We start from the raw sequence: 72089 nt of genomic DNA on the forward strand, positions 1-72089 counted from the left end.
AGGCTTTCGGTTGGTAAAGTATGCATCTTCTGCTTTATCGACAACACCTGCGATGTAAATCTTGGTCAATCCAAGTAATGTCACAAGTCTCAAATGAGAACCAGGTATACAACAACAGAACCAACAGGCAAACTAACGAGCATCAAACACATCCAGCTTCATATCACACAAAGGAATAGAAAATTTCTCATTGAGATCATTATGGTGACCATAAAATTCCTCATAGTTTTCGTCAACTTGAATCTTTTGAATAAAAGTTATTTGATCATGTTTAAAAATTCTCAGAAGGAGTAGAATATACCTAGCACAACTACAACATTCAGGCATTAAGACTTGATATTTCAAATCTCAAAAAAAAGTACTGAACAAACATTAAATGATAAAGCATAATTTGTTTACAATTTTTTTCAGCCCACATGGTCTCTCTGTCAACTTTTTGATACAAATTGCTACTAGTCATAAACAACTGACAGGATTTTGACCAGATTTAGTCAGAAGTATCCCTAAGGAAAGTCCAAATTTTGTATAGTCACAAGGGGTCTTCAGGGTGGGGCCAAAAAAGGGAAATTTTAGAATCCTACTTCTGTATGAATGATTGGATTTTGCCCAAAATTGGTGTGAAGCATTGATGGGTGAAGGGTAATCAATATTGTATAAATGGTGGGTCTCAACCCCCTGGTATGGAATGGGGAGGACCCAATAGGGGAAAAAGAGAGCAAATTCTTTGAAATCTTACTCTTCTTGTGGGAATGATTGAATATTTCCCAAAATTGGTCTGAATCATTGATTGGTGAAGTGGAATAAATTTTGTGTGAAAGTTAGTCTTGGCTCCCTAGGTTGGAAGGGTGGGACTCAATGAGAAAAAGGATCAAATTCTTTGAAATCCTACTTCTCCTGTAGAAATAATTGGATTTTGTCTACCATTGTATTTTTTTTATGTGAAAAGGAATCAATTTTCTATCAACCATGGGTCTCTGTCCCTCAGGTGGGAGGGGCAGGGCCCAAGAGAGGAAATGGAGCAAATTCTTTAGAATCCCACTCCTCCTGTAAGAAAGATTGGATAAAATTTGGTCTGAAGCATTCTTGTGTGAAGGGAATCAATTTTGGATATGGTAAATTGTGGGTCTTACCACAATCCATCATCTGTAAAAATGGCAGGATTCTGTATCAGTTTGGTTTGAAGCGTGGATTGTCTGGATGTCTGTGTAGGGACAGAGGGTTGGTACCCACGGGAGTCTATTTTATGTTGTGTGCTTGGATATCTAGAATTCCTTTAGTTTTGATGAAGCAATTACAGCAAAACCAAAGCCAGTTGATAGATAAAGGCCCACTGGGTCTGTTTTTATGAATTCAGGAAGTCAGTTAGCATCTTGTTATGATAAATGTAAGAAGACCTGTTCTAAACCCCTATGGAAAACATATCTTATCTTCAGTCTGTTTTCTATATTCATCAAGAAATACATTATTAATTGATTTTTTTTTATTTGCAGGGTCTCTTAAGGAATGATTTTCACTGGGATTCAAATTCATCTCCAAACAGAAATGAAATGGTACATGAAAGTGAAAAGAGTTTGGAGGAACTATTTTGTTAGTACAGACAATGACCAGGCCACGGTTCCTCGAAGAGTGGTCATGTCATAATGAGTTGTTCAATCTGTAACTAATGGTCAAATCTCGTTATTAACCTTGGGTTAGGCACTAACAATGGAGAGGCAACTTTCAGACGCAAGTGAACAACAAGGTGATAGTCGTCCATTTGATCCTACAGATGATATGTTTGGAGGTAAAAATGTTTTGCGGATGGAAATTCCAATTCAGAATATAGAAATAGACCAGGAGAAGGGAAAACCAAGATTAAATAAGAAAGATTTCAAATCTGAGATTTTTGAGAAAGTGATGGCATTAAGAAATTCTGGAGGTGGAGTTCTAATTATAAGAAATCAGAACTATGATGGAGTAGATAAAACCAATGACCCCTTGTACAAGGACCAGTTTACTACCATGGTGAGTGATGGAATGCAACAAATGGCTACATACAGAGGAGAGGTGGGTGAATTCCAGAGCTGGTACCGGTCAGTTTGGAAAGGGGATGGGAAATGGCTGCTCTATTATATTAAAGAAGGTCTACAGTTTACTTTTCCACTTGAATCAAAAGTTTACACTGTAAATGAGAACAACCACAGAAAAGTTGGAATTGAAGAAATACAAAGACGCTTGCTACAATCAACAAAAACACCACCAAACTATCACCCTAGTGTCACACATGTACATTGTGATGAAAAACATGGAAAATTGAGACTGGGAAAGAAATGTTCCTATCTGCATGAATCTACAAATATTCAGCTCAAGTCTTTTAATGATATCAATAGTATGTGTAAAAACATCAGAGAGTACACAACAGCATTTTGTCAAAACAAAAATGGAGGGAGCATGTGTTTTGGAATCGAAGAGAAACAAAACTCTGAAACGAAAAAAGGTTCAACTTGCAGTAAAACTCCTGTTGTTTGTGGAGTTCAATTCAATAAAGATGATGATGCTATTCGTCAGGAAATTAAGAAGACAATGTCAGAAAAGATGCTATGGATTAGACATAATGGAGAAAATGCAGATCCAGATGAAATATGTCAATATTATGATGTACGATTTCATAATGTAGATCCTGAAAACAGATCTAAAAAAGTTATTGAGGTTTCTGTGGCAAAATTTTATGGATGTGTGTTTTCTGATGAACCCAAACCATGTTATCTTGATGGAGGAGAGATAAAATACTACACGGTAAAGGAATGGGTACAGATATTGATGAAGGACCACCTGAAGGACTATAGTACGTACACATTGTATTCAATTTATTGTGTTGCTATACTTCTACTAGGTCATAGTGGGTATGCTACTTACTTAAGACCAGTGATGAGACTGATACTACCTCTATAAGGTTTTGTACATTTATTGGTGTCCAACGTCTCCCCATCATACATTATGTCACATTCCTTTCCAGCGTAGTTACAGGTTGGAGCAGATATCACACCCGTGGTACATGATGTCACATTCCTATGTACAATCGTTAGATCAGAATTGTAGGTCTCCTGTATAATTTATTAGAATGAACCTTAGAAATAATAATTCCTTGCAGTATAATGTGACTGGGCCTGATGTATAGAAGCAGTATTGATATGGGGGTTGATGTATCGCACTGATTTCTGGTTCAGCTTGGTACATTGTAGAATTGTCTTCAATACTGTTGATCTTAAAATCTGTGTGAAAGCATTGTTGTTTTATTTGCGGGTCTACCATCACACAAAGAAAACAAGACCAGTGAAAAAAGTCCACAAAAGCATTTAGGTTTGTTTAAGAACATGTTGTAGTATATTTATGTTGGAGTGAGTTCCATGGGGCTTATGGTTTTCTTTGGTACATGATGTCACATTCCTACGTACAATAGTTACTGGTTAGATCAGATGTGTAGGTTCTCCTTGGTACATGACGTCACATTCCTACTTACAATAGCTACTAGTTAGATCAGATGTGTAGGTTCTCCTTGGTACATGATGTCACATTCCTACTTACAATAGTTACTGGTTAGATTAGATTTGTAGGTTCTCCTTGGTACATGACGTCACATTCCTACTTACAATAGTTACTGGTTAGATCAGATGTGTAGGTTCTCCTTGGTACATGATGTCACATTTCTATGTACAATAGTTACTGGTTAGATTAGATTTGTAGGTTCTCCTTGGTACATGACGTCACATTCCTACTTACAATAGTTACTGGTTAGATCAGATGTGTAGGTTCTCCTTGGTACATGACATCACATTCCTACTTACAATAGTTACTGGTTAGATCAGATGTGTAGGTTCTCCTTGGTACATGACGTCACATTCCTACTTACAATAGCTACTAGTTATATCAGATGTGTAGGTTCTCCTTGGTACATGACGTCACATTCCTACTTACAATAGTTACTGGTTAGATTAGATTTGTAGGTTCTCCTTGGTACATGACGTCACATTCCTACTTACAATAGCTACTAGTTATATCAGATGTGTAGGTTCTCCTTGGTACATGACATCACATTCCTACTTACAATAGTTACTGGTTAGATCAGATGTGTAGGTTCTCCTTGGTACATGACGTCACATTCCTATTTACAATAGTTACTGGTTAGATCAGATGTGTAGGTTCTCCTTGGTACATGACGTCACATTCCTACTTACAATAGTTACTGGTTAGATCAGATGTGTAGGTTCTCCTTGGTACATGACGTCACATTCCTACTTACAATAGTTACTGGTTAGATTAGATTTGTAGGTTCTCCTTGGTACATGACGTCACATTCCTATTTACAATAGTTACTGGTTAGATCAGATGTGTAGGTTCTCCTTGGTACATGACGTCACATTCCTACTTACAATAGTTACTGGTTAGATCAGATGTGTAGGTTCTCCTTGGTACATGACGTCACATTCCTACTTACAATAGTTACTGGTTAGATCAGATGTGTAGGTTCTCCTTGGTACATGACGTCACATTCCTACTTACAATAGTTACTGGTTAGATCAGATGTGTAGGTTCTCCTTGGTACATGACGTCACATTCCTACTTACAATAGTTACTGGTTAGATCAGATGTGTAGGTTCTCCTTGGTACATGATGTCACATTCCTACTTACAATAGCTACTAGTTAGATCAGATGTGTAGGTTCTCCTTGGTACATGACGTCACATTCCTACTTACAATAGTTATTGGTTAGATCAGATGTGTAGGTTCTCCTTGGTACATGACGTCACATTCCTATGTACAATAGTTACTGGTTAGATCAGATGTGTAGGTCTCCCTTGGTACATGACGTCACATTCCTATGTACAATAGTTACTGGTTAGATCAGATGTGTAGGTCCCCCGTGGTACATGACGTCACATTCCTATGTACAATAGTTACTGGTTAGATCAGATGTGTAGGTCTCCCTTGGTACATGACGTCACATTCCTATGTACAATAGTTACTGGTTAGATCAGATGTGTAGGTCTCCCTTGGTACATGACGTCACATTCCTATGTACAATAGTTACTGGTTAGATCAGATGTGTAGGTTCTCTGTGGTACATGACGTCACATTCCTATGTACAATAGTTACTGGTTAGATCAGATGTGTAGGTTCTCCTTGGTACATGACGTCACATTCCTACTTACAATAGTTACTGGGTAGATCAGATGTGTAGGTTCTCCTTGGTACATGACGTCACATTTCCTACAATAGCTACAATCAGATGTGTACTGGTTATTTCTATCAATAGTTAGATGTGTAGGTTCTCCTTGGTACATGACGTCACATTCCTACTTACAATAGCTACTAGTTAGATCAGATGTGTAGGTTCTCCTCGGTACATGATGTCACATTTCTATGTACAATAGTTACTGGTTAGATTAGATTTCCTTGGTACATGACGTCACATTCCTACTTACAATAGTTACTGGTTAGATCAGATGTGTAGGTTCTCCTTGGTACATGATGTCACATTTCTATGTACAATAGTTACTGGTTAGATCAGATGTGTAGGTTCTCCTTGGTACATGACGTCACAATCAGTTTGACTCTATTACACAGTATTCTTAATAAAAAAAGAACTTTCATGCCATAATCTTCAATTGTGACAATCAAATAATGTTATTGATATTATTGAAAAGCACTGTTTGGATTTTCTTTTTTTAGAAATTGATGTAAATTTCTCTTTGTTGCTAAGTATGTATTATCCCTTTATCTAGGGTCTGATTACAGTAAGAAAATGACCAACAGTTGGCCAGCTTGAATTTTGTCAATTTCTTTGTTATCATTCCTTCTTGAAGCTCTTGATGGATTATTCTCTAGGTCCATAAATATAGGTTTCTTAAACCCCTTTCTTGTAGAGTGTCCAAATTGGGGGGTGACGGGTAGAAAAAAACATTAAAAATTGGTTAGACTTTGACTGTTTACTCAAATTACACCAACTAGTACAAAGTAGAAGACATTGCTTGTTCACATGCCAATATTGTATGCTCCCATATGTATGAAAACAGAGGTAAAAACCAACTTAGCATCTGCATTACTGATTTACATAATGATGTTGGCACATCCATCCAAATGAAATATGAATACCTTCATGTTGTATTGAAGAATTCTATATAAAATGTTACAACGAGAAATAGTGTTATCAGTTCCATTTCATTGAAAATTAAGCCTTCAAACTTAGGAACTATAAAAAATACTTTGTAAGTATGCATATATCAGTTCTGTTCTGTCTGCCAAAATGCTGGGACAGATGGACAGGTTCTAAAACTGTCCAAAGAACTGAAGACCGCCCACAAGCCTCTTGTTCTTAAACCTTTTGGAAATAATTCATCTGATTTAAATCCAACAATGCTATTGTACCTTTTGATTGTGAATTTCTTATTTTACAGAAACTACAGAAATCCATGCTGACTTACGACCCTTGATAGGTGAGTCTAACACCAATTTGACAGGTTGTGATGTGAGAAAATACAGCAGATCCCTAAGAGTCGGGGTCAGAGCAGGCCTGATGCATCATAATTAGAATAAGATTTGATAATTTCATTTTGACAGATATTTAAACCTTATGAGTCTTGTTTTGGTGAAAGTTTTTGCCTCAAAATGTTTTCAGTGTTGTGTATTATAAAAAAAGCTACTGTACAGACTTAGTCTATACACTTTAGTATAGTGAAATTTTAGTTAAGTATAAGATGATAAATTGCCAGAACTTGATCCTTATTGTCTTCAGACCTAAATCTGTAACTATTATGATGGAATTGATGGTAAGATTTGGTGATTTGTGATAGTCATAGTTGGTTATTGCATCTGGCCCGTAAGGGTCAAGTAGGATATTGAAATACTGCAGAGATCAACTTTTCACACAAAGCTGTACTAGGCATGAATGACTGAGCAGATTTTGAGTCCAAATTCAGTCAGATGCATCCTTTGGTATAAAAAGTGGGTCTGAAATCAAGCTAATCTTTGACAATCCTTCTACTCTAGGAATGATTGTCCAAATTTGGTATCCAGCATTCCTCAGTGATGGGGAGTCAGTTTTGTATAAACATTGGATCTTTTCCCCTGAGGCATTCTGAGTAGGGCCAGTTAAAGGAAATGCAATATAGATTAAAATTCCTTAAAATTCTTCTTCCTCTTTAGGAACGTCAGGATTCTGTCCCAATTAGCCTGAAACAGCTCAGGGTAAAGGAGAAACAATTTTGAAAAAGCTGTGGGAGGGATGTTGCCCAATAGGGATATAAAGCAAATTTTATAAAAAAAAACTTTACTTTTTCTGTAGGAATGTCAGAATTTTGTCCCAATTTGATATAAGGTATACTAGGGTGAAGGGAAATTAATTTTATAGAAAATGTGGGTCTGAATTCCCTGGAGTAAGAGGGCTGGGGCCAGGTAGGGGAAAACTAAAATTCCTTCTGTCAGAATGCCTGAATTCTGTCATCAGGTCTGAAACTTCCTTGGATGAGTGGGAATCAATTGGATATAAATGGTGGGTCTCTGCCTCTTTGGGCAGGAGGGGTAGCGCACAATTGGGGAAATAGAACAAATATTTAAAGTATTTCTTTTGTAGGAATGTCAGGATTCTGTCCTGCTTTTGGGTCAAGCATGCTTGAGTGAAGGAGACTTATATAAATGGTTTGGCTGACCTCTTGAGGTCAAAGTGGTTAGGCCCAATGGGGAAATAAATGTAAACATTTTCTTTTAATTCGGAGGAATCAGAATCAGTCAAACAAAGTCAGCTGAGTGATACAGGCCCTATGGACCTATTGTTGATGGTGCTTCTGGAGAAGTGATTGATGAATCATTTTCAAATTGAAGGTATCCTTGGTCCCTAGTTCTAATTGTGCCTAGTCCATTTTGCGACTGATTAGAGTAAAAATAGCCTACAGGTGACCATCTTGGCTTTTAGCATGTTGTCATCAGATGATGGCCAATTAAGAAGTCCTTCCTTTGTCTGTCATCCGTCTGTCCTTAAACCATTCTCATTATTGCTACTTATGAAGAAGTACTGGATGGATAATTTTGAAATCTCATACTTAGTTCCTCTTGGTCCCTATTTGTGCTTAGCCACATTTGGGACTGATTTTAAAGACAAAATGGCGGAATGGTGGTCATCTGATTTGGACAGTAACACATTGTTATTGCCATATCTGGAAAAACGGTTGATGAATAAAACTTTACATGTAGTTTCCCTTCTATCCAGAGGTGTTCATTGTCCCATTTTGGGACTGATTCAAAAAACAGTGACAAGCAGGATTTTGACAGTAATATGCTTTTGATAGCAAGAAACACTAAATTTGCAATCTTCCAGAAATTATAGGACATATTGGAGCTATACAGGTATAGCAGATTGGTTATGAAAAACACATCCTTAAAATTATATATATTTATAAACCACATCACAGTTACAGTTAGAGAAATAAAAATTGTGAAAACAGAAAAATTGCCCTGATTTCTGACTTGTAATTGTAATAAACATGTTTACCATCTTAAAAATGAAAATATATTGCCAGTTTCAACCCAAAACAACACCTTTACAGTATATTATATGTGACATACAAACAAATTTTATAACTTATAGAAGTCTTGTTAGTGCTTATCTTCTTATTAGCTTTACACAGTTAACATCACATTTCTTTTCTTACAGACCAAACAGTACTCAGGATCAAGGGAGAAAAAAAGGAGAAGTTCTTTGAAACCAAAGCTTTCCATGATATTCAAGAGAAACTCAGAAAGAACAGAGTCATAATGATCAAGGGTAACACAGGAGACGGCAAGACTTCAACTGCCATTCAACTCATGGATTGGCTGATCAAGGAACAGCCATGCAGACAACCTCTTCAGCTTCATAATATCAAGAAATTAGATAAATTGTCTCCAGACTTGAATCTGGTTACTTTTATTGATGATATTTTTGGAGAGGAATATGAGGTCCGAGAATGGAACAAGAGAATCAATTATGTTAAAACAATTTTTGGTGATGAACAAAGCAAGCCCAATTTTTTGCTTGTTACTATTCGTAATGAAGTATATAATGTTTTGCAAGAGCGGTCTTTGGGAGCACTTTTCACTGAAGATAACATCATTGATCTTAGTTCAGATAAGTACAATACAGCAGACGAAAGAAGAAACATTTTAGAGTTGCATAAACCAAATGGGAATTTTTCGTGGAAAGATGAAGAAAAAGAAAAAATTATAAATTCTTCACCCAAAATTGGATTCCCTCAGTGTTGTAAACTTTTCAATAATTCCAAAGAATTGCAGAAAAGACGTGTCCAATTTTTTGAGAACCCTGTTGAATTTATTGCTGAAGCATTATCAAGATTATCCGAAGGTTCTGTCATATTGTTTCTTTTTCTCAATGGAGGGGAGATAAAAGTTAAGGATCTAGACCCAAACAGTGATAAAATCAACAAAACATTGTTAGAAGAATCATTTGCTATTAGTATGAATGATGGTGAGGATGACAGAACCTCATTGACTTACAAGAAAAAAATAGGATTTGTAAAAGAAGGTTTAGACAGATTACTAGGATTTTTAGTTGTGAAGGAGAAACGTTGGTCTGGTGATGAAGTATACAGATTTAATCATGATTCTGTACATGTCACAGTAGCTCTTTTGTATTGGAACAAAACACCAGTTGGTTATATACAGAATTGTCCTGTGAAATCCCTCGATTATCTTACAATCTCAGAAAAATCCTCAAACAAGATTGTCATATCAACTGATTATTATACATGTTTGGGTGAACGTATTCTCCGAGAGTTTGAGCTTCAGACTTTTGATGTTACTATTGGATCTCTAGATGTTTGGAAGAATCAGATATTTGTTGAAAGATTTTTCAGGTTGGTAAATGAGAGAAATGTTGGTAAACTTGTGTTAAATGAAGCATGCTCTTATGGTGCAAAAGAATGTGCTTTATATCTTCTGAACCAGGGAGTCAAACCTGACAAGGACACCGACTGGTGGTCATTGATAACAGGAGGTTGGTTTGGTGGTAATGAGGGAGATGTGGATGTACTTGAGAAAGTTGTGATATATCTGGATGACAAGAGAAAACTTGACATGTTCAATGAAGCATGCTTCTATGGTGCAGTAGAATGTGCTTTATATCTTCTGAGTGAGGGAGTCATACCTGACAAGGACCCACAATGGTGGCCATTGATTTCAGGAGGAATGTTTGGTGATGGTAAGGGAGATGAGGATGCTCTTAAGAAAGTTGTTCAATACCTGAATGATGAAAGAAAACTTGACTTGTTCAATAAAGCATGCTTGTCTGGTTCAGTAGAATGTGCTTTATATCTTCTGAGTGAGGGAGTCAAACCTGACAAGGACCCAAAATGGTGGTCATTGATAACAGGAGGAATGTTTGGTGGTAAAGAGAGAGATGTGGATGTACTTGAGAAAGTTGTGATATATCTGGATGACAAGAGAAAACTTGACATGTTCAATCAAGCATGCTTGTATGGTGCAGTAGAATGTGCTTTATATCTTCTGAGTGAGGGAGTCATACCTGACAAGGACCCACAATGGTGGCCATTGATTTCAGGAGGAATGTTTGGTGATGGTAAGGGAGATGAGGATGCTCTTAAGAAAGTTGTTCAATACCTGAATGATGAAAGAAAACTTGACTTGTTCAATAAAGCATGCTTGTCTGGTTCAGTAGAATGTGCTTTATATCTTCTGAGTGAGGGAGTCAAACCTGACAAGGACCCAAAATGGTGGCCATTGATTACAGGAGGTGATGATAAGGGAGATGAGGATGTTCTTAAGAAAGTTGTTCAATACCTGAATGATGAAAGAAAACTTGACTTGTTCAATAAAGCATGCTTGTCTGGTTCAGTAAAATGTGCTTTATATCTTCTGCATGATGGAGTCAAACCTGACGAGGACACACAATGGTGGCCATTGATTACAGGAGGAGGGTTTAGTTATTGTAAGGGAGATGAGGATGTTCTTAAGAAAGTTGTTCAATACCTGAATGATGAAAGAAAACTTGACTTGTTCAATAAAGCATGCTTGTCTGGTTCAGTAGAATGTGCTTTATATCTTCTGAGTGAGGGAGTCAAACCTGACAAGGACCCACAATGGTGGCCATTGATTACAGGAGGAGGGTTTAGTGATGGTAAGGGAGATGAGGATGTTCTTAAGAAAGTTGTTCAATACCTGAATGATGAAAGAAAACTTGACTTGTTCAATAAAGCATGTTTGTCTGGTTCAGTAAAATGTGCTTTATATCTTCTGAGTGAGGGAGTCAAACCTGACGAGGACACACAATGGTGGTCATTGATTACAGGAGGAAGGATTAGTGATGGTAAGGGAGATGAGGATGTTCTTAAGAAAGTTGTTCAATACCTGAATGATGAAAGAAAACTTGACTTGTTCAATAAAGCATGTTTGTCTGGTTCAGTAAAATGTGCTTTATATCTTCTGAGTGAGGGAGTCAAACCTGACGAGGACACACAATGGTGGCCATTGATTACAGGAGGAATGTTTGGTGATGGTAAGGGAGATGAGGATGTTCTTAAGAAAGTTGTTCAATACCTGAATGATGAAAGAAAACTTGACTTGTTCAATAAAGCATGCTTGTCTGGTTCAGTAAAATGTGCTTTATGTCTTCTGCATGATGGAGTCAAACCTGACGAGGACACACAATGGTGGCCATTGATTACAGGAGGAAGGTTTGGTGATGGTAAGGGAGATGAGGATGTTCTTAAGAAAGTTGTTCAATACCTGAATGATGAAAGAAAACTTGACTTGTTCAATAAAGCATGTTTGTCTGGTTCAGTAAAATGTGCTTTATATCTTCTGAGTGAGGGAGTCAAACCTGACGAGGACACACAATGGTGGCCATTGATTACAGGAGGAATGTTTGGTGATGGTAAGGGAGATGAGGATGTTCTTAAGAAAGTTGTTAAAAACCTGAATGATGAAAGAAAACTTGACTTGTTCAATAAAGCATGCTTGTCTGGTTCAGTAGAATGTGCTTTATATCTTCTGCGTGATGGAGTCAAACCTGACGAGGACACACAATGGTGGCCATTGATTACGGGAGGAAGGTTTAGTGATGGTAAGGGTGATGTGGATGTTCTTAAGAAAGTTGTTAAATACCTGAATGATGAAAGAAAACTTGACTTGTTCAATAAAGCATGCTTGTCTGGTTCAGTAGAATGTGCTTTATATCTTCTGCGTGATGGAGTCAAACCTGACGAGGACACACAATGGTGGCCATTGATTACGGGAGGAAGGTTTAGTGATGGTAAGGGTGATGTGGATGTTCTTAAGAAAGTTGTTAAATACCTGAATGATAAGATTAAACTTGACCTGTGGATTAAGGTGTATTATTCTGGTTCAGAAGAATGTGCTTTATTTCTTCTACAGGAGAAATCACAATGTCCTACATCAGGGGTGTAAGTTATGGGGAAGAGGAGAGATTTTCATACTTGCCCACAATTAACACATTATTCTAATAATAATGACTATCCCCACTTGAGTTGCGGCAGAGACTGTGCTATGTTCCAGACAGTGGAGAAAACTGCTCTTAAGAACGTGTGTAAGTGTGAGACATTAGACTGACAAGTTGTACAGTGTTGTGTTTGCCAAGTACATGTCTTAATTTGTGGATAATAAAAGACGTACTGTATTACATAGGACTTGTGGGAGAGAAAACAGAGATATGCGAGACCTTCCTATTGCTGGCCAAATGTGTAGGTGACCATGGCCATCGTTTTCTGTATTACATAGCTGAGTGTACAGATGATGTAGCCTTTTTATATCAGAAACGTACATGACAGGGAGGGAAAACCTGAGCTACACTTGATGAAGGACAGAGAAAGATGAAGAGTTTAGGTTATGTAGGAACCCTCAGTATGATCATGTAGCCATAGTCGTTTGTAAATAAAAACATTTTAAAATATCCTCTGATTATTAGTTTAAAACCTTTACACCTGACTACTAGTTCACAACCCAGGTGATGTTGAGATGTTTTTATGCATATATATGATGATTTTTCTGTACAAGTTTGATGATCTCATTTGTGTTCTGATAAACAATAAACTTCTCGTAGGTTCGAATGACTTTGTATTAACTGGAAAATGTTACTGAACAAGGGAAATTTAAGGCACAGATTAGGTTTTAACTGTTGGAAGAATATATAGATTATGTATAGAATGACAAAACTTCTGTTGTATGATCCTTTGAACAGAAATATTGAAACATTTTTGTGTTGCATGACAAACAAGATTGAGGCATTGTGCATATTACAGCAGTGAAAGTTGTGACTATGATACCTTGTTCATGGTGTATTTTTTCTTGTTTTTCTCAAGTTTGATTGATGAAACATTCAATCATTTACATTCTATGGAGATATGTTGTATCCTTATTTAAAAATATATATATACATGTATATATATGTAGGGGGGAGGAGCTTATGGGTGATTAGTTATTACAATTTTTTGTTTTGAAAATGATTTTTAGCTTGCATTGCACATAGTGTCATTGAGTGTATCTTTTGATGAAGGTTCTGTCATCCATCTGTCCACCCGGCAACTTTTGTCTTCATCTGGAAAACTATAGGCAACTTTGGACTGGTCTAGGTACCTGGGTTGGAGTAACACTTCTTTGCCTCGTTAATATGGATGTCCTTGCCCTACTTTCAAGATCATAGGGGTCAAATCATGTTCCAGAAGGTCCATGAACTGATATTTTGCCAGTAGGTACCAAGGTTGGATTGCTGTAGTGCTTGTATAAATGACCTTGACTTACTTTCAGGGTCATATGAATTGTATATCTTTTGAAATGTTTTGAAAGGCAGGACACTGGTTAATTAAAAAAACAGGTACCTGGGATTGAATGCTACAGATTTTTCTCAGATGTTTCAGTGATAATTTGATATTGATTATCAAATCTAAATTTATATACAATGTGTTGCCATGCTACTTACCGATAACTAGATTGTGTATATATGTAGAAAATATACAGCATCCAGAATATGTCTGTGTATATATGTATGATTTAAAGGATGCTATTGATTGACAAGCCAGTATCCATTCGAGAGAATACCCTGCTATGGATTTTTGAGCCCCTACTACATAGTTTCCACAGTTATTGAAGATGATCAATGTGCTTTCCCAACCATCATCCCCTTCTGCACCCTCGGTTGTTTACATTGATTATTTGATGTGTATCTTTTTTTCACAATTTGTTGTTTTATTCTTGTTATTTGTAGTATCACAAGTATGCTTATTATGTAAATATGTATATAGATTAAATCTTTTATAATGTTAGTACACAAGGGGGATTACTGTTGGAGGAAACCATGCAGTACTGATTGAAAACCCTCAAGATAGGGCAGATGACCCTCTACATAGTGAGTGTAAGGTATCATTACACTCCTTTATATTGCTAGTATGAGATTTGATGATAGGTATTGTTACTCTTGTTGCATACGGATGTAATATTTTAGGCTGGTTGGTCTCCTGAATTTAATTGGCTACTCGCTCTGACCTTTTTGTTGGATTTTAGCTCATGCGTGTAAATTCTGGGGAATTTGGGAATCTTATAATACATTATTTCACCACAACATTATGTTCCAGCTAAAATATCATATTTCATATTGAGAGCCCAGGTTGTATTCAGCTTCTTTGATCATACTTAACACGGTCAAGCCACCTATTGAATATTCTATTTCTCATGCACCTTCTTCAAGGTCACTTGCAGAGTCTAGTAGCTTTTTTCTGAAATCCTCCAGGGTCTAGTTGCTTCTATCTTTTGTGAATTTTCGCACTTTTAGCTGCTCTGGGACACCTCAGAGTCTGATGATTAATTGAAATTAGTGGATTAGTAAGTAATTTGTTTTACTGGAGTAGAGCGAGTAGCCCCTGATAAGTAGATTTTATGTTTAATAATTGTGAAGTTATCAACAGGTGAACCTGTGCTTGTGTGTATTGATGTATATATAAAACAGGGGTGAAATTTGTTAATGAATAAAACACCTCTTCTTCAAAACCAGAGTATCAAGAACAGCCATTACTTGTTATGTATCATGAATGCCGAAATTATACTGCGGAATCAGATTCATGGGATTCCATTTTCATCATTTTCCAAAAACATACTCTTTGGAGGACACTTGATGTCATTGATAAATATTGCTTAATGAGTCTGCTTATATTTATTCCAATAGTTCAAAGACATGAGTTTCTTGGATTAAGAGCACCCATTAATTCAACGAATGTAAATCCCTAAGGAAAGTAAATTATTGTGAAGTATATCATTTGGCAAATAATAAAACATACAATTGTTTTGGAATTATTTTCTTCAATAGCTGTCAGAGTGGTTTAGGTCCTCTTAGCCTTTTTGTGTTTTAATTAGTGATATTTTCAATGTTTTATGTATTAAAAGTGAAGTTGTTATCCAATGCACATTACAGGATTTTTTTTCTTCAATTTTAAAAAGGACTTATGTACTACATGTAATAAGTTTTTGTTTGGAAAATAGAAAATGCAATGAATATTTTGATTTTTTAGCGGAAGGTCAAAGCTATTTGATATCAAGCAACGATATATCTGGTGCTTCTTGATGCGTTTAGAGTCAGAATATCCTTAAGGCCTATGGACATATTTTTTGATAACTTTTTATGAAATTTTCATGTGTCTCTTGTTTGTTTTGTTTTTAATTTGATGTGTTATTGATATGAACACATTAATGTTATGACTGAATCAAGGTCGATAACTCCTGTGTATTTTTTATATTTCCATGCCTGAAAAATGTTGGTCTTAAGTACTACAATTTTTACAGAATGGACAATTTACAATATGTGGTGTTTTTCCTATTTGTATATAGATGTTTATATATGTGTGTTAACACATTCATACTGTGGTATTTTTTGAAGAAATGTATACATGAACTCACGTTTTCTTGTTGAATGTAAATATGGATATTAAAATTATTAAGATATATTTGATATATAAATAAAAACACCATGTCATGCTCAAATTTGCCAAAAATGATCCTAAAATTGTCATGACTAGGTGTTGTTATTTTCAGGTCGGTCTGAAATTCAATATGGCTGTCATAACAGCCATCTTGAAAAAGACATGTTTAATTTCTTAAGTTCTGCTGATGACTTAAAACTGAAATGTAGTGAAAATGTTGAGAAACTGATACAAAAAAAATGTATTATCTATTTTTACTGCTTAAGTTCAAAACTGTTTTAATCGTTTAAACAACTGATGACACTACCATTACTTCTATTATATCATGTATAGGTCTTAAGAGTCAGAAGACCATTCAGGCCCATGGACCTCTTGTTTGATAACTTATTCTGAAATTTACTAGTCCATCAACAGTGTGAATAATTTAGTGACATGCAATGTTTTGGCAATATTCTGGGTCTTTTGAGAAATTTCTTTAGAGAAGAAAATAATTTTTGAAGAAATCATTTTAGCAATGTCATTCAACTGCACAAGTTTTAAAAAGTTGATTTCTTCAAGTACTGGAATATGATAAATAAATAAATCTTAGTTTTTTTTATCTTATTTTATACATAATTCATACTATGATTACACAAACATGAAAGGTAACAAGCATGTTTTAAATGTTTTGAAAAATTTCTTCTAAGGAAGAAACTATTTTTGTGAAAGAATAATTTTAACAGTATCAATCAATTGCATTAAGTCTTTCTTACATCTATTAGGGCCATCTGATCCAAAAAGTGTTTCTTCTGTCATAGTGTGCTGTCCGCCACATGTTAACTTTTGACATTTTAAACTTCTTAAGGTCCAACAATGGAGCTGAGTTGGAACTTGCTCAAAATGATCTCAAGATGGTCCTGACCAAGGGTTGTTGTTTCTTAATTACAAAAGTCAATATGGCAATCATGGCCGCCATCTTGAAAAATATATTTTTAACTTTTTGTCAAGTTCCAGTGATGCTATTGAACTGAAAATTGGAAGGAATGCTAAGGGAGGGAATCTTATAAAAGGGTTGTTATTTTTCAGCCTTGTCAAAAGTCCATTCTGGCAGCTGTGGTGGCCATATTGTAACATGATAGCACAATAATGATTCCTCTCAATAACATCTGTTTCAGACTTCTCAAGTTGTACAAGTGGGATTGGGCTGAAACTTGCTTGCAGTCATCCTTACAAGGTCGTGACCAAGTGTTGCTATTTTTTTAATCGGTCCAAAGTCCAATTTGGCCACCATTTTGAAAAACACATTTTAAAATTTCTTGATTCCCCTTGTGCCAATGAGCTTGAATTTGGTAGGAATGTTGAGAAACTGAAATGAGGCATGTTTTTTGCCTTTACTGCTTAACTATTCTAAACTCTTTTAATCATTTATTAACTGTTCCTTATATCACTTCTGTTGTATAAAGGTTTTTATAGCCAGATGACTATGAAGACTCATATGTCTCTTGTTTGTTTTGTATTTAATTTGATGTGTTATTGATATGAACACATTAATGTTATGACTGAATCAAGGTCGATAACTCCTGTGTATTTTTTATATTTCCATGCCTGAAAAATGTTGGTCTTAAGTACTACAATTTTTACAGAATGGACAATTTACAATATATGGTATTTTTCCTATTTTGTATATAGATGTTTATATATGTGTGTTAACACATTCATACTGTGGTATTTTTTGAAGAAATGTATACATGAACTCACGTTTTCTTGTTGAATGTAAATATTGATATTAAAATTATTAAGGTATATTTGATATATAAATAAAAACACCATGTCATGCTCAAATTTGCCAAAAATGATCCTAAAATTGTCATGACTAGGTGTTGTTATTTTCAGGTCGGTCTTGATTTCATTATGACTGTCATAACAGCCATTTTGAAAAAGACATGTTTAATTTCTTAAGTTCTGCTGATGACTTAAAACTGAAATGTGGTGAAAATGTTGAGAAACTGATACAAAAAAAAATGTATTTTCTATTTTTACTGCTTAAGTTCAAAACTGTTTTAATCGTTTAAACAACTGATGACACTACCATTACTTCTATTATATCATGTATAGGTCTTAAGAGTCAGAAGACCATTCAGGCCCATGGACCTCTTGTTTGATAACTTATTCTGAAATTTACTAGTCCATCAACAGTGTGAATAATTTAGTGACATGCAATGTTTTGGCAATATTCTGGGTCTTTTGAGAAATTTCTTTAGAGAAGAAAATAATTTTTGAAGAAATCATTTTAGCAATGTCATTCAACTGCACAAGTTTTAAAAAGTTGATTTCTTCAAGTACTGGAATATGATAAATAAATAAATCTTAGTTTTTTTTATCTTATTTTATACATAATTCATACTATGATTACACAAACATGAAAGGTAACAAGCATGTTTTAAATGTTTTGAAAAATTTCTTCTAAGGAAGAAATTATTTTTGTGAAAGAATAATTTTAACAGTATCAATCAATTGCATTAAGTCTTTCTTACATCTATTAGGGCCATCTGATCTAAAAAGTGTTTCTTCTGTCATAGTGTGCTGTCCGCCACATGTTAACTTTTGACATTTTAAACTTCTTAAAGTCCAACAATGGAGTTGGAACTTGCTCAAAATGATCTCGAGATGGTCCTGTTATGACTGAATCAAGGTCGATAACTCCTGTGTATTTTTCATATTTCCATGCCTGAAAAATGTTGGTCTTAAATTTACAATATATGGTATTTTTCATGATTTTTTATATATATGATAGAATGTGCGTAATATTCTTCCAGGCATGTGCACATCAACTCACATTTTCTTGTTGAATATGAATATGGATATCAAGATTAATAACATGTATTTGATATGATATCCAAAAAAAATCATTGAGAGATTTAGTGAAACAGAAAGATGTAGTATTATACCAGACATCTGCATATATTTAGATTGATGAATTTTTAAGTCACCTGAGACAAAGTCTCGAGGTGACCTATTGCGATTGCCTTTTGTCCGACATCATGCATCATAAACTTTTGACATTTTCTGCTTCTTTTGGAAAACTCCTGAACTGATCTCAATGAAATTTTACAAAATCGTAAACTATAGACTGAGGGGCAGGGCTATAAAACTGTCAAATTGATTGAAACTTCAAAAATCTTCTCAAATCCAAGGTATGGTAGATTCAAAAAGATAGATGGAAAAGCATTCAGATGCTTTACCAAAATTGTAAATTTCATGACCTCAGGGTCTCGCATTTCCATCTGGAGAGGGGATGAAGATTACTACAGTACATAATATAGGAAAATTACATTTTTTAACATAATATGTTTGTTTTCTTTTGGAAATAGTTCAGACTTGGTTAGGATTGTTAGTATAAGATGAAGGTTTGAGGAAAAGCACATATTGAACTTGGCTGACCCACAGGGAATGATGGGCAGGGCCAAAAACGGGTCAAATTGACTGAAATTTCAAAGATGTTCTCAACACCCAGATATGATTGTATCTATTTAAATCCTGTTCTTGGGTGGAAAAGTTTACATATTTAAAAATTACATTTTTGAAGCCTTAGCATAGGACAGCAGTTAATGTTATACACAGTTTACATTTGCATGTAGTTAAAATTATCTTTCTTTCTTAATAATATCATTTCTATGACTTGTTACAAGAAACATTGTAATTCAGGTGACTGTTAAGGCCCTTGGGCCTCTTGTGTGAGAACAAATTCAGTATAAAAATTATCATAAAGAATACATGACTTTTATTATCATTTCTTAGCTCTGTAAGATAATCAGCTTTACTAAGATGAAGAAGGTAAGTCTGACTGTAGTCTGTTCATCCTGAGTCAGCTTTGTATACCCCCAGCCCCTATCGAAGTCTGACTGTAGTCTGTTCATCCTGAGTCAGCTTTGTATACCCCCAGCACCAAGCGAAGTCTGACTGTAGACTGTTCATCCTGAGTCAGCTTTGTATACCCCCAGCCCCTATCGAAGTCTGACTGTAGTCTGTTTATCCTCAAGCAGCTTTGTATACCCCCAGCCCCTATCGAAGTCTGACTGTAGTCTGTTTATCCTCAAGCAGCTTTGTATACCCCCAGCCCCTATCGAAGTCTGACTGTAGTCTGTTTATCCTCAAGCAGCTTTGTATACCCCCAGCACCAAGCTAATTATGACTAGGCTGTTCATCCTGAGGCAGCTTTGAACACCCTCAGTACCAAGTGGTCTAAGGCATAAACCGTTATCGTTCATCTATCCATCTGTCATTCATGGTTAATAAATTCTGGTATTTATAAGTCTGTAATGCCCTAATATTGATCGAATGGCTTCTTTAGAACCAAACACTACTCAAAATAGAAAAAAAAACAGATTTTACCATTAACCTTCACCATCAAACACCATCTGTAAGATTTAACATCAAACTTCATCATCAAGCTTCATCATTAAGTTTCATCTTCAACCTCCATCAGTAAGAGTTGCTATTAAGCTTCATCAGTGAGCTTCACCATCAAGTTTCATCAGTACACTTCACTATTAAGCTCCATCAGTGAGCTACACCATCAAGCTTCATCAATACACTTCACCATTAAAAACCATCATCAAGCTTCATCAGTACGCTTCACCATCAAGCTTCATCAGTAAGCTTCACCACCAAGCTTCATCTGTACACTTCACCATCAAGCTTCATCTGTACGCTTCACCACCAAGCTTCATCAGTACGCTTCACCATCAAGCTTCATCAGTACACTTCAACACCAAGATTCATCAGTAAGCTTCACCACCAAGATTCATCAGTACGCTTCATCACCAAGCTTCATCAGTACGCTTCAACACCAAGATTCATCAGTAAGCTTCACCACCAAGATTCATCAGTACGCTTCATCACCAAGCTTCATCAGTACGCTTCAACACCAAGATTCATCAGTAAGCTTCACCACCAAGATTCATCTGTACGCTTCACCACCAAGATTCATCAGTAAGCTTCACCACCAAGCTTCATCTGTACGCTTCACCACCAAGCTTCATCAGTACGCTTCATCACCAAGCTTCATCAGTACGCTTCACCACCAAGCTTCATCAGTACGCTTCATCACCAAGCTTCATCAGTACGCTTCACCACCAAGCTTCATCAGTACGCTTCACCACCAAGCTTCATCAGTAACCTTCACCACCAAGCTTCATCAGTACGCTTCACCACCAAGCTTCATCAGTACGCTTCATCACCAAGCTTCATCAGTACGCTTCACCACCAAGCTTCATCAGTACGCTTCACCACCAAGCTTCATCAGTAACCTTCACCACCAAGCTTCATCAGTACGCTTCACCACCAAGCTTCATCAGTACGCTTCACCACCAAGCTTCATCTTTACTCTTCACCATCAAACACCATCAGCCCGACCCCAAAAGGAGAATGAATAGAACTAATTCCTTAAAATCCTATTTCTCTGTTAGGAATGATCACTAACATTTGGTCAGAAGTATCGTTTGGTGAAGGGAAATTTTGCAAGGTTTTTAAGATCCTACTCCTCCGATAGGAATGAATGAATATTGTCAAAATTTGATGTGAAACATTCTTTGGTAGAGAGGAATCAGTTTTGTATAAATGGTAAGTCTTGGCCTCCCTGTGGGAAAAGATTGGGCCCAAATAGACGAAATGGAGCAGATTCTTTTTATAAAATTGTACTCTTCCTGTAGTAATGATTGTTTTGAACTCAAATTTGGTCTGAAGTGTTCTTGGGTGAAGGGGAATCAGTTCTGTATAATCCCAGCCTCCTAGGACAGGAGGGGGTGATGCACTATTGGGGAAATTTAACTTCTTAAACAATCTGTCTTCCATACAAGGATATTGTCAACGTTTGGTCTCAGGGATATTTTATCAAAAGGGAAATCATATCAGAAATTGTTCGTCACATTTGAAGTTCTTTATTAAATGGCTGAATCGCTAAATTTTCCAGGTGACCGATGTAGGCCCCTTAGGCCTTTATTTAATCACGTTCTCGCTTGGTGTACTGTCTGGTTTATTAATGTACTTTAAAAAGGAGACGGATCATATAAAAATAATTTGAATCCGATTCTAATGTGTTGCTCTTATATATAGCCACAGTCTAATCACAGATGCCTACACACATACCGATATGGTTCACATACATAAACCTACACATCAGTAGACATTTGTGGGAAAATCCCTTTGGTATAATAGACATGACACACCAGGAACTATGGGCCTTTTGGTTTTCGTTAACATGAATTACGTCCCTTTCTACGCGCTCTTCATTGCGTGCAATAACAACACGTGTTGGAAACATTTAGTCAGACCTGTCCATCGCTCAAAAATGGTGCTACAGCGTGTTGTGTGAGTATTGTGCATGGAACCGTTGATAGATAACACATTTCTACTCCAATGAAATAGTTAAAGCGAAATGATTGCTTTACCGTGTGGTGTTTTAGGAAATAGTCCGGTGAAAATAGTGCAAAAAAGCGAATTAGGATTTCTCACAATTTAGCACTAAATCGACACAAATGGCAGATATATTATCGTTATAAAAATTGTGAGTGCTCATGATAACTGGTTAGTTGTGTAATAGGAAGGAAAAATAAAAAAAAAAAAACACTGTCACAGCTGGGTTTTGAACTATTGACCCTTCCGTCTCTAGCCAGACACTCTGCTACTTGACTCCAGGGAAATTCCCACTAGACGAGCTTAGTAAGGCCACCTGTACTCTCAACTTCTACACTACTCAGTCTTTCACGAAGTCTTCAACCCCAAAGACAACAATCAAGGTTCAATATCTCCAAGGAATCATCTCAATCACCAATATGTTGTACTCTTGGAATGTTCAACGGCACCAAATATGTAAAACACGTAGGAAGGAGTAATGAAAAACACTGTGGCACCGCTTGGGTTTGAACTAGCGATCCTCCTGCCTCTAGACTACTGCTTGACTAAAGGGGAAATTCCCTTTCCCTGTACTCTAAACTTCAACCGTTGATTATCGTAAACATAAGTTGTCGATTTCTTGAAGTCTAATAGAATATGCTATCCATGAAGATTCCTGTTTTCTTGAATAGATGTCACTGTGAATATTTTCTTCTCATTTCCCATATTTTGCTTTAACTGATGTTTTGTACCTTCAGGTATACAGTTAAGGTTATCATGTACAGAGTGTTATGGTTCTACACATTGTTAATTTAAACATTTTTATCATCCATACACTAAATATGAGTATTGTTCCATTTTAAGTCAATTAAGCATGTGAACATTGACAATATGTTGATATGTTACTAGAGTGAGATATCAGTGAGAATTTCAACAGTACAGGTTTCCTCTGATCGTTATCATTTGCTGTCAGCTGACTATATTTGGATTGCATTTGTCTTCATATCACATTGCTTTGTTTACCAAAAAATAGAAAAATCGAAAGCACTTATCATTGGTAAGGAAGGCTGGCAACAATTCTGAATGGCAGTTATTTGTAACAGTCAGCATTGTTTTGATACAGAGCATCCATGTAGTAGCAAATGACTACCTCATGGAACAACATACAGGAGGCCCATTGCATGCAGTCCAGAGTAATTAGGGTAGTGTCATGGCCAAGGGCAAAACCACAACAGCAAAGACCAGTTAACATCTCAGCTTTAATAAACACAAACTGCCACAGGATGGAAGCATTGAAACCACAAATTTTCATCCAATAATAGCCTATGCCATCATTCTACCGGCTGTGCTGTTGCAGCTCCTAATTTGTTCCAACTATTTTGTGCTTTCAGAAAACCGAAAACCCAAAAGGGTAAGCGGTTCTTGGAAGGAAGGGAACCAAAAATTACAGAAAATACAAAGAATGCTATCTTTGTTAAGGGTGGCAACACCAGTATGACTGTTACCCAAGCTATGAAAGAATTGGTAAGAAATGATGTCATACTATATTCTGTTTCTCTTAATGGATTCTAATTGAGTACTGTGTAATTAAAATAAAGTTAGTATGATATTAAAGTTTAAAGTTTTTCTTCTAAATATGTTTTTGAAACATTTACTTCTTGTTGTTAATGTCAATAGAACCCAAGATCTTATAGAACAACCAGTAGAAGATTTCATCGCAACATGTTGATGACTTCACTGTCACCACAAAGTGTATTATTTAAAACTTTCCCGAATTTTTTTTTTTTGTGTGTGTGTGAGATTTGCATATTTAGAAATGATATTGGGAATATCTGTCTCATTTGGTGCTCCAGTTCCAGGATACCACAATATCAAACATTTCAGTGAATGGAATGCATGAATGTTTTTACATTACAATGACTACTGTAAAATAAATTTTGAGCATATTATGTTTTTCTTTTCCAGTATCTCCTTAAGAAACCAAACGCAGTATCCTACAAAAGGTAACTACATGTATTTATAGTAACAGTTGTTCCTTATCGTCTTCATGCTCAGAGAATAAAAATTTACATTCACCCTTCCTGTATCTGAAGTATACAATTTATTCTTTAAAAAAATAGAACTTTTTGAAAATTCTTGTTACATCTGATAAGTGATTTTGGCATCTTAGTCCTTATATTGTGCAAGTTCTTTTATTATAATTTCAATATCTCTGTTGTGAATATCTGTTTGAAATATTATAACATATGATTTTTTTGAACATCCATCTTGCAACGTTGCTTTTTTAAACTTTATTGAATTGCCTCTTGTTCTGGAGGAGGTATCAATTTGAAGTAATCCTTCTGTTATTTCTTCATCATATTTTTTTTTCTTTTTTTCATGCAGAAAAAATATTTTACGGCCTTTTGAAGATGAAACTCCACTTGTAAGTTTACCTGATGATTAAAAAAAATGAAATGAATATTATTTGTTTCCAACTATTGTTCTTTCAATCCCTTGCACCCCACCCCTCTCCTACCTACAATAAAAAGAAAATAGATAAATTAAATATAGGTGTATTTCTGTTTGTCTTTCTGATCCAGATTTGAGATGATATTTAATCAGTAATGAATCCCATAGACATACTGTTTCCATTTTTATATAAATTATTCAAGGATTATTTATACAGAAGGTACTTTTTCCCCCACAACTTCTTCCTCACAACTTCCTCTCTGCAACAACTCCCTGGTTCACTGTTGAAATGTTTCAATTGTTTTTTTACTTTTATCACTAATATTAATGTACATTTCTTCTTGTTTTTTAATAAGTTGCTAGATTTAATTTCTTTTTCTCTTTTTTTTTCTCTCCAGGAATTTTTTGCCAAAAAGAGTGATGCTGCCTTGTTTGCTTTTGGCTGTCATTCCAAGAAGCGACCAGATAATCTTATTTTAGGTTTGTTTATGTTTTATTTTAATGCAGTCACTTAAAGACAACAACATATTACTATCAGTTTGTGTTTCAGAAAAGGTTTTCTACCCTTGTACGTCTGCCTTGCAATGAACCTGAAAGGGTGTGGGGTATTGCAATCATGCACGCCATCCGTCCGTCTGTCTGTCCACAATTGCATACTGCTTATTATCTCAAAAACTACATCACCGGTCATCACCATTTTCACTGGGGATGTTGGGCCTATGGACCTACCCAACCCATTCTTGAGATAACTTTCCACTCACCACAACCACACATTTCCTACTTCATAATAAGGCTGTGGAGTATTGCCCGTGTTTGCGGAGCTATTTTTTCCTTACTATGATAAAGAAGAAAACACCATGACAGGATGTCAAGAGTAACAACAGCTGATCAGTTGTGAGAAATATCAGTTTTGAGATGGTGCACTTTTCCCAATGAAAAACAATCACCGTATTTTAACATTTAAATAAACCCAATAAATTATTGACTTAAAATTGATTTAATACAAAGCTCTGAGTGTACTTGAATATTGATCATCTTTGAATGGTTGTTTGGTGCATTGTTATTGGTTAATCCTAAAAATGTCTGTATTAAAATAGTTTTTGTTTTGCAGGACGGATGTTTGATTTCCATATACTAGATATGTTTGAGTTGGGGATTGAGAATTTCAAGTCCATGTATGAGTTGCAGGTGAGCTAAAAAAGATCAAAATAACAGTACTTGTGAAACCTAATCCTCAAGCATTTTCATATCCCTCACTGGCGTAAGGGGGAGTAATCCATTCATGCAAGGTGTACAAGATATCTTATAAATGGATGGATAGATCTATTTCTGGAGTATGATTTTGTTGAACGATCAACCTTGACCACTTCAGATATAAAAAGCTTGTGCACAATTTAGCTCATATTTACTCTGCAGCGTCACAGTATTAAGTTCTACACCAGATTGAAATTTGGAGGCCATCAGTCAAAGTTAAAGGTCAAAGGTGAAAGTTCACCCTTGAACATCTCAACAGATTCAGTTAAAAATATAAAGATTAGGGAATATGGCTTTAATCGTATGATTGCCTGCTCACTTTGTTTTTATTTCTTGTGCATATTTTCCACCTTAAATACTACCTCTGAGATGTTTTCTTGAATGTGTAATATGTTTGCTTTCAATTACAATAATTAAACTGCATATGGGCGATGTCCAGAGAGATGTGAAGGAATGTTACAAAACAGGGAGGATTCGACTTTCAACAAAATGAGATAAAAATAGACTCCATGTGAAATTAAAAGCAATATAATCGATAGCAGTGTTTATTTAAGAGAATGACTGCACTGATAAACTTAATAATTTTAATTTAGAATTCTTCGTCAGTATCAATACTTACTGGCAGTCATATAATTTGTAAGGGTTTTTCCATTGGAATACTTAAGCCACCATTTGTTATTCATACCGACTGTGAATGTCAAGTGATGGCAGCTGGTTCTTTCGTGATAACATTCACTATTGAAATAAATGAAAAGAAGATTAATTTGGGTATGGCATTTATAATGGAGATAAATGCCACCTGAATTTGGTAGTGTTATAGAGGCCTTGTATGTGGGAGAAATACTAACTGCCTCAGATAGGGAACATTAAACCTCACGCCTCAGATCTTCATCTGGTGTATAGTCGAGCAGCGACTGCCGATAGAAACATGTTGAGTCACTACTTAGTGTGAATGCTGCCATTTAAAAATATATGCTTGAAATATTCTAAATTAAAAAAAAATTAATGAGATAACTTTTTCATAGGGAGCAAAATGCAACATGGGTAGCAAGCCTTGTCTGCTGTTTGCTGGGGAAGCTTTTGACCAAGACTTGGAACATAAAAGGTTGAAGAATCTTTTTATTGGTAAGTTTTATGTAATTAGTCTAAGGGTCCAAGACACGACTCAAGATAGAAAGTTGGCATATTTAAAGACAATGTCAAAGTATTTCTTTGCATTTTTACTGGCTGGCAGTAAACATCATCCGTTGGCTTATTACTGGACATGGGTATTTTACCAGATAAATAAAATATTGAATTGTCAACACAGAAAAACAACAAAGAAGATACTGACATGTCAACAGAATCTTATTCAAATTTCAATTTGATGGATAAATGGCAAAAAATGAACAAAAGAAAGATTTACAAGTAGGCCCCAGAAAAAGTACAAGGGTAAGACAAGGTGTTCCAGAAGGGTATACATCTTCTGCTACATCAACCACACTTGCTATGTAAATCTTGGTCGATCAAAGTAAATAATGTCACATTCTGGAAATAAGAAGTTAAAAAGGACGAGTCAATGAATAACAAGCTGTTTATGCTGATATCTAACATTTGATTAAAACATTTGTTTGATATGATACCATCACCAAAACATATTATAGCCCAACTTCTTTAAAACAACTGAATAAACTTGGAAATTGATATACAAACTATATGTACTTTAAGGGTTTTGGTAAAGTGATAAGTAATTGTGCTTTCTCAGTGACATTTTGATAAGATAATTTTTGTTTCTTTTTCATATATTTCTTGTTGGAATGGTGGATATTTTCGTAGAAGTTGTAAAGATGTAAAGAGTTATCTCCCTACCGATATTGGTATATATCTGAAATCCATACAAATTTTGTCAAAAACACAATAGGCACCATTATGCTGTTGATGTCTGTGGGTGATTTTTTGTTTGTTTTTTTTTTCAGATTTTTTCAGAGGCCCTGTGGTAAGTCAGGTACGACTCGCTGGCCTGGAACATGTGATACAAGTCACTGCATTAGATGGAAAAGTACAGCTTAGAAATTACAAGTTAGTAAAAAATAAAAATTATTGCACTAAAGAAAAATTGCTGACTTTTACTTTATTTAGAAAAATCACTGACTTTCACTTATTTAGATCTGACCAGATTTCGACACAGTGAATATATACAGCTTTATTTGAATTGATCAGCAATGAGAGTTTGACCATCACTAAGGAGAAGATAATGTCTTATATCGCACAGATGTTTATATTAACTACTTTGTAAATGAGAAATTCAACTTGGCAGAGGGTTTTACAACACCTGGTCAAGGCTGTTGTGAGAAAATATTCAAGATGAATGTTGTTTGAGAAAAATGAGTTTAAGCGTACAAAGATATTCCAAAAACTCATTTTTATCAGTGTTTAGATGTACTGATTTTGTTGAATATGGTGAATACCATACTGCAGGGCTGTTTTCTCAGAGATGATATTTCCACTTAGAAGTACATTAACATTACTGCCAAAATTTATAATAAGACACAGATGTATAAGATGTCCTGAATTTCTAATGATATAATGTAATGGTTTTAGAAGAAATTGGAGAAAATTTTTACCTGTAAAAATAGCCAGCTTAATGGTAAATATTACGTACTCTGTATACTTTTCTTAATTGATGATTAGTTGGTTCAAACAAGTGTAATGTTCTACAACAAAAACAACAATGGATTTATTCATACCCAGAATGATATATTTATTCCAATGACATATGTTAATATATTTTTTTAAGTGTTTAGAATATAAGTAATGTTATCCATGTCAACTTTCATTTTATTGTTTGCCAATATAAATTCATGCATTCAGATTACATATGAATTCAACGAAAATCAATCTCCCATGGAAATTGATAACTTATTTTGAATTAGTGTTTTTCTTATAGTTACAGATCTGATTTACTTGATATTTACAATTCAGAAAGTGAATATAGAAGATTTTATGATCTAACCATACAGGGAAATCCTATGTGATAACCATTGAAATTAAAAAATTTCAAAAAATTACTTATCAACAGAATTCTGATGAAAAAGTCTGGCAGTAACACTCCCAGAGTAGAGCTCGAGGATATGGGCCCATCCTTTGACTTTGTCATTAGGCGGACAAAACTTGCCTCCGACGATCTCTACAAGCGCTCACTCAGACAACCCAAGACAGCAAAGGTTTGTTTATTATTATATAAGGTTAAAATATTACTTAACCAGTGTATTATCATTCTTGGTTCTCATATTAAAGCTTAGAGTAAGGCTTTACCAAATGGTAAAATTGAATAAAGGAGTTAAGATATCTGTCTACAACACACATTGGTGGTTAGCTATTTCCCTCTAATACATTTTTGATCATGAAAAACAGCAAATTTGTTATCATGAATTAAAGCTGTCATGCCATCCAAAATGCCCATATAAAAGTGGGCCAGATCTAATGATGTTATCTAATTGAAAAATGATAATGCAAATTTCTTGTTATTGTTGGCATTTTTAGGATTAACGTTCTTTTATTTTTCCTTGGCACAATTTACCTGGGAAGTGCAGCTGAAACAAGGCATTATATTATTGTTTTGTTCGTCTGTTGATCCAATAATGTTTTGCCCAACTGTCATTAGAGTAAATGGCTCAGATTATATGTGTTTTACAACTTGAGGCTCTCTATGTTGTTTGTGCAGCAATTACTTTAGATAGCAAATTTGACATTGTGCTAATATGCTAAAAAAAATTGATAAAGTTCTAAAACTTGTTGTGCCAAATTAAACATGTTTAAAGTTAGTTGTTTTGTACACAAAACTACACAGAATTTGAGCTTCTTTCACGGAAAGAGTTTAAAAATGGAAGGTGTTGTGGTCCCGTAGCTGAAAAAACTATAAAAAAAAGGGCAAAATGATGAAAATTTTATCTGACAGGCTATTGAATGAGCATGGTTACAACAGCTCTTTTGGTTATTTGGTCAAATGTTCTGCCAAAAGGTTGTGATTTGAACTCTTTACAACCTGTCTTTATGTCTACCCTATTATTCAAATGGCTTGAGGTCATGATCAGTTGTGTGATGCTGAGAAGAAAGTAATAAAGAGGAACTAATCTACCTAGTTGTTCGAATGGATTGATCCTTATATGGTTAGTTTGTTCATAGAAGGAATTCTGCAGGAATTCACTCAGGCTAAAAAAAGGTGTGTGGAATGTGGTAAAGAGGAAAGCTTGTTAATCTGACACCAAACCCACAACACAGGCTTATTGTTGGACGTATATGTTAATAAGCGTGGCTTGGCTAAGCGTGGGTGGGCTTATTACCAGACATGGGCGCATTACTGGATAAATGGGTCATTAATCATTGCTTGGATTGATAACTGGACAGCAATTGTGTAGGCTTATTACTTGATAAATATGACAGCAATAAAGGTTAATTATTCTGTTTTTCTTGCAGCCTAGAAAAATCAAGAACATCTCCCACAATCCTTTTGGTTCCAAACTTGGCAGAATTCACATGGACAAACAGGACCTAGGGAAGTTACAGACAAGAAAGATGAAAGGCCTGAAAAAGTCAAAGAGTTCCAAGTCGTTAGACAGTGTATCAAAAGTCAAAGAATCGAACGGTCCATCTAGTGCAAAACGAGCCAAGAAATCTGTCGACTGATCTACATTGTTATTGATTTGGAAATAAGTGGCAAAGAGATATTAGATGTGAAGCATGCCTAGAGCTGATTCTGAAGGAAAAATAAATCAGCCAGGTGAAAGATAATTTCGTAATGTGAATGACACAAAAATATATGCAAAATAGATACCAACCTGTTTGTGTTCCAGCATGACTGCTGGAAAAGTTAGGTATGACATATAACCTAATCCTCTTGGATCAGAATATTAACAGACCACTACAGGGTCCGTCTGTCTCCGTGTAATGATACTGGTCATGTGAAACAAGCCAATCTATTTCAATGTCAGTAGGAGGATAATATAAAGACCGAAGCATTACAATTTTTAGATGAAAATTGAATCACTAGAAATGAGATCTGATCATGTTAATTTTTGAGAGAAAAAAAACACAAATTAAACATCAATATTATGTTTAGATTTGAATCTGTCATCCTCTTGAATAATTCTATTTTACTTCATTAACCAATATCATATTTATATGAATAAGGATAATTTTTTCATATCATATTTTCAGATTTTAAATTTCCTTTGAGTTCTGCTGTTGGGTTTAAGATGATATTTGCATGAAATAATCCCAAGACAAAGTGTCGTTATTTTCCAGATCATTCGGAAATCCAAGATACCTCTCTTTTTGGTTACTCTCTTGAAAATCACTTTCACACTTATGAAGAACTTGTATTATGGTAGAATCAATAGAACAGATTCACTGACACAAGCCACAAATTTATTTTTCACCTTGATGGAAAGTTCCAAATGTAGCCATTTTGAAATGTGATTACACAGTCTGTTTTTCTGTGTTTTTATTTCAAACAAACACATTTCAAATTTCTTTTTTTTTGTATTTCATTTGATTCATTTGGTACCTGTTGTTACTGATGTACTTACATACTAACTGAGGGACTCTGTTGATATTTGTGTTCTTACCCAGGGACTCCAGTTACCTTCGACATGGGATGATTCAAGATCGAATGTTGTGACTTTGAACTGTCATAGTCCATATTGGACATGTTGTGTCCTTGTGTGTATGTGTATGAATGCGTTTGAGAGAGGGAATGTTTGGTTATGTAGGTGTGATGTGAGATATATCTGTATATATGACTGTAATGAAAGAAAATAAAAATCAATTGATAAAGGTATGATCATGGTTTTTTTATTTGGAATTTGCAGGATTGCTGTGTTGATGTATTTCATAACGTTGGTGGTTAAAGGGAGGTAATGGTGGTTAAAGGGAGGTAATAACTACCACTAGTGATAAAGTTAATAAAAACCATCGTATTTATCCCATGCGAAACACGTTTGCTGGGCTCTGTTTGTCTGTGTGTCTGTGTGTCCATCCATGCACACTCATTTCCCTGACTGGTGCTCTGAAACCGTTTAAGATAATCTCTGGAAACTTTATTCAGTTATCAAGCTAGTAGTGTAGTGATGCCTTTTTCTCTGGGGAAGTTCTCCATTTAGATACTCTTTCAATTACCTTGGAAACAGATATACCGATTCACAAATTTCAGCTTTTCCAGGCCTGTGCTCTGGAACCATTCAAGATAATTACTCAACACTTTGTACAGTTATCAAGCTAGTAATATAATGCCTTTTGCTATGGGAAAGTTCTCTATTAGAATACTTTTTTCTGTTAATATGGAAACAGAAAGACTATAAAAAAATAATATATATGCTTGTGTGTATTTTAAACAGTAGGATGCAGGGGATAATGTCACATTCTGCATTGTCTTTTTCTATTTCTTGAAATTTGAAATATCTGCTATTGTCCTAGCATTTAAACCCAGGATCACATCAGTTTCTGGCACAAAAGTCAACCATGGTCTCCCCTATTGAAGGATTCAGTTACTGTGATATACATGTTAGAAAAATAGGATATAATGTAACGATATATTGTATGATATATTGTGTCTTACATTGTATTGCCTTTATTAATTCTGTATAATTCAGATTTTCTTTTCTTCTTTTTCCTCATTGCCCTTTAAGTCAGCCATTTTGTTCTTGTCAAAGTGATCAAGATGAAGCAACATGAAATCTTAGATGGATCAGCTCCATCCTTTACATGAAAGAGTAATTACATACATAAATGACATGAGAATAATCCTTGAAACACTTCTCAACAAAATTTTACCAACAAAATCCAAGATGGTTGCCTGTCAGCTGTTTTAGTGACCAGTCCATAAATGGATTATACACAGCCAGGAACCATAGGCTTGTCAGCCATTTTGTTTTTCAGACCAGTGAAATTTTAGAAAGACCATTTAATATCTGCAATTGTCCAGAAGAAGTATTTTAAAATCTTTGAGAACTTTCAAAGATTAAACGACCTGTTGGCAGCCTCTTTCTTCAGATTTATTAAAAAAATCACGATGCAGTAGCTGGAAGTGTCTACATTCCGAATTTGGTAATTATTTATGTAATAACCATGAATATAATTCTGTCTCCTGTTGTCCATGTTGGTCTTTTAGATAAGATTCAAAATTGAACAGCTAGGGGACTAATGAAGCATAATGGTATTTGAGTGTGACCCATGCAGACGTTTTGTAGAACCAGCCATGACAAAAATTGTTGAGTACAGCCCATAAAAATTATGAAAATTGTACAAATATTATTCCTGAAAATAAAACAAGAAAGCACAGTTTTCTGTCATGAAATGCCCTAACATTAGGAGCAGCTAGTTGAAAATCTGACGAAAAGAAAATGCTTTATACATAACAAAACAAAGGGCTGTTACTGTGAAAAAAAATCAAAACATTTGGTCAAAATTGAGTGCTGTAGTTTATATGATGCGGACTAAGTTTTAAAGAGAACACAAGACAAAAATCAGTTTTGAAAAGCAAAGGGCAATAACTCTTCTATCAAAATTTGAATCAAAAAGTTATTTAGGAAGACACGATTTCATTGTAATCTGTGGCGTTTTGTCCCTGCTTGTTTGGAACTCCAGAAAGTCCGAATGATGTTTATTTCCGGATGGTATTAAAATCATGAAAAAAGGGCAATAACTCTTTTTAAAAGTCGGATAATAGAATATAAATGCCGTTCGAGAAGACACAACATCATGTATTGATGCTAAAGTGTATTAAGAATGAAGAGATTGGTTAAAAGCCAAGGGGTTCCTGACGATGAGAAAGACTTACAGTAGACATAACTCGTTCGCGCGGTAGCATGGCACTCTACCTAAGAGTGGGATGAGGTGGTCGGGTGGATCAGTGGTAACGCACTCGCCTTTCACCTAGCCGTCCGGGGTTTGACTCGTGAAACGGACGTGAAAAGGCAAGGGTCACCTGCCCGACCACGTGGGTTATCCCCCAAGTTCTCCGGTTTCCTGCCACAGTAAGACCCTCGCGCGCTTAATCCGGGCCAACAAGAGTGATTAGTAGAAGTTGAAACGACTTGTTTCGCAATTGTTGTAAAATAAATAATGTGTATAGTTTTTATAATACTGGGATGATATTCAATTCAATTCCTTTATTACAAATGCGAATAGCATATAGGATTACAAAATGATCGTACAGAAATATTACATTTCATTAAAGCAAGATGGCGTAGGACATTACAACATCATTAACAAACATGAACCAATGAAATTATACAGTGATTGTCAGTAGTAATAAGCTAGAAATATACCATTGGATTAGTTCAAATGCTTAGAAATGTATAGATAATAAAACCATCTTAGACCATGTCGGACTAAGTTTTGTTTGGTTTCATCAGAAAACATGTTTGCCCAACGTAAACTATTTAAGACAAATTATTACACAAAATTGAACGATTCAGCCTTGGTTTTAACAGCTGGAAACTTCATCACGAGGAGAAATGTGTAATATGTTCAAGACGAAATTTGGCTTTGAAGATTATTAAAAAAAGACAGAACTCTCGCTTGTAGTAACGGGAATCCAACGAGAAGAATATGTCCTTTTGTACTGCGGGTAGAGAAGACGAATTTAATTGTTTACTCATTTGCACAAGCAATAATGTAGTACAGTTTGTCGTAAGTTCATCCAAGACTAGTTTTACAAAAATCCCAACTTCTATAAAATTAAATAGAAAAAAAAAAATGAAATTCCATTTGTACAAAAACCGCTTGTTAACATATCATATTTTTGATAAATCCGTCACGGGATGCTTGCATGTACCTGATCATTAATGGTCACACATGGTATTCATAATTTTCACCTACTTTTTAAATGTGTGTATAAAAGGATAAAAATGATGTTTGATGTAGTAAAACCTTATTCTTATTATAACTTAAAACATAGCTTTGTATAAAGAACTTTGTATTAAGTGTTATAATGAAGTACCAATGATTTTAACATAGTAACACCTATTAGGGCTCAAAATTGTACATTATGTATACAATGACCCCTTATAACACACTATGTGTGTCTGAGCGAATACTGAGATACCAAACAAGGGATTTAGTAATATCCTGTAATATGGACAGCTTTCATGGAAAATTTCTCTATAAAAAAAATTATGGTATTAATAAAAATAATAATGGACGTTTACGTACAAATTGAACTCCGTGATATATTATATTTGTAATTAAAGTTTTCAAGACAAATTAATTTCTTAAATTTAGAAAATTCTATTCAATTATCGATATGATTTAGATCTTTCTTGTGAAAATATCCCTCAGTAATATCACTTATTTAGACATAGTGGTAAGATAAATCGTTGTTGTTGTTCAGTCCGCGTATATTTCACGTTCCGGGACCCAAATTTGTGTCCATAATCACTTCAAGTGTAATTCAGAAAATTGGTTTTATCATAAGAAGTTATCATTGCTGTGTGTTTGTTTCACTTTTGTTCAGGTTTTTTTTTTAAACAAATGCGCTCAACGAACAATTCTATTGAATTTGACAGTTATGATGATAATATTATCAAACCAGGCACATAATATTTGAATCCATTTTCAACTCTTTATGCAAATTCATAACTTCACAGATAACGGGTTGTAACAATTTTGTGTGAACATTTCGTACATATATACGAATAAGGTAGTTTTCTAGCTAGCTAGATGTTTATATCGACACTAAACTATTTAAATTGCAATTAAGATTATTTGTCATATGGCTATATGACACTTAAGTGATAAAAACTTTCGACATTTTGTCCTTTTTATGGGATTTTCATGTCGTTATGACACGCGAATCACAAACCATTTGTTGACGTAATTACCTTCAAAGCACACCTCGAAATGGTCATAATTATCTGCCCTCGTGACACTGTGGTGGTTACGTAATAACCCCAACCTACCTCGGGGGCTAATGTCCGTACGGTACCCGATATCATAAAGAAATTCCCGCCATTTTCAGAGGTGGAATTGATAGATCAAAGCAGACGACATAGCCCCAAATTTCCCGCCATTCTCTTGCGCGTGACATCAATCATTTGCAGATGACGGATACAGGCTGGACACAAACTGACCACCAGCTGACACCTTTGTTCCCGAATGGGTGTGTGCACGATAGCTTATTAAGGAACGGTGACGTAAAACATCGACTACATCGATGGGGCCTCGGGGATATTAACGAAATTGTATTTCTTTTAAAACGATATGGAATAGTTCACAAATATTACAAAATTTCGGAAACCTATAATTTATCATAAAACAAAATTAAATCATTAACATATATATTGATGATCCTAGAGAATTTCGAAGAAAATGGAAAAAAGAATGTTTCATAAAAATATATAAAAAAAAAAAACCTGTCAGTTACTATAATTATACCGTGTTGTCCGACATCTGAGTATTCCGACGTTCAAATAGTCCCGGTCTCAAAGAAGACATTTGCTAATTTAAATAAGGGATTTAGACACAAGTTATTACAGCTTTCTGTGGTATTCTCGTATATTTATGAATACATGATATCAATGAAATGAGGTAGATATATTTATATATATACAATCTACACATACACAAGATCACGACACAAAAACATATCACAAAATACATTTTTAATGAAATTCTGCACATGTCTAAACACAAAGAAGTTTAGGTCTCGACAGAAAGACCTAAACCTCCAAACAAAAGAAGCCCCAAAATCCACCCTTTGCCTAGGACATTCAGTTTATAAACTATAAATTATAAATAACTCTACGGCATACTATGTATAAGGTTTCTGCTTAAAAATATGTCTGCCGTGTAATTGTGGGCTGGCAACTAGACTTATGGTAACCGATGCTTTGGAAAGGTAGCGGCCACTTTGTGGAACAGCTTACCATCTGCTACTAGAAAGTCAAAATCCCTGGCCAAATTCAAGAGGGATATTAAAACCCACCTGTTTACGTCTGCATTTTAGACTCTCACGCAGACGTCCTGTATATACATACTTTCACCACTACTTACTTGATTTGGTTACTGTGTTACATATGTTGATTACTGTGTTATATATGTTCTGTAAATTTTGTAGTAAGATTATTATGTAATTGTGAAGCGCATTAGAGTATTTTGTCAAAATAGATAGTGCGCTATATAAATGTTGTATATTATTATTATTATTATCTCATGGCATGAAGGTATTATTTAGTGTGACCAAACTTTTGACCTTGTCATCGACTTTCGTAGGTTGCAAAATCGAATTCTAGTATGTAGACAATATCTTTAACCTTCTAACATCTTTTAAAAGGTCAAAATGTTTTTAAGTAAAACTTTTTCACAAGTACTATTTTTATAATTTTCATCGTGTTATATGAGGTAATTCTCCTTATCGTATTTGTATATTAGAGAAGCAGACGGCCTCAAAACGTAATTCCTAATCGGGTCGAGACAACGCAAAACAATGTATAAACATACACATGTACTTAATATTGAGCCATGATAGACACTGATATTTATCATTACTTACTTCATTGACTACCGTAGGTATTTTTTTTATCAACGTCTAATTTTAATGACGAAGTACGATGTTTTTATAATTGTTTGTGTTGCCTTGACAAAGGGACAGATCGCCTTTTAAATATTGACAAAGAAGAAGAAAAATAGGATGTCCACAAACAAAGTTTTGATTTAATAATATTTTAAGCCCTTTATACTACAATGAGAGAGAGAGTGCCGCTGTATCGTTATTATTTCTCATTATATATCTATGTCAGTTGTAAACATAAAAATAATCCGGGTACTACACCGTCGTTAAAAAATTATCAGACATTTTACACATTTTATGTAAGCATACCCTGTAATTATTGTAATTACGACAATTTCTTTAATCAGGAAGGACCGTTGTACTTTCCTATCAATTTTTAAGATAAAAACAAATTTATGAAATCCGCGAATGTAGATAAATCTATATCTAAGTCCGTGATAAAACTTTTAAAGCATTACGTGTTTATCAGCAAAATAAATAAATAAATATGTCGAGGATCCGCCGGAGTTTATTACATCCATCGCTGTTTACAACACAATTACCAAAATATTTCACATCAACCTTTCAGCCCAGTGGATCACTTTCGTAAAACATGTGCAAAATGTTAGTTGGATGGTTTGGTATACATTAATGTATTCCCGCCAAATTAAATTAATTTCCCGCCAAACCATAGACCCAATGACTACCATAATCACCCTAAATGACGTAATCTAAACATAAACAAATGTTGTTTATGCTCCAAATGATCCGCGCGAGCTGACAGTTGTTTACTGGTCGTAATGACCCTATCAGATAAATGTGATGTTCAAAGAGCGCCGCCCCGCGCGAGATGAAAGACCACGTGATAATCTTTACCGTAAATATTACGAGTATAATGCCGATAGTTATCGAAAACTCTTTAAACCAGGGAAGATATAAAATACCTTTATGTTGTAAATTAACACATTTTTTCTATAAGGTCTGATTTCCTTTGATCCTGAAGCGCCATACCTGTGACATTTCACACTTCGGGATATAAGCTACAAGATTTACCTGGTGGAAACTGGTTTAATTGTCTGTATGAAAACAGATACAATTAATTTTCTTTTTTTAAAGTAATTAACGTTTATTCTATTTCTGGCTTTCCTCAAAACATGGCCGAACAAAGTTCTGTTTAACTAAATATCTCTTAATTACGTTTTTTTGTTGTTGTCCCTTTAATTTTTGAAAGCAATATCTAATTTCAGAAATTAAAAATAATTAATTGTACCGAGATATTTGTATTGTAAAATATACGAGAACAGACGATGAAGTGAGTGATGTCGTTTTATCTTAATCTTTGTTTTTTATGTAATAATATTAAAAAACCGAAGAGAGTGAAAAGATCACCATTGATTTTTCACAGTACAATATCTTTTACCAAAAATCCTTCTGACTCTCCGTTTTTAATAGTTCCTGCCAGTTTGACTTTCTATTAACAGTGTCTAAATACAAAAGGAATTTAATTCTCATTGTCAAGAGACATGATCATACACACACACATATATATATGGTATAGATACAGACCTCCACTGATAACTATAGATACTAACCTCCACTGATACCTGTAGATACAGACCTCCACCGATACCTGTATAGATACAGACCTCCACTGATAACTATAGATACTAACCTCCACTGATACCAGTAGATACAGACCTCCACTGATAACTATAGATACTAACCTCCACTGATACCTGTAGATACAGACCTGCACTGATACCTGTATAGATACAGACCTCCACTGATAACTATAGATACTAACCTCCACTGATACCTGTAGATACAGACCTCCACCGATACCTGTATAGATACAGACCTCCACTGATAACTATAGATACTAACCTCCACTGATACCTGTAGATACAGACCTGAACTGATAACTATAGATACTAACCTCCACTGATACCTGTAGATACAGACCTGCACTGATAACTATAGATACTAACCTCCACTGATACCTGTATAGATACAGACCTCCACTGATAACTATAGATACTAACCTCCACTGATACCTGTAGATACAGACCTGCACTGATAACTATAGATACTAACCTCCACTGATACCTGTATAGATACAGACCTCCACTGATAACTATAGATACTAACCTCCACTGATACATGTAGATACAGACCTGCACTGATAACTATAGATACTAACCTCCACTGATACCTGTAGATACAGACCTGCACTGATACCTGTATAGATACAGACCTCCACTGATAACTATAGATACTAACCTCCACTGATACCTGTAGATACAGACCTCCACCGATACCTGTATAGATACAGACCTCCACTGATAACTATAGAAACTAACCTCCACTGATACCTGTAGATACAGACCTGCACTGATAACTATAGATACTAACCTCCACTGATAACTATAGATACTAACCTCCACTGATACCTGTAGATACAGACCTGCACTGATAACTATAGATACTAACCTCCACTGATACCTGTATAGATACAGACCTCCACTGATAACTATAGATACTAACCTCCACTGATGCCTGTAGATACAGACCTGCACTGATACCTGTATAGATACAGACCTCCACTGATAACTATAGACACTAACCTCCACTGATACCTGTAGATACAGACCTCCACCGATACCTGTATAGATACAGACCTGCACTGATAACTATAGATACTAACCTCCACTGATACCTGTAGATACAGACCTGCACTGATAACTATAGATACTAACCTCCACTGATACCTGTAGATACAGACCTGCACTGATAACTATAGATACTATCCTCCACTGATACCTGTATAGATACAGACCTCCACTGATAACTATAGATACTAACCTCCACTGATACCTGTAGATACAGACCTGCACTGATAACTATAGATACTAACCTCCACTGATACCTGTATAGATACAGACCTCCACTGATAACTATAGATACTAACCTCCACTGATACCTGTAGATACAGACCTGCACTGATAACTATAGATACTAACCTCCACTGATACCTGTAGATACAGACCTGCACTGATACCTGTATAGATACAGACCTCCACTGATAACTATAGATACTAACCTCCACTGATACCTGTAGATACAGACCTCCACCGATACCTGTATAGATACAGACCTCCACTGATAACTATAGATACTAACCTCCACTGATACCTGTAGATACAGACCTGCACTGATAACTATAGATACTAACCTCCACTGATACCTGTAGATACAGACCTCCACCGATACCTGTATAGATACAGACCTCCACTGATAACTATAGATACTAACCTCCACTGATACCTGTAGATACAGACCTGCACTGATAACTATAGATACTAACCTCCACTGATACCTGTAGATACAGACCTGCACTGATAACTATAGATACTAACCTCCACTGATACCTGTAGATACAGACCTGCACTGATAACTATAGATACTAACCTCCACTGATACCTGATAGATACAGACCTCCACTGATAACTATGCACTGATAACTAACCTCCACTGATACCTGTATAGATACAGACCTCCACTGATAACTATAGATACTAACCTCCACTGATACCTGTAGATACAGACCTGCACTGATAACTATAGATACTAACCTCCACTGATACCTGTAGATACAGACCTGCACTGATACCTGTATAGATTCAGACCTCAACTGATACCTGTATAGATACAGACCTCAACTGATATCTGTATAGATACAGACTTCAACTGATACCTGTATAGATACTAACCTCCACTGATACCTGTATAGATACAGACCTCCACTGATAACTATAGATACTAACCTCCACTGATACCTGTAGATACAGACCTGCACTGATAACTATAGATACTAACCTCCACTGATACCTGTAGATACAGACCTGCACTGATACCTGTATAGATTCAGACCTCAACTGATACCTGTATAGATACAGACCTCAACTGATATCTGTATAGATACAGACTTCAACTGATACCTGTATAGATACAGACCTCCACTGATACCTGTGTAGATACAGACCTCCACTGATACCTATATCGATACAGACCTCCACTGATACCTGTATAGATACAGACCTCCACCGATACCTGTATAGAAACAGACCTCCACTGATACCTGTACAGATACAGACCTCCACTGATACCTGTATTGAGTCAGACTTCCACTGATACCTGTACAGATACAGACCTGCACTGATACCTGTATAGATACAGACCTGCACTGATACCTGTACAGATACAGACCTCCACTGATACCTGTATAGATACAGACCTCCACTGATAACTGTATAGATACTAACCTGCATTGATACCTGTATAGATACAGACCTGCACTGATACCTGTATAGATACAGACCTCAACCGATACCTGTACAGATACAGACCTGCACTGATGTAAAATGGATGGGCTGTGATGATCCTACTGTATTGTGAATCTGTAATGTTAATATTGTTCAGCTTTTGATGTCTACAAATTTATAAAACCAGCAATCACTGACTTAAAACCTCGTCTAAGATGAAAAAAAAAAGGCATATTTTTTGTTCTTTGACATGATTTCCTAACTCAAGAATATTAACTGAATTCAACTAAAACCCCACAAGGAAGAGAAAAGCTGGTATATGGAAAATGTTCTTTCACATGAATGTGTATTTAGTTGATTTCTTTATCACTTGTTAAAGTTAGTGATCTTTTGTATCGACATAAAGAGAGCACCTGTACTTTTTTTAGGAGAGAGGATTCATGTGCTTATATAAAGCCCTCTTCTGCATCAATCTTTGGACAATATCTATTTTGTTTGTTTCTTTATGCAGTTCTCATTTCAAATTCCATCTGTTTTCTGTAGAGTTTGATTTCTCTGAAATCAGTCTTGGCTAGATTAGATCTTTCATTTCAATTCACTGATGATATTGTATTGTTTCACTGTCAGAATGCTGCTAATTAAATTTACCCAGTCCAAGAAGATATTCCATCTAAATCACATCACAATTTGGCCTTTTATTGGTGAGAACACCCCTTTTGTAAGGCCAAACAAGAAAGTGTTTGCTTCCTGTTACATGCTTGGAAAATTTAGGGTTGGTAAATAAACAATTTAAGCACAAATTTTAGTTGGTAGAGTAACAGAAAACAATTATATAACATTTTTTGTTTTCCCTAACAACTTGTCTATCAAATACAGTAGAAGCATATTGCACACTCCAACACCCAACCCCCTACCCTAACTATTATTGTTTATTAAGGAAAAAAAGAAGGAAACATGTATTTGATGTCATTAAATAGTTTATTATTATATTAGGTAGCTGATTCCCTGTACAGATCATATATATATATATATATATACACAAAATCTTCTGTGCATGTTTTAAATTATAATAACTGATATTAGGCACAGATTTATTAATGATTAAAAAAACTAAAATATTAAAAACTTAACAATTTTGAATTGTAATGACTTATGGGGATAATTTTTGTTAAATATTAAATCATTCTTAATACCATTTCTTAGATCATGCTAATGATTTGAAATCAATCATATATTTCTGTGAAATATAAATACAAAAATCTGGCACTAATGAGTTTATGAATATTCATAACAGACATTGAATGTAACAAGTAATTTATAAGGTATGCAATAACGAGAAAAAGGAACCGAGGAGAAGTGATAACAATGATGATGATGATGATGATGATGGATTTAAAAATTATATCATTTAGGGAAATACATTAAACATTTTGTTGAATCTAAAAACTAAAATTGTGTGCGATGTGTTATCACAGTAATGCTGAATTAACACTGAGCATTGTTTTAAGGTAACTCTACATACACAACTCCATGGAATTTTTCTTGTCACTTAAAAATCACACTTTAAAAAAAAAACATTAAATAAAAATTTCAATTAAACATTCATACTGTTTTTTCCCCCTATTTATTTGCAACTCTTATCAGGTAATACTTTGGATAGACTAGCTATCTCAATCATGCTTTCTATCTATTACCCATTTATACTGAATAAAATACAACTACATACAGTTCATATATACATGTGCATCTAGTCATTCTTGACATTTCTGCACTTAAGCAACGCCCATCTACACATTACATGTATACACTGAAATAATCAATAACTAACAAAATGGATAAAAATCAGGCAATTTAAAATTCACTCAACCGTAAAACAATCAAACCACGCACAACTGAAAAGTAACATCTATATCCATTTACACGAGCTTGTAAATCCATGCACCAAGCAAATCTTGTAGACACATAATGATAAATCACTAGATTGAGGTCAAATGAATGACTTCTTGCACTATTAACAATTTATGCTAGCAATGTCGGGAAGATCAAGTTTCCGTGCCGTGGAGCTTGAGATCTCTTTGGTAATTGTAGGCACAATTGATATGGATGGGCTGCCATTTGGGAATCCACCAGGTGTGTAACCGAAGAATTTTGAAGACGGTACCTGCAGTCTCTCTGTTGGCGTAATAAATTGGGAAGTGGACATTGTTGGCCTTTCTGTGGGTGTCAACAAACTCTGATTGGTCACTGGAACAGGGCTGGTCAATTTGGATGTTGCCATTGAGATGCTCTGTAGCTGTTCGATAGTTGAAAAGGTACATGGCGTGGTGGGAAAAGAAAACATGGTTGGACTAGAAGACCCACTCTGAGGAGTAAGAGGTGGACTGAATGTAATTGGCACCATAAAGTTAATGGGTTGTCCCTGAACACCAGAGGCACTAAGAGGCACGCCTTGGATAATTTGCATTTGTGGAGTGAGGTTTGACACATTGGGCTGGGTCATCTTTGGTGTTTGAATGATATGACAATTATCAGATTGGCCAATGGGAAACTGGAGTATGGTTGGTGATTTGTTTGGCAACTGAACGGCAATCTGTTGGACGTTTCCGCCTGTGCTTTGCTTCATGTGAGATTGCTGAACAAGGGGAGAGGTAGATTCACTTGAAATGTCACACACTGATTCCGAGTCCGATGGAGGAGAGGCATATTCTATACGGATCCTTTTTGATGGATCAACTTCTGGACTTTCACTGTTAGGCCTCTTGTGTTTATTATTAGCACTGTCAAGAGAACACATAATTGTTTCTGTAGAACACACAATAGCCTTTGGTTTTTCAAGCACTTTTAAAGAAGATGAACAATCTACAATTTCCTGGAATTCCCCAGGTTTCTTCAGATTTTTGTTGATAGGAACTGGCACTTTGAGGGATTTGAGCACAGCATCAATCTGATCCTTTGTCAAAGGAATCATGGTGGCCTGTTTCTGGTTAAGCTGGGAGGTTTTCACTACAATAGTTTCAGCCACTGGTTTGGTTGGCACTTCTTCAGAGGATTCCTTTGGCACTGCAATACTGACCATTTTCTTTGTGACTGGTTGTACAGGGAGTTTGTGAGCGACAGTTGTCCCTGTGCTATCAGAGTTGACTATTTGAAACTGACCATTTTTTTGCTGAAGAATGAAATGTTTTCCTTTCGGTTTAATCTGCCTCTTTGAATTCTGGTGCACATCTTCCTGACTCAAGCTCTTAGGGAAATCTGTTAAAGAATTTAAAACTTTTGTAAAAAACAATACTAGATGACTGTCAAGTATGTTACCAGGAATTTTCTTCAAATTTATTTATATATAATATAATATTAATGACCAATTTTAATCTCAAACCATTAAGCAACATGCCATCCTATTTTCCTTCACATACAAAATCACCCTGATGGCCAGCTCGGCAATACACTAGAAGTTCCAGACAATATGCCTGCGATAGAAGATTTTCATCTTGATTATCTAACTTGAACAAACAGTAATTCTTATTTCACAATGTTGGTGAAATCAAAACCTACCATCCTCAGGCTGTTCACAAGTTGGACTAGCAGGCTGTGACATGGAAGCATATAGTCTGTGTCGCTCCTTCTCTGCTACCTGGCAAATTTGTTCAAAGGAAGAATTGCGTCTGAAGGAAGATTTCTTAACATTTGGAATCTCAGGGCTTGGGGTTGATGAAGTGCTATGGTCACCTGTAGAACCAAATAAATAATTAACATAATTTGCAGCAGGAAAACACACAAATCTGAGTTTCTGCCTTTATTGTCACCACTAAAACAGATCAAATCTCAGGAATATACTCCAGTGTAGATATCAAATAAAAATATGTTTGTAAGACACTATTAATGCTCACACTTCAAACATCCTTGATGAATCTACTGAAGTTGTGAAATGTGACCTTTGACTCTTTTATATTACTTAAGATTTATCACTGCTTTAATTTTTTTCCCCATTCAAAGTAAATATAACATTGTATTGAATTAACTATGAACAGATTCAGCCAAATCAGTTAGTGTCTGGGTAACCTAAATGTGTCATATGTACATACCATCAGAGGCACTAGATGCTGAGGTGCAGCTAGGTTTAATGGGTTTGTAGGGACCAACTAGATCAGCAACTGAAACAATAATTGATAAAAACTGTTAGCTAATTCAGCATATAATAATTCTATCTTCAACCTTGTATCTATTGATTATAGGGAAACCCAAACCTGTTTTCACCAACAACACTTTCCTGGGTATGATATCATATGTAAATCAATGTACAAAGTGATGAAAATCTGAGATATAAAGTTAAAATTGGATAATAAGTTAAAACCTTTTTTATATATAGTGGTTTTGATATATATTGGTATTGATTTCCAATTCAGATATATTTTTGAGAATGGCAATGTCCCAAAAATTTCCCATCAAAATGTAGAATTCTGAAAAGCATCAGAAAAACACATCTTCCTTCCATCTGAGAATACAGTTTGAATGAATTAAAGATGCATCCAGCAAGGTTAAATGATTACAATATCATTAACATGTGACTACCATTAACATGTCACCTTCTTGCCTAACAGGAATAAAGATATTTACCATGTTGATTTTTGACACAATCCAGCAAAGAATGTCGCGAACTAGGTCGATGATAACCATCATTGTAGCAAACTGAAAATAGGTAAACATTTATAGGTAAATCACACAGTATGGTATATTTGTACATCACCACTGAGAGTGAGATATCAAAAATCTTAATATTACAAAAAGATTTAATGTCAAATTTTTTTTTATACCATTGTTTGAACAAGACTTAATTTAGTTTGTTTTCAGAATTAATTAACCATATCCAAGATGTGATCCATTGGAAAGTGAGACTCACCACTAATATCCTTCATATTGTCTACATCAGGGCCGATGTACTTAAAAGCTGGTTTGCGCCCCCGTATTTCTGTGACATGGACTTTGCGGATGAGATCTAGACTCGTGAGTATATTAGCAATATCATACAAGCGTCTGATTTTTGCTGTGAAAAAAAAAAAAAAAAATAAAATTGAAAGGTTAGAATAGTTTGTAAATTCCTTACGAGATGAAAAGTCCATTTTATCAGTTTTAGATACAAATTTCATGAATACAGAAAGTCATTTCATGAATTCAAGATGTATTGCAAGAAATGTTTTAGCAAGTTATTGCTCCAGAAATTGATGCGATCTTTGTCTTACCATACCTTTACAGGCTTCCATTCTCTTATAGAATCATGTTTTTGCTGCTTTCAACTTTAAAAAATGTTGGGAAGGGTCATGTAACATGTACCCACAGAACATACACTTTATTTTCTGTTCTCAAGATCAGTACACTTACTTTTGAATTTGGAATTTTCCGTCCTGTCAACATTTGGGTCACCTATCAAAATTTTCGCTGCCAAGTCAAGGTTTACTGTTTTGGGCTGAAATATCAAAGAATAAAGTATATTCAACTTCTGTGATTTTGTCTGAAACCACTTCTCCTTGAAATTATCAGTTATGCTATATTTTTTTGTGTCAATTTCAAACACAACACACTGACCTACATATTTACATCAAAATATGAAAATTATGGCCAAATGCTGATGCAAATTTTTTAATTTACATTCGGAAATTTGAAAACCTTTCCCCCCTGTATTTCTGATCTACTATTCTGAAGCAAGCTAGCATCAGACTTTATTTGGTATGATACCATTTACCATTTCATAAAATTTGACTTGATTTTTTATAATTGACACTTACCTGGGAGACAAGAAATAACATGAGAAATTTTTGACTCATGATACCAAGTGATTTGTCCTTCCTCATTAAAGCTGCAAATGGAAGAAGGTTTTTTGTTAAAGTACATGTTTTGACTGTGATAGTTTTATTGCCCAGCTTTACAGTAAAAAACAAGCTCCTTCCTCAATCCAATAAGTGTGCTATTTTCCTAAGAAGCAGAAATGAAGAAAGTTTTCCTGATATTGATGGAAATGTTTATCAAATAATTTTTCTTAATATATATTTTACTTAGTATTCAAATACTATGCTCAATATCTATTGAAAAAAAAACAACAACTTAAAGTTATATGTGCATTAGCTTAGACTCTACATAAGTTTAATTGACATAAAAAAGGATTGATTTCCAACAGCAATCAATGCAACGTGTTTTCAAACAAGATATTCTTGAATTAAAGATATTCTGTTAAATCTTTCTGAAATGTCACTTTTAATGGCTGTGTAACTTTAACCAGAACTCTCTTACATATTTTCAGGGTGCCTTTCATCTTTTCTGAACATTGATAAAAAACTAATTGTAATCTGTTTTCTGTTCATAGGTCAAAACTTCAATAAAACACTTGATTATCAAAATTTGTTTGACAATAAGAGGCTGTGTCAGTGTAAAGCAGCGTACCTGTTCCACCTGCTGTTGCACCTTTGCCTTTTTGACTATTTTGTTTGGAGTTACCATCCTTGTTTGTTATTTGCTCTTCCAATTCACGGTTTAATTCATAGTCCTTCACATTTTTGAGCTGCTCGTCGAAACCTTCTGCAACACCCAAAGCCTGAAAAATGGAGAATAAATGAATGCAAGCTTTATTAAAACCATAAAATTTAATAATTTGAGATCTTGATTGCATTTCTGAACTACTTTTATGAATTAAAGTATATATAAAATCTTTAATGCATTGACAATAATACCTATATCCCACCTTAAACACTGCCTGTGACAAGTAAATTCTACAACTTGGATAGGAACAAATTTTAAATCACCTTGATCTGACTAAATTCAAACAATTCTTCAATTTGATTTGGTATTTTTGACCAGTGACCATACCGTTTAAACAACATTCCTTTTATAACACTTTTTTGTTTCACAGATGAAAAAATTGTTTTTCCTACATAACCAGTTTCCTGTACCCAATTTTAAGCCTACTTGTTTGAAAAAGGTGGTTCACGGAGGGAGAATCTCCAGTGCCAATTCCCAAACACTTAGGCTTACATGTTTAATTTTGATCATATACAGCAATATTATTAATAATAATAATGATAAAAGTTTCATACCTTTAATTTTCCAAGAGTATTGATCAGATTAGTCTTTCCATGCCAGGCATATTTGTTCTTTGCAATCCTACTGACAATTTCCACACTTTCTAGAACATTGACAATATCGTAGATTCTCCTGCGCTCCACAGCTATAAAATGAAAGTGTGTATATTAAAAAATATGGTCATTACTTTATAAATATCAAACTTTCAAAGTTAATGTTCACTCTTAACAGACTTTTGTGTTGCCATTACTTATTTGATGAGAATTGATTTTTAGCCAACAAAGGATAGCATTTCCAGGAGTATTAATTTTTTTTTAAAGAATTCACTCAATTCATAAGTAAATATTGTTAATATTTAGTGTAAACCACAGTGTTTCCTGACTCAAAAACCTGCATTTTGACTCAATTAATTGACAATGGATCCTCAAATCGATAGTTTTACTCTATGGCAAATGCAAAATGAGTTCCTGGATTCATGAATTTTGAGAAACTCAAGGAAAACATTGTCTAAATCTCATGACACAAATGTATAATTTACCCAATTCTTTAGCAACTTCATCCAGTGATATTTCACTGCTCTCATTCACCCCTGGAAATTCCTTGTATTTCTGCAGAAACCTGAAATTGAATTATGAAATACAAGTTTTAATCAAACATTAAAGCACAACAGTTTCATATTTAATTTCAGACATTTTGATACAAAATTGATCTAATAATCAACTATTTAGTAATAATCAGGTTTCGTTACAGGGTATTTCATAACTGGTCTTGCTTACTTTTGACAAAGAAGTCCTAAAGATTTTTCTTTCCTTGATCCAGGTTTCCAACTATCCCCATCTAAATCCTGATTGGCATCTCCTTCCATTTCAACTTCATCAACTTGCACTGATTTGCTCTTATCTTCAACAGGCTCTTCATTAAAAAGTTCCTTTCTTTTATCCCGATTTCTAATTTCTGGACTCATTGCACTGAAAAGCATTTTAAGATTAGCAGTTGGTGTAAGGGGTGCTTGAATATCATCAGCTTCCATTGTTGGAGTTATAGAACGTTCTGTACAAGAAGAAGGTTCTTCAGCTTTAACATTGGTATTTAATGACTGTCTTAATTTAGATCGTGGGGACGACACTCGTTTTGGACTGTCTTTGTTTTCCTTGTTTTTATTCTTCACTAATCTGTTGAATCTATCCATGTCTGAGTATTGAATATTTGTAGATTCGGAGAAAGGGATTCTATCCGATTCCTGATCTCCTTCACTTTCAAGTCCTTCATCGGAGATTTCTAACTTCACCTGTGAGGGAAGCAAGGATCTTGCTAGCTGAATTTCACTCATGTCGAAATCTACAAAATAAAGCAAATGTGTTATCTTGAGAATGCCTTTTACTAGATGATCTTATTATGTAATCCTGATTTTACCAATTGTGTGAATCTTCTCAGTTCTATGGTCAATAGGCATGCCCATATCCGTATATACAAATGGGTCTACACAAATTTCCATAGCCTGTATAGACTTGATCTGGTTTAGACATAGACACATTAAATTAAAGTTGTAATAGATAAGATTAAAACTTAAACTAGCCTTATTTAGACAAAGCCACATTAAAAATAAATAAAACGAAAATGAAAAAAATAGCCAAACCTTACAGTAAATTTAACGTTTTCTAAATTTGACTCTGTACATGTTCACCGATCATCTGCATTCCTATCCATTCCACTTCTATATATATTTCATGCTGATGTCCTTTTTATATAATTTGCTGTGACAATGTTTGTGCGTATCGACATCATTATATTTGCATATCTTACGTATTTTATTAATAGATATGAAGTTAGCTTTTTGTTTCTTCGACGTCGACTTCAAGGGGAAACTAACCCAGAATCAGTAAAGAGTAAACAATAGAAAATAAAAAAATGACTTTAAAGAGAAAATCCGAAAGGTAACGAACAGAAAAATGGCATAAAAAGACAATTCCATGTCGTTTGATCGTTGATGATTAACTTGGTGAATCAATTCTGGAATAGAGAATAAAAGATAGATCAACGACTGTTGTAGGGAATTGGGGTCCCGCTTTCTAGACCCTATAACGGAATTCACTTGGCCTACGTCGATTATAAAACATACAAATCATAATAATTTTAATGAAAATATTCGGAAAGAAAATCTAAATCAAAACAATGAAACGGATTTGGACAAAAAAATAAAAGATGTTTCAACACACTGATCGTGACGAGACATGTCACTTGTCAAATCACAGAATTTAAGGCGCCAAGCGAAAAATCGCTATGCCAGCTTCGAAAACGAACATGAATCCGGAAAATACTGATTACTTACCAAGAAAATCTGTAAATATCCAATTTTCCATGATGATAACTGAACTATTAACTAGCAAAACAGATATTTTCCGGTGTCTGATGTCATAGCGTTCAAAATAGCGGCGAATGTCTGCGCGTTCGAATTTGGCGCGTGATCGTATGCAATACGGCCCCAAACATGTATATTTAAGTGTTTTGAAGATTTTCGCCTCCTGTTGCTAAATGGCAACATGCGAAATGAATATATGTTCATATAGCCTGTTTTGGGTTTTGAGATCTATCAACCATCTGTTCAATGTATGAATTTGACCACTGATAAGCATCATTTCCAATACATAAATATACGAAGCGGTATCAGGGCCGTGACCCTGGGTCAAAATGTAAACCAAATATTCGCGGAAAAATTATCAGAAGGGGGTGTGACGTTAACAATCATTAATACAAAATAAACACTTGTTCTTGGGATATAAATGTAATGCACATATGTACTTTATGAGACTCAGTACGACTAGACGATCAATTATTTGTTTTGACAGAGATATTTTGCCATAAATTAAGATCGACACGAGTCGAGTGCCTACATGTACGGGATTATGTAGGTCAACATAAACTAGAAATTTATTTTGAACTTGTTAATAAACAGGACAAATATGACCATACAAGATGGTCTTATAACTAAATTTGGTAATGGAGAACTCGATTTCATTAAAACAACAATATAAAATTGGGTACTATCACTTACATGTCCAACCGGTGTTTGTCAAACTGCCTTCATTGAATCTTGGCTGGAGTCCAATGTGCTATCTAACACGTAGATATATTTTTCTAGATAGTTAGGTATATTGCACCAGTTGCATTCAGCAAACACACGTATCATTTAGAACCACAAAAATGTGTGAAATATGGCAATATTTAGTCAATCCGATCCTCCAGTACAACCGGTCAGATATTTACCGTTGAACGTACGAAAATACTACTAAATTGGCGCGAGATGTTACCGTTTTAGTTACCGTAGACCCGCCTACTTCAAGTGAACCAATCAAATCAAAATCTCTTTTGCCCGCGGTTATTGAAAGCCAATCATCGTGCCAATATACCAAATAGACGAAACGTCAAAGGTCACACGATTGAAAACATGTCCAAGCCTTGTCCTGACTGACAAGGCTGTGTAGTGTAGCAACGTAGGTAACAAGCCCAGACCAAACATCGATGACGATTATTGATCTCGCTCGGTATTGATTTTACTGTTTTGATGACGCATTTCCCGCGAAAATGGGCTCAGACAGGCGAGTTAGATATTATTAGAGTACGAAACCGATTAACGTTGGAATATCCCGCCAGTAAATATAGAATTAAAAATGTAAACACAGAAATTGATGACGTATTTCACATTCAGGTTATAAATGATGCATGCAGGTTTTTTTAGCAACCGTGTCTCATAGAGATCATGAAACAGGTAATTTAAAGAAGCATGAATTATGTAATGTTTGCATCTTATGTATCGATAACATAAGTAATTGTGTCTTACTATTTAAGAGAGTGCAATAATTTTCTTGAAAATTGTTTTGTAAAAATATTTATAAACATCCTTTGATTGATGATGCGCCGCGTGTTTCAGACGCTGAATGGCTGTGACTGTTACCTTGTAATCGATCAAAAGTAATACGTTTGATTGTACATGATAGGTATCTTAAATATCATTTATTTTTCTTTCTTTACAGAGAGAAAGGTGATTTTTTTTCTCTAAAAAAATAAAAGAAACAAGGGACGACTGCTCGTCTGCTCTCCCATATCGGTCATGGGTTAATTGTTTGTCACAACAATAAATCGCCCTAGGGTATTATGTACTGAGGACATATGACACAATATTATTTTGACATTGGGTTGGCACATTGCCTGTTTGTTACTGGTGTAACACATCTATTGACTTAATCAGGAATTGGTCAGAAAGAAGGATTAACCGCACAAGTATTCCTGTTTTATCCCCCAAAGTTCTGTTGGAAATTTACATTTTTTTACTACAGAATAATTGATGTTTATATCAGTATGAAAAGATAATATTTCTTCTTATAAAAATGTATTGCTCTGTCTGGATAATGTTGCTTCTTTTTAAACATCTGTTACTGTAAATTTATTTTTTTCTTCATTTTATGTTATGATTTTTTATCAATAAAAGGATTTGTCGTAAATTTCCATTAAAAACCTCAACAACTTTGGCACAAGGAAGACGAAGAGAAGATAAGAAAGAAAAAAAGGAAGTTCAAATGTAATATAGCAAAAGATGCACTAGAAAATTTAACTATTTATCTTTACAGCTATGAAATTGAAATTGTAAAGTAAACAGCACTGAAGTTTCTTGCAAGCAAAAAGTTATTTTTTTTTCAATCTGTTCATTGATTTGTATTATACAGGTTCTAATATGTATGAAAAAAGAAAAAAAAATACAACCTCACCCCCACTACCCCCACCCCCACCTAACCACCCCCCCCAAAAAAAAAAAAAAAAAATCCTAACAATAGTATTATCATAGTATAGTGTGCATTGAAAGTATTTGCCTTGTACAAAGTTCGCTGTTTGCAGTTAAAACGGGAATATCTTATAATTTAATTCATTACCTGCAGGTGAAACAGGAATTGTAGCTTCCGCTCTAACTTGATCAATAGAGGCAATTAAACTTAGGATCTTCATATTTTTTTCATTTTCAGTGTCTTAATGTCTCCCTTGATGATGCCTTACTTTTGGCTGTTAGTTTTCAGTGTTTGCCCTTTGAATAAGGCTTTTGGTTCAGTGTCCCTGGCAGAATAACATGCCTGTTGAAAATTGGTAGAGACCAATGTTTAGTAATACCTTAGTCTCACATCTGGTCCACCTGTTGTCAGTATAATGTAACTGGGTGGCATGGGGTGTTCTAATGTTCCAACGGCTGTCTACTTGATCACAGTACCATCTATACCATATATGTGAAAATGAACGGAAGTAACTCTGGGACATCAGAATGACTGGAAGCCTTTGGCTGTACAGGTCAGTTTGGTAGCACTGTAAAATTGGCATGAGCTATCTTACATGACCATATAGTAGCCTCCTGGAAAAAAACACATTAAACATACATGCTAATTCCTTGCATGCACTGGGACCTGGTGTCTGTAAATCAGCATAGCTGTTACTAGGAGGTTAAGCAACATAAAAACAAACCCAATACTGTTTCTTTATTAAAATTTGCTGGTTCAATAAAACCTTATGATCAAAGTAAGACCCTGACGAGAGAAAGAAAAAAATATAAGTGGTATTTTGTAGGAATTCAAGGATAATATCTTTCTAAACTAAGTACAGTTTAAATTTTATTTCCCATCCTAAACCTCACTATATTTACTATAGAAAAGGGTTCACTATATAACAAAAACTGTTTAGACTATGTTTTGGATCAATTTTTCCCATCGCCAACAGTCGTATAGCATAGTCTATAGACATCTATAGTACACATGATGATTTTCTTCTGTCTGATGTTTGTATTATACTAGATAGTCTGCCAGTACATGTATATAGCTTTTAGACATTCTGTTGGTGCCAAGGTACATCACTTTAGTATATTCGTACATTCATTTTGTATATATTTAGAAAAACTGTACAAGAATATGACTGCTAGGATGCCTGGAATCATATGTAAATGAGTTATATCATAATTTTTCTGCAGTCCATGCCTGATGATATGCCAACTGATATTGATTGCTGTTTTGTAGAGTTTCAAACAACAAATACTATTTCTTGGTGTTGTGATAAGCCCATCCATAGAAATTGATGGGGAAACAAAAATGCATTTTTTTTATTTCAGTAAGTGACATCAGATTTTTTTATGAAATTTCTTTTTCTTTCTTTCTTTCTTTCTTTCTTTCTTTCTTTCTTTCTTTCTTTCTAGCCTCAGTTACATTGTTCATGAATAAAACTCAATCGATCTGAAGCCCATGCTTAATTTTTAGGTGGGAGTTGTGTCCCTTTTGTAAAAACCTCTGCAGGTGCCATCCATTTCCTATACTGTGAAATACATCTGGCTGTGATATTTGATCTAACTTAGAATCACCTTTTCAGAAGGGCGAGACTTATTGTCTGTTATCTGTTTGTTTTTATTTGTCGTACCTCATCTTCTATCAATATTTTTCATTCAAAACTTTTGAATATTTGATCAGAAGTATGCAAGGATGAAGAGATATCAGGTTTGTTAGGACAAATGGCTTTGACCAATTCTCAACGTCACACAGGGTCATATGATTACTTAAAGAGGATTCTAGGTCATCATACTTGACAAATAGCATGAAAAGAAGGAAGGGTATCCATTATAGTTGAAAAAACAACCTTCCATTGAAATCTTACCTTCACAAACTGCACACTGAATGAGTGAGATAGGTCCATTAGTTCTCTAGTTATGGGAAATATGTCACTTTCATAGTAACATGATTATAATGCTTTAGAGGTTGAGAGTACATGGAAGTCACCTAACTAACCTCAGCTAGTGGGAATTTTCATTTAGTCATGTTGTATAGTCTCCAGATAGAGCCCAAAGGGTCAGTAATTCAAAACACGAATGGCAGTGTGGATTTGTTGCTGTTGACTACATAAGGATAGAAGTTATTTGAGATGCTTCCTTAAAGATATCTAACCTGCGTTGTTGTTGTCTTTGGGGTCAAAGTCTTTGTGGAGGGAGTAGTGTAGAAGTTGAGAGTACAGTTTGCCTTTCTAGCATCAGCAAGTGGGAATTTACCTTCAGTTATGTGGTAGAGTACCTGGCTAGCGAGGGAAGGGTTCAATTTAGTGGTGGCAGGTTGTTTTACATTATTCAGTCTTAATACAATATATCTTGTTGAGAAAAATTAAAAATATTCATCTGACATCATTTAGGAGTGTCAAGTTTGAAGTTTTACTTTGCAGTATAAACATGTTTTCTATACAAAAACATTTGTTCTAAGTCTTAATCTGTCTGTGTTGGTGTAAGCAAATGAATACTTATTGTATCAACAAGCAAGTCTTTCCGTTTTTGACACTAATATAGATTTTAAACTTGTTTATACAAATGTACATACATTCACACCTTACAGGTTAGGTAGATTTTCTGAACACCAACTCTGCTTTAAAACAACATGTTTAGATAGGTTGTCACAAGGGATGATTGAGAATTATAGCGTACTGCAGAATTGGTGTACAGGTAAATTGTACAGGTAAATTGTACAGGTAGATTGTACAGGTAAATTTTACAGGTAAATTGTACAGATAGATTGTACAGGTAAACTGTACAGGTAGTTTGTACAAGTAAATTATACAAGTAAATTATACAGGTAAATTGTACAGGTAGATTGTACAGATAAATTGTACAGATAAATCATTGTTTGGCAGTAATAGATCTAACCCTAAATTGTATTTGTATTACTGAATTGGAAAGGTGCTATTCACTTGTGTGTCATTGGTACAATCTTCAATACCTCTTGTTATGCTGACAATGATATTGATGCTGGTATATTGCTGCAGTCGCACATTAAGAACATAGTGAAAATAATTTTGACATCCAATCAATGTAGACTTTAGAGACATAATAACAAATTATAATGAAATTCATTGTTAAACTGAGATTTCTATTTGGCAGTTACTTTCCATTATAATAACTCTGATATACTCTCTGCAATAAGAAATGCTTGATGAGATATTACGTGTTGTATGCTTACCATCATTACATTAACAATGATAAGCTGACATGTTTATCTGAGGTTGAACATATTGAAATCTGCAAAATATTAGCGGTGATTAGTTATTAAAAGTTGAATAAAACTGCATCATACTTCTGTCCTTAAGAACTTGTTTGTGATGCAGAGGGCCTAAATTTTCAACCTAGCTAGCTAGCAGGTGACTGTGGAAAATCAAAAGTGATTGAAACAAACGTCAAAATCTACATGAGGAGGTGTACGTTCCTTCATAATTCAATAAATATCATAATTCTCATGTATCTTATAGTTTTAAAACAATGTCAAATACATATGTAAATTGAACTTGCTAATAATTGCCAAATAGTAATTGATATTTAGAACAGTTTTTAGAATCACAGAAATATATCATTAGAGCTGTAGTCCCTAGCTGTTAGATGGCTAATATATAAAAAAAGCACCAAATCTTAATAACTTTTCATATTTCACTCTGTACATGTACTTTGCACATGATTTCAGATTTCTATAAACAATCTTCATTATTATCATTATTGTCATATTTGTATATTAATTAAACCTGTTTTTTGTGAAAATTATCCTAAATTCTGTGTGAATTATCCTAAATTCTGTGTGAATTATCATAAATTTTGTGTGAAGTATCATAAATTTTATGTGAATTATCTTATAACTGTTGTAGTCATACATATATATGTTTGAATTTTGTAATAATAAATGTCATATACTTGTTTAACATTCTATCGCTGGTATTAGTATCAACATGACTTAAACTAGGGAATTCAATTTTTCCATATAATTATCAATAAACTGGAAGCAAGTTGTGCTCATTTAAGGACTGGCTCTTAATTCTTCAGCTAATGTGTTGTCTTTTAAGATACTGAAGATGAAGAGTTAGAATTAAAAAAAAAAGTAAGATGTGTTATTAAAAAGAAAGAAAAACTATAAAATTTGTGTCTTTGTCAGTTTTTCTCAAGCATAGAATTTTACACACAATGTTTGATTTTGTAAACTTAAATTCTTTTATAAAATTGTGTATCAGTGTGTGAAAGGGATTACAATTAAATGTTTGTTTTGATGGGCTACAAAAATTGTCAAAGTATTGCAAGATAAAATAAATCATAAGAAGAGGCCTAGAGGGCCTGTATTCTTACTTGGTTTAAACAAAATCATGGTCAAAGGTCAATTTCATTTTGTTGAATTTATATAGAAGTAGATCAGGTAATAGACATAATATTATTTAAATCATTTTAAATACTGCCTTTACATACCAGATATTTGTAGGTTTACTGAATATAGATAATATAATGTTGAATCTGCAATGAGTTTTTATTTCATATGAGATTTATGAAACAAGTCTTAAATATTTTTATTTTTGTGACTTTTTTATCGCATAACTGAGAAAACTGTCAAACTTGTAACTGAGTAGGAGTCAACCAACGGAGAAGGAGACAACCAACGGAGTAGGAGACAACCAAAGGAGTAGGAGACAACCAATGGAATTGGAGACAACCAACGGAGAAGGAGACAACCAACGGAGTAGGAGAGAACCTGTGGAGTTTAAGAGAGTAGGAGAGAACCAACGAAGAAGGAGACAACCAACAGAGTAAGAGACAACCAATGGAGAAGGAGAGAACCAACGGAGTAGGAGACAACCAACGGAGTAGGAGACAACCAACGGAGAAGGAGACAACCAACGGAGAAGGAGACAACCAACGGAGAAGGAGACAACCAACAGAGTAGGAGACAACCAACGAAGTAGGAGACAACCAACGGAGTAGGAGACAACCGATGGAGAAGGAGTGGAGAAGGAGACAACCAATGGAGAAGGAGTGGAGAAGGGAAGGAGTGGAGAAGGAGACAACCAATGGAGAAGGAGTGGAGAAGGAGACAACCAATGGAGAAGGAGACAACCAACCAACAGAGTAGGAGACTACCAACTGAGTAGGAGACAACCAATGGAGAAGGAGTGGAGAAGGAGACAACCAACGGAGAAGGAGTGGAGAAGGAGACAACCAATGGAGATGGAGACAACCAATAGAGTAGGCAACCAACGGAGTAGGAGACAACCAACAGAGACAACCAATGGAGAAGGAGACAACCAACGGAGAAGGAGACAACCAACGGAGAAGGAGACAACCGATGGAGAATGAGTGGAGAAGGAGACAACCAATGGAGAAGGAGACAACCAACGGAGTAGGAGGCAACCAACGGAGGAGACAACCAATGGAGAAGGCAACCAACGGAGTAGGAGACAACCAACAGAGTAGGAGACAACCAACGGAGTAGGAGTGGAGGAGACAACCAATGGAAAAGGAGTGGAAAGGAGACAACCAATGGAGAAGGAGTTGCGAAGGAGACAACCAATGGAGAAGGAGACAACCAACGGAGGAGACAACCAATGGAGAAGGAGACAACCAACGGAGAAGGAGACAACCAATGGAGAAGGAGACAACCAATGGAGAAGGAGACAACCAATGGAGAATGAGTGGAGAAGGAGACAACCAATGGAGAAGGAGACAACCAACGGAGTAGGAGGCAACCAACGGAGGAGACAACCAATGGAGAAGGAATGGAGAAGGAGACAACCAATGGAGAAGGAGAGAACCAAAGGAGTAGGAGACAACCAACATCCTGATTGGATTTTGGTCAATGACCTGATCATTAAGGAATCAAAGATAGATATCCAATAGTGTTCAATAGAGCCCAACAGTATTCAATAGAGCCATACAGTATTCAATAGAACCCAACAGTATTCAATATAGCCTAACAGTATTCAATAGAACCCAACATTATTCAACAGTCCAAGAGTATTAAATAGAGCCCAAACAGTATTCAATATAGCCCAACAGTATTCAATAGAGCCCAACAGTATTCAATATAGCCCAACAGTATTCAATAGAGCCCAACAGTATTCAATATAGTCTAACAGTATTTAATATAACCTTACAGTATTCAATAGAGCAATTTCAATATAGCCCAACAGTATTCAATAGAACCCAACAGTATTCGATAGAGCCCAAACAGTATTCAACAGAACCCATCAGTATTCAATAGAGCCCAGCAGTCTTCAATAGAGACCAGCAGTATTCAATCTGGACAACCAGTATTCAATATAACCTAACAGTATTCAATATGGCCCAACAGTATTCAATAGATCCCAGCAATATTCAATAGAGCCCAAACAGTATTCAATATAGCCCAACAGTATTCAATATGGCCCAACAGTATTCAATAGAGCTCAAACAGCATTCAATAGATCCTAACAGTTTTCAATAGAGACCAGCAGTATTCAATAGAGCCCCAGCAGTATTCAATAGAGACCAACAGTATTCAATAGAGCACAGCAATATTCAATAGAGCCCAGCAGTATTCAATAAAGCTCAAACAGTATTCAATATTGTCCAACAGTATTCAATATAGCCCAACAGTATTCAATATAGCCCAAACAGTATTCAATATAGTCTTACAGTATTCAATAGAGCCCCAACAGTATTCAATAGAGCCCAAACAGTATTCAATAGAGCCTAACAGTATTCAATAGAGACCAGCAGTATTCAATAGGGCCCCAACAGTATTCAATAGAGACCAGCAGTATTCAATATAGCCTAACAGTATTCAATATAGCCTAATAGTATTCAATAGAGCCCAGCAGTATTCAATAGAGCCTAACAGTATTCAATAGAGACCAGCAGTATTCAATAGGGCCCCAACAGTATTCAATAGAGACCAGCAGTATTCAATATAGCCTAACAGTATTCAATATAGCCTAATAGTATTCAATAGAGCCCAACAGTATTTAATATAGTCCAAACAGTATTCAATAGAGCCTAACAGTATTCAATAGAGACCAGCAGTATTCAATAGGGCCCCAACAGTATTCCATAGAGACCAGCAGTATTCAATAGAGCTCAAACAGTATTCAATATTGTCCAACAGTATTTAATAGAGCCCAAACAGTATTCAATATAACCTTACAGTATTCCATAGAGACCAACAGTATTCAATAGATCCCAGCAGTATTCAATAGAGCTCAAACAGTATTCAATATTGTCCAACAGTATTCAATAGAGACCAGCAGTATTCAATATAGTCCAAACAGTATTCAATAGAGACCAGCAGTATTCAATAGAGACCAGCAGTATTCAATAGGGCCCCAACAGTATTCAATAGAGACCAGCAGTATTCAATAGAGCTCAAACAGTATTCAATATTGTCCAACAGTATTCAATAGAGCTCAAACAGTATTCAATATAACCTTACAGTATTCAATAGAGCCTAACAGTATTCAATAGAGCCCAGCAATATTCAATAGAGCCCAAACAGTATTCAATATTGTCCAACAGTATTCAATAGAGCCCAAGCAGTATTCAATAGAGCCCAGCAGTATTCAATAGAGCTCAAACAGTATTCAATATTGTCCAAACAGTATTCAATATAGCCCAAACAGTATTTAATAGAGCCCAGCAGTATTCAATAGAGCCCAAACAGTATTCAATATTGTCCAACAGTATTCAATAGAGCCCCAACAGTATTCAATATGGCCAAACAGTATTCAATAGAACCTAACAGTATTCAATATAGCCCAAACAATATTCAACAGACCTCGGCAGTATTCAATAGAGCCCAACAATATTCATTACAGCCCCATCAAGGAAGGTAAATACAAATGACTGAGAAGCAACATCTGGACCAGGTGCTTTTAGTGTAGTTTGACATGTTTTGGCTAGCTTGGCTACAATGGAGGCAGTTTTTTGTGTGCCATTTTCATTGCATGATGTAATGTCATTGTCCATATTATGACATCACAATCAGCCAATGAAAAATGCACCAGGTTATATTACACTAGTGATAGATATGTGAAATATTACCATGTATATGGCATAACAGGCAAATTATTTGACAAATAGGAAATACACACAAATCAGACAGGACCACAATGACTCAATTTTCATGTGAAGATCCAAATTGTATGGTTCATCCCTCCCGAAATGTGGTGCTTTGTGTTACTGAGAAATTAACCAATCTGTTATTTTGGCAGGATGCTATGCAATGAGCCTCCTGTATGTTGTTCAATGAAGTATCCACTGGGTTTGCATGGAAAGCTTGCCTGAAAATTGTCTTTTCTGTTGACAGATGTTAAGTAATCATCTGATATTATTTTACAGTACTATAGATTTGGTGTACTAGTACACAATTATTCAACATGAAATGTGGTTTGTCATTGGCGACAGGAGATTGAAGTAATCGGGAAAAAATGAGGCATAAATGTTTTAATTCTGTGATTTGAAACAGTACAAGGGTAAATATGCATCTGCCAAGACTCGTGTTATGAGATTATAGAATTATAATTTCAGACTGATCAGAATCTGCTAAGACATGAAGAGAAACATTTTACAGCAACAATCCAAATTTTCGATGTCCACTCCTCCAGGGAGAGACACAAACTTTTTGAAACAAACTTTTGTAAGAAACAGTTGAAGTGTTTAGGAGGAGTTGCACTTTAATGAAAAAAAACCTCCTATTTTCCACATTTTAGTTTGCCTTTCCAGTCAAGGAGTAGCTACCAATTTATACAAAATATGATTGCCCTCTCAAAAGGATGCTTCAGACCAAATTTGGTAAATTTTGAGGACAAATAGAATTTAAGGTTTCATTTAAATTTACGAATTTAAGAATTTAAACCATATGTGGTTAAAATTTGCCATGTTGTAGACTTTTTAAGTTTGTAGGATATGTGTTATTTTATAGAATATATCTTTTGTGATACATATGTATGTTTCTGCCATGTTGTAGACTTCCTAAGAAAAAAGTTGACAGATTGATGATAGACACAGTGACATGGCATATGTTAAAATGCCAGATATATCAGAAACTTTTGAAAGATATTGTTTTGCATTACCAGTTCATCATTAATATTGTTGGGGAATCAATGTTGAACAAAGATACCTTTAAATGGCAGTTGTTCCATACAATTAAAGAATAAGCAATATTTGATTTAAGTATTGAATATGTTGAAGCATACAGTAGCCTAAGAAATGGTAAGAAATAGAATATTTTAAACAATTTTTCTTAAAACTAGAATTTGAACAAAAAGCTGTCCTTAACGCTCAAAATGAAATTGAAAAAAAAAAGAAGAAAAAAGAATAAAAGAATTAAAGTAATACCTGGCAATAAAGAGACGTTTTTTACCCTTGATATGCATGAAGATAAGCCCACACCTCATGATAAGCCTGTCATCATTTATAGTCTTTTCAGAAGATAAATGCAATATCTTTGTCTGGCATTTGTAGGATTCAGTAATGCATGCTTTTTATTGTCCTGTATTAAGCCCACCCCTGACTTTGATTCAGAATTTGTATTTTGGATCCCACAAATTATTGTCTGGTAATAAACCAAACTCTGGCTTTGAATCAGAACTTTTATTTTGGCTACCATCACTTATTATCCTGCAATAAGCCCACCCCTGACTTGGAGTCACCATTTGTGTGTTGGGCTCCACAACTTACTGTCCTGTAATAAGCCCACCCTTTACTTTGAGTCAAGAGATAAAGGCTCTCTGGGATAAATACAGAATTTTATGTATCATTTTCATAATGATTTGGCTATAAATTAAAAACCGGGTGCGTTCAAGGAATTCTATAATTGTTTTTTTTGTTTGTAATCATTTTTCTTCCAGTAGTTAACTTTTGCCTTGAATTTTCATTATTTTTTTTTTAAAAAAGAAAATCGTTGAATGGAAACGGTGCATTTTGTACTTGATTGGAAATATCTACCGTAGAATATAGAATAATTCATGGGTTCTTGTTGCAAGGGGAAATACATGACAATAGTTCTTAAAAGCTGTCTCTTTGATAAATGAAATTCCCTACAGAATTTTGTCATTGAAAAATTTAGAACTGTATCAATATTTTATTACTGACTGCAGAACCTGAAAAAAAAAATTGGGATGAAGTGTGTTTGTGTAACTATTAAATTGATCGCTTCCCTTTGTGTAGGAGCCCTTTGTATTTGCCTTGAGGCAGCAGATTTAGACCAGATCTATTGTAGTATGTTTGATATTATCATACAAATTAACACAATGAGGAACAAAAATTCACATAGGGTTAAATTTAAAAGTTGTAAAGTATTGAAATCGCTGACAGCAGCAAACAATAGTGGCACGCTTCACTGAAATTGATATTCTCATCAGCGCTCGGGTGGTACAACGCTGATGGTACTTGAGCAGGAGTGTGTATATATAGCTAGCTACTGTTGTTACAATGCTATTTAATCAATGAGAGAAAAATGCTGCTTGGTTATATCACCATAGGTGTTCGCAACATTGTACCGAGTGACTCAGATACGGAGAGAGTTCGCTCCCATGTGCAAATGGTATTTTCGGTTTTGTTTTCGTTCGTTTTATGGATTAAAGAGACACAGAGAGTATGTGATGCTGTTACAAGTCTCGGCTCTCTTCAGCCTCACTGTATGTCTATCTATTATGTGAATGGCTTGTGTGAAAATATGAAAAGTGTGTCTTTCATCATATTATCAGCTGGCTACTGTTTTACTTGTAGTGATGAATAAAAGATGGCAGGAAGATCTGTATCTTTGTGGATTTAACAACGAAAACATGTATGTTGTCATAGATGTGGTGTTCAAGGTCTGACAGCGGATTTATAAACACAAGGAATTTTACCTACATGATGGCTTCAAGCAGACAGCAAATGACACGTGTTTTGAACAGCGTGGAGGAAACAATTAGGGTAAGTCTTAATTAGAATTAATCATTTTTTTTTAAGAATTTTTAATTTTTTTTTTAATTGAGCAGATTTATCAGGGTTGTGTCAACTTGAATGTCTATGGTGATTGATGTTATGTAACTACGTAGTCAGATTACCAGAAGCATCACCTGTTGAGGTTGGTGTAGCTTTTGAGATACAAAATATTGACACATGATGCCAATACAATTGTAGAATGAGAAAACTTAGTGTGTTAAAGCTGGTAGGAAACTAGGTATGTCAGTTTCACTAAAGCAAGTCATATTTCTCAAAAACGCCTCAGATGTTTGTAAGAGTTGTACATCACAGTCTTCTGTGAAAAATATGTAAGACAGACAAAATCTGAAGTTAGGGGATGGCCTTATTACAGGACCCCAGAGGCCAAACTCATAGCTTTATTATAGGACCCAGGGGATGGGGAGGGGGCAATACATTGTCTCTGACTAAAAGTAATGGGGATGGGCTTATCACAGTACCCCAGGGGGCCAACACAAAAGTTCTAACTGAAAGTTAGGGGATGAGCTTATCACAGGACCCCAGGGGCCAAACACAGCCTTATTACAGGACCCAGGGAGTGGGGAGGGGGCAATACATTGTCTCTGACTCAAAGTTAGGGGATGGGCTTATTACAGGACCCAAGTGGGCCAATATCAAATCTGTTACTTAAAGTTAGGGAATTGGCTTATTTCAGGACCCTGGGGGCCGGGGGATGGGGGATGGGGGATGGGGAAACACATCTGACTCAAAGAAAGGGGGTGGGTTTATTACAGGACCCAAGGGGCCCCAACTCCAAAGCTCTTACTCAAAGTTAGGGGAGGAGGCCCATTACAGGACCTCAGAGTGCCAACATATAAACATCTAACTCAAAGCTTGGGGTGGGCTTATTACTAGAACAATGATATTGCATTGGTTTAGAACTTAACAGAACATCAATTTGTAATGGTGGACTTATTACAAGGCATGGACTTATTTTCCTGTAACTCACAGGTAAAAAAGAGTGTTGTTTCCCCAAATAAAAAAATGTTAGGAATTTCTTTTAAATAATTTTAAGAAAATGATATTCAACTTTTATCAAGGCAAAGATTTGTGTGAAATTAAAAAAAAAAGTTTTATTTACAGGTGTCAAATTCACTGCAGTTTGAACAATATGGCACTTGTGTTTCGGTAATGTTCTGATTGGGAATCAATGCCTTGTACAAAAGTTGATACAGGAATGTATTTGTGGGACAGAGTGGATGGAAATAGGACACAAAAATATAAGCCAACAGACTAAGAGCATAAAAATAATAAGCACTTTTGTGATGGTGAGTCCGACTGGCCATTGATCATGTGGTTCTGAGGAAATTCCATCGCTCCGTTGGGTCAGTCTCTCATCCTGGCATGTCAGTATTAATTAAATGTAGCACACGAGGATGAATGAGATGGGTACACTACTGGAGCAGACAGGCGGGAAGACAGAGAGTGGTTTTGTGTCGTTTTGGGATGTTATAGACCTTCAGTAATTTGATAAATGAAAATTCGAGGAAAGCATGAGATAAAAGCAGCTGATGGGCAATTGTAAATTTTATATTATTAAAAGTCCTCATTGTTATTGGTCTGAATGGGTTCATAAATGTAAACTAGAAAAGGGTAAGTTTTAAGTGTCTTGGATTGAAGGGTGTGTGTTGATAAACAAAAAATACAGATTGTTTTATTGATTTCTTCAACTTTATGGTTCAGTGAATAAAAAATAAAGATTCGGAGTTGAGTTTTTGTGAATTAAAATATTGTTAAATGGGTGATCATTTTTTGGCAATATACAACTATGTTTAACAAGAGCTTGTTTCAGGTATGTATGTCTTAAAGATGTAATGTTTGACACAAAGAGAAATAATGTTTTATCAAGTCACTGTTTATGTCAACAAAATACTGGTGACAATAGATTTATTAGTAACCACATCTTTGGTATGATGTTTTTAAGGTAGGACTGTTTGGTCAATGATCAAATTGTAAGATTTTTCTTAATCCAAAAGTTAATCGATATCTGAAATGCAAAGCTTGTATAGAAATGCTATGACTGGAGTATGAATGAATCAGGATTTGCCCGTGAACGATTTATTGGTGAGCCATTTTTTTAAAAGCTGTTGAAACTCTCCCACTAATTAGTCCAATAAATATCGTGTTAGACCACCATTCATACAATGAGTTGATTGTTACATGTGAAAGACGAGCGCTCACCTGTACTACGACTGTATCAATTGACCTACCTATGCTACGCTAATGTATACTTGTAGTAACGGCTGTTGAGATACAGAATCAATTTCACACACCTGTGTATTGCTCGTTATAATTACCTGTGTGTTTGGTATGGTATGTATACACAATTGTAAATATAGAACAGTCAAACGCAGTAAAACGTTGATGAGATACAGATGTTGCAGACATCTGATTGTTGTCTTTTTCGCACAAAGACAAGGCCTGATACATGTACATGAACAAGTGTAAAAGTACCTGTAGGTATTGTGGCATCAAAGATATTTTTTGCTTTCACAACTTTAGGAAGCTGTCTTCGATGTGACCCTTCCATCTGTCTGATGCTTCTTTCAGTTTCTTTTTTCATTTGATGATATTAGATATTGGTTTAATCAGTATATATGTAGTTTAATTTGTCATTTTCATGTTAAGACAATTTTTTTTCTCATTTCTGAAATACTGAAATCCTATTAAATTGTTAGTATACCAATGTTGTACTGTATCTAATGATTTTCATATTTTCCATTTTATGAATATAAAATTTCTTAAATTTACATGCAATGAAAAAAATAAATTTCAAATAGTATTGTGTCATGAACATAACTGATTTTTGTTCAGAGTTGAGAAACGTCCAGACGAGAATATCATTGATGTATGTGGTACAAGTTTACTTTAACAGCACATTTTTTTTGTATACCTTGTGTCACAATATTATCTTGTAATTTGTTGCTAGGTAGCCAGGGACATTAGGAGAATTAGCATTCTTCTTTGCCCATTAGCCTGTATTCTAACTTGTGCAGGCATTGTTATACAGGTTTTCAGTGAAAGCAAGAATGCTCTGCATGTGGTTCTTCACATAAAAAAATGGATAACGGTTTGATGTGGCTACATGTGACATATCTTATGAGCTATTGGTTTATATATAATGGAGTTTTGGAATGGTGGTGAATCACGCAAAGCCGTTTGTCGTTAAGTCTAGTTCATGACTGCGTTTGAAGACATGGTGTTATTCATTAAGTCTTCAAGAGGTGTGTTCCACAGACAATTGTCTGTTGAGCGCATCATAATCAATATTGTCACCTGAAGGAGAATGGCATTTGTTTATCTTTTCCAGTCAGTTGGTTTCATTGTGTTGTAATCAGTTTAAACGCTAATTTTGGTTATTAAACCACTTACTGTAATTACATGACAATGTTACTGGTTGTAGTCTCCTTCAGAAATGTGACTCACACCGGATTGTGTGATAGTTTAGATTAAGGTTTCACATGATTTTTTTGAAAAAATAAAACAAGACAATACTGATGTTTTCGTACTCGATTTGTTTGTGATTGATTTTTTGGAGGATATTTATTAAAAAGCAAAAGATTGTAAGAATACAATGCTGAGAGATACAAACATTTTTTACAGTGTGATGAAATTTGTCTTTTTGGTTGGCACTGATATTTCAATTATGTTTTACCTCTGATGTCAAAGATGGTGCATGATATAGATATGACATCATAGAAATTATTATTAAAATGTTGACAATGATACTGCAAAGTTGTTAAGATTCATTATAAGACCACCTCGACTTTGTATCACAGTTTGTTTCCCCACAATATCATTGTCCTGTAATAAGCCCACCCCAACTGTTGTGTCAGAGTTTGTTTTCCACAAATATCATCGTCCTGCATTAATCCCATCCTGACTTTGTGCCATAGTTTGTGTTTGTCCCCTAAGGTCATTACCCTGTGATAATTTCAAACCAACTTTGTGTCAAAGCTTATGTTTGCCCCTAATATCATTGCCCTGTAATAAGCCCACCCTGAATTTGTGTCAGAGTTTATCTGTCTGCCCTGGGCTCATTGAAGGATAAATATGGTTTATGTTACATTATGATATAAATAGAAGAACACACATGTTATTATCCAACTCTCTGTGAGTTCTTGTTTTTGGAGAACCACCTTAGTTCACAGAATTTGTACTTTAATGGCCCTCCTGCGTTTTATCATTTTAGTCATTTTTCCACTTTTCTGCTATTTTGAGATTCACAAAAATGTCTTTGAACACCTGTTGCTATACACAGTGGGGAAGCTTTCACTTGTTTGATTTGTCTGAGGAGATTTATTTTTTTTAATGATGACAATTTTGTCATCTAAGACGTTTTTTGTCTTATACATTACAGTGGGTTTGTATATCTGGAACTAATTCTCAGTGTTAATACTAGCTTCAGCAGCTTTCAGCAGCTCTCAAACTTTGGTATGAAAGCTTTCATACTACATACCAGGAGAAATTGCCACAAGTTTCTGGTATAACAGTGTTAATTAGTACCTGCTGACTACATGGGTTTGTCTGTTTTTATTTCTGTAGGAAAGCTACATGGAAAATCAGATGTGACATTGAGATGGTGTCTCATTAAGGGGTAGCATGGGGGGAAGGGGGAAGGGTAACATACAGGGAAGAAGGGAGGGTTACATACAGGGAAGGAGGGGAGGGTTACATACAGGGAAGGAGGGAGGGTTACATACAGGGAAGGAGGGAGGGTTACATACAGGGAAGGAGGAAGGGTTACATACAGGGAAGGGGGGAGGGTAACATACAGGGATGGAGGAAGGGTTACATACACAGAAGAAGGGAGGGTAACATACAGGGAAGGGGGGAGGGTAACATACAGGGAAGGAGGAAGGGTTACATACAGGCAAGGGGGGAGGGTAACATACAGGGAAGGAGGAAGGGTTACATACAGGGAAGGGGGGAGGGTAACATACAGGGAAGGAGGAAGGGTTACATACAGGGAAGAAGGGAGGGTAACATACAGGGAAGGAGGAAGGGTTACATACAGGGAATGAGGGGAGGGAGGGTTACATACAGGGAAGGAGGGAGGGTTACATACAGGGAAGGGGAGGGTAACATAAAGGGAAGGAGGAAGGGTTACATACAGGGAAGGAGGGGAGGGTAACATATAAGAACGAGGGAGGGGAACATACAGGGATAAGGAGAAGGTGAAGGAGAGGGTTACATACGGGATTGAGGGGAGATGAGAAGGAAGATTACATACAGGGATAAGTGGAGATGAGGGTTACATTAACAGGGATAAGGGGAGGTGAGGGTTACATTAACAGGGATAAGTGGAGATGAGGGTTACATTAACAGGGATAAGGGGAGGTGAGGGTTACATTAACAGGGATAAGGGGAGGTGAGGGTTACATTAACAGGGATAAGGGTAGGTGAGGGTTACATTAACAGGGATAAGTGGAGATGAGGGTTACATTAACAGGGATAAGGGGAGGTGAGGGTTACATTATCAGGGATAAGGGGAAGTGAGGGTTACATTAACAGGGATAAATGGAGGTGAGGGTTACATTAACAGGGATAAGGGGAGGTGAGGGTTACATTATCAGGGATAAGGGGAAGTGAGGGTTACATTAACAGGGATAAGGGGAGGTGGCAATTGTGTTATGCAGATACAGAACATAAAAACTGATGGTATTAAGCTATCAATGTATTGTACCAGTAATAGAGGAATTATTTTCGCTGATTTGGTTGCATGTGATGTGTTATTTAGCTTTCAAGAGAGAATTAGCCGATTTACATATTCAGTATTGCATGTTTATGATCCTGTGTGCGTGTTTACATACCTGAGGTCACATGACCACTAAAATGGAAAAAGGCGGTAGTTATGCTTTACGATTATCTGTACGTAGCATCAGATAAAACTGGAAAAAGTATTGATACATGAAATGAAGAGAAACTCTGCTGGGAATTTTTTGATCCGTTTTTATTCAATGGGTTGCAATTTGAGTCAAAATCATAATGAGACAGAAATGGCCTGCGTCCATTTTGATCTGATTCTTAGATTGTGATGATGGAGAATCGTAAATGTAATAGCAGTCGTAATCGGGGAGAGGGAGATGTCTGTTTCGTTACTTGGAATTGCGGAATTAGTGCTGCACTAGGCTATTCAATCTAGCGCGAAATCTCGGCCATTGATCTACAAATTAATTTGTGGGAAAATCTGTAGAATTTCGGAGAGGAGTGTGACTCACTCCCAGGCTTGGATCTCCCCAGATGACCTATCCAGTGAAATAAATGTATTTTATCGTATTATCTTGCTAACTAAGGACTGAGGATAGGAATGCATCACTACAAGGCCAAATCCTGTTCCTCAGGACATTCTGCCAAATGATATAGCCAATTCTTTTTTTCTTGAAAATTTTTCAGTTCTATTTTACAAGTTTGAAATTTATTTTTCTACAGGTCGTGCACCTCTGGCAAACTATATCACTGTTTGTGCCATTTTACATGTGTATCTGGCAAACCTTGCTTACAATTTTGGCAATACACTGATGTTTGATAATTAAAAAAAAAAGAAGAAAAAAAAAGAATAATGACTTTTACACTTTGGCAAGGAAAACTTCCTACTGAATGACTGTATTTTGCTTAGTGAAGTTTTTAACACAAATTAACCTTTTAGAAAATGTATTAACTGTATAATGTTGGAATGTGAGATGATGCTTCAGGGTTTATTGTGTCAAGTTGAGCAAAATCTTTAATTTGTCCTTATGGAAGTAAAAATACTAATGTTGTAACATTAATATACTAATCATTTACAGGTATTTACATCTGTACAGGTGTACAGAATATACAGGTGTACAGAATGTACAGGTGTACAGAGTGTACAGGTGTACAGAATATACAGGTGTACAGAGTGTACAGGTGTACATACTATACAGGTGTACAGAATATACAGGTGTACAGAATATACAGGTGTACAGAGTGTACAGGTGTACATAGTATACAGGTGTACAGAATATACAAGTGTACAGCATATACAGGTGTACAGAATATACAAGTGTACAGCATATACAGGTGTACAGAGTGTACAGGTGTACATAGTATACAGGTGTACAGAATATACAGGTGTACATAGTATACAGGTGTACAGAATATACAAGTGTACAGCATATACAGGTGTACAGAGTATACAGGTGTACAGAGTGTACAGGTGTACAGAATATACAGGTGTACAGAATGCGCAAGTGTACAGAATATACAGATGTACAGAATGTACAGGTGTACAGAATATACAGGTGTACAGAATGTACAGGTGTACAGAATATACAAGTGTACAGAGTGTACAG

The 72089-nt window shown here is 35.3% G+C and overlaps 3 protein-coding genes across 4 annotated transcripts; 2 read left to right on the plus strand and 1 right to left on the minus strand.

The window, feature by feature from the left end:
* Positions 1 to 1704: 1704 nt before the first annotated feature.
* On the plus strand, positions 1705 to 12274 carry LOC132564281 (uncharacterized). The gene is given in 5 exon segments (XM_060228950.1): positions 1705 to 2824; positions 6435 to 6473; positions 8687 to 9915; positions 10093 to 12246; positions 12248 to 12274. Coding segments are annotated over 5 exon segments (4569 nt in total).
* Positions 12275 to 13521: 1247 nt separating this feature from the next.
* Positions 13522 to 31856, plus strand: LOC132564283 (ribosome production factor 2 homolog). Of its 2 annotated transcripts, none has more exons than XM_060228951.1 (10): positions 13522 to 13750; positions 23735 to 23867; positions 24309 to 24346; positions 24729 to 24768; positions 25193 to 25274; positions 25906 to 25982; positions 27074 to 27173; positions 28004 to 28106; positions 29107 to 29251; positions 30504 to 31856. In XM_060228951.1, the coding sequence occupies exons 1-10, from the start codon at positions 13677 to 13679 to the stop codon at positions 30711 to 30713; spliced, it is 1002 nt and encodes a 333-aa protein (XP_060084934.1). In that variant the 5' UTR covers positions 13522 to 13676; the 3' UTR covers positions 30714 to 31856. The 2 variants fall into 2 exon arrangements, with proteins under 2 accessions (XP_060084934.1, XP_060084935.1); XM_060228952.1 differs by lacking the exon at positions 13522 to 13750 and adding an exon at positions 22255 to 22319.
* An 11813-nt stretch (positions 31857 to 43669) lies between these two features.
* Positions 43670 to 52133, minus strand: LOC132564284 (transcription factor E2F8-like). The gene is made up of 12 exons (XM_060228953.1): positions 52018 to 52133; positions 49742 to 50303; positions 49504 to 49583; positions 48980 to 49110; positions 48330 to 48480; positions 47678 to 47748; positions 47274 to 47358; positions 46795 to 46938; positions 46512 to 46583; positions 45980 to 46048; positions 45450 to 45623; positions 43670 to 45149 (listed from the first exon to the last, which is right to left on the minus strand). The coding sequence occupies exons 2-12, from the start codon at positions 50293 to 50295 to the stop codon at positions 43909 to 43911; spliced, it is 2772 nt and encodes a 923-aa protein (XP_060084936.1). The 5' UTR covers positions 50296 to 50303; positions 52018 to 52133; the 3' UTR covers positions 43670 to 43908.
* Between the last annotated feature and the right edge of the window lie 19956 nt (positions 52134 to 72089).

This window comes from Ylistrum balloti, unplaced genomic scaffold (assembly GCF_031769215.1).
Source record: "Ylistrum balloti isolate Yb309-2 unplaced genomic scaffold, AGI_CSIRO_Ybal_v1 Utg372132, whole genome shotgun sequence".
Taxonomy (NCBI): domain Eukaryota; kingdom Metazoa; phylum Mollusca; class Bivalvia; order Pectinida; family Pectinidae; genus Ylistrum; species Ylistrum balloti.

Excerpts from the sequence above, each read along its gene's own strand:
- LOC132564283 (XM_060228951.1), top strand. The coding sequence starts at position 13,677 with ATGTCCTTGCCCTACTTTCAAGATCATAGGGGTCAAATCATGTTCCAG. Across the intron at positions 24,769-25,192 it reads TTGAAGATGAAACTCCACTT|GAATTTTTTGCCAAAAAGAG; the intron begins GTAAGTTTACCT and ends TTTTCTCTCCAG. Across the intron at positions 27,174-28,003 it reads GTTGAAGAATCTTTTTATTG|ATTTTTTCAGAGGCCCTGTG; the intron begins GTAAGTTTTATG and ends TTTTTTTTTCAG.
- LOC132564284 (XM_060228953.1), bottom strand. The coding sequence starts at position 50,295 with ATGAGTGAAATTCAGCTAGCAAGATCCTTGCTTCCCTCACAGGTGAAG. Across the intron at positions 49,584-49,741 it reads TTAGGACTTCTTTGTCAAAA|GTTTCTGCAGAAATACAAGG; the intron begins GTAAGCAAGACC and ends ATTCAATTTCAG. Across the intron at positions 46,049-46,511 it reads TTGTGTCAAAAATCAACATG|TTGCTGATCTAGTTGGTCCC; the intron begins GTAAATATCTTT and ends TTATTGTTTCAG.